The sequence below is a fragment of the Molossus molossus genome, unplaced genomic scaffold (assembly GCF_014108415.1).
Source record: "Molossus molossus isolate mMolMol1 unplaced genomic scaffold, mMolMol1.p scaffold_m16_p_16, whole genome shotgun sequence".
In the NCBI taxonomy this organism is placed as follows: Eukaryota; Metazoa; Chordata; class Mammalia; order Chiroptera; family Molossidae; genus Molossus; species Molossus molossus.
Window position 1 is genome coordinate 51473358 of NW_023425351.1, and position 72089 is coordinate 51545446.

The window sequence follows — 72089 nt, forward strand, 5'->3', positions numbered from 1 at the left end:
TATTTTACATTAGCTTGGTTTTAGAGTAAGAGTGGTATGGCACTAGGATCTCCGTAGAGATAGATCTCAGCCAAACCATTAAAAATCTCCATTAGAGCCCTGGCCAGTTTGGCTCAGCGGTTAGAACATCGGCCCTCAGACCAGAGAGTCCTGGGTTCGGTTCCTACTAAGGGCATGTACCTCAGTTGCGGTTTGTCCCTGGCCCTGCTTGGGGTCGTGTGGGTGGCAACCACTCAATGTGTCTCTCTCACATCGATGTTTCTCTCTCTCTCTTCCTCCCTCTCTCCTTTCTGCTCTATCTGAAAATAAATACAAAAAGTATTCTTGGGTAAGGACAAAAAAAAAAAATCTCCATTAGATACAGCAAGACATGTTTTATAACTTGGATATTTCAAAGGTGCAATGTGGTGTTTTAGCAAGTTTAATAATGTCAGTTTTATTTTTCACAAACACATTGTATTTATAGAGTAGTAAGTACACTAAACTTTTATTACGTGCCAAGTGCTGGACTGAGTGCTTGACATGTGTTGTGATTTACTCATCACATCTATTTCATAAGTTATGTTTTAAGCCAAAAGTTTGGAGAAGTTAATCCACTCATTTGTACAACAAATTTGTGTTGTACACAAACTGCCTTCTCTGTGTTCTCTGGGTGTTCTGTCTGCGGGTGCTGGAGGGGCATATAGGAGAGTTCAGAGAGTTTACTTTAAACATTTAGGGTTCCTTTCTACAAATTTTTATATGTATCCATTATGTAGATTTGAATAAAAACAAAACATTATGTAGATTTGTATGAAAATGGTGCAGTCATTTTGGAAAACATTTTGGTAGTTTCATAGAAATGTAAGCATATTCTAAATTTATGTCCTACCAATTTCACTTTTAGGTAATTTGATAATCCTTATCCAAGAAATATGACAAAATATTTCCACAAACATTGTATTTGTGTACATGTTAATGGAAGTTTTATTCATAATAACCAAAACCTGAAAGCAGTCAAAATATCCACCAACAGGTGAATGGATAAACAAAATATGATATATCTATATAGCCATATGATTGAATATTATGAATCCATAAAAGGGAACAAACTACTGATTCATGTAACAAAATAGATAAATATGAAAACCATTATGGTGATTTAAAGAAGCCAGACACATAAGAATACATGCTGTCTATTTCCACCAATATGAAACTCTTTACAAGGTAAGTTATAACCTAGAGAAAGAAAGCTGAACATTTGCCCGAACACAGACTGGTTCGGGGGAGAGAAATGACAGGAAAGGAATTCAGGGCACATTCTAGGATGGTGGAAGTTTTCTGTATCATGTTTGTGGTGGTGGCTACAAAGGCTTATTTATTTGTTACAACTTATAAAACCCAAAACTTAAAATTAATTTCGTTTATTTATGTAAATTGTACATCAGTAAAATTGATTTTTTAAAGAAAATTATATATACACATTTGGGAACAGTGTTATGTGTCTACATTTGTGTGTGACACAATAAATATGAACCAGGGGAGGAACTGAAGGTCAAATACAAAGGTTGATACATTTAGTAGGTAAAACACACACACACACACACACACACATTTTATTATTAAAGTTTTATGCAATTGTTCATGTGAGGATACATATTTGGACTTGAGACTCTTAGCAGTCAGAGTAAAGCATAAAACATAATCAGCTACAAAATGGAAGCTTATTATAACCTAACAGTAACTTTTTGAATTACATGAATTTTAAAATATCAGTTGTGTTTCATAAAACATGCAATAAATCAAAATAAGCATAAGGCTCAGAAGTCAGATGTTTCAATTAAAGTCTTACTCTTTAATCTTTTGTATAAGTCACGTCTACAAGTGACACTTGGGGGACGCTGATCACATAAGCAAAGGTACAGACTGTAGGGGGAAAGGGCTATGTGTATGTGTTTAGTTTTTCATTTTTAAATATTTTTAGGTTGAGTTCTACTGCACTTTGTTTTTAAACTTACAGTCCTATTTTCTCCACAAATGTGGACACTAAGATATATAAATGTATACATGACAGAGAAATAGAAAAGAAGGGTAGCTGTTGGCCTAAATACCCAACACAGAGTATTTTATTTTTAAGCGTAAACAGGATTTCATGTTTTTTCCAATAAACACAAACACAACTTCATAATCCCATCACACAAAAGATTTTCCTTTGTTGATCAATAGCCAACCATTTTCTCTAGCTAATATTGAAATTTCAGCAAAAAATGGATTTTGACACTTTTTGTCTATAAAGTTTGCCAGATGCTTTCTTCTACCCCAGGCTCTGTAGGAAGTTACACCTGAACAGAGGAAATTGAAGCATCCTTAGTTCAGTCTCTAGGTGACTCAGCATAAAATCCTTCGTTTTTTTTTTCTGTCCAGAACCTATACTTATATCCCAATTCCAGTGACTAAGTCTTTGACGCGGTTTCTGCGTCTGAATATTAACTTGATAGACTGCACTGTGATCAGCACTTCTAAACCTAGATACCTGCATAGTTCTACAATTTCTCTCAGGAACAAGTAGCTTGTGCCAGTGTTCTGCTGCCAGAGTTTTCTGATGTCCCCTCTTTGAATCCTGGCAGGTGACTTGCCTCCAGTTTATTTCACCTCGCTGGCTTCCTGCAGCCTCGGCTGTGCAGACCTCTAATCCCTCATCTCCAGTGCAATTTATGCACTCAGTTCCCATTCTAAAGCAACTAAAACAGCAATTTGAGGATGAAGCCAGAGATCTAGGTTTTAACAAGGTCTTGGGGGATGACATAAATAATTTGTTGATGTAGATCACTGCTTCTTGACCATTGCTGTACATACCAAATCTTGGGCTTGGCTTCATGACTGATTAAGTCAGAATATCTGAAAGAAGGACCTAATTATTTGTATTTTTTAAAACTTTCCAGATGATGCTAAAAGTCAACCAGGGATAAGAAAGCTGGGAACACAGTGAGGCAGGAGAGGGTGCAAATGTAAAGGATCTCCAAAATCCCAGGACTCAAGATGGAACTTCAATGCAATCGTTTTTTAAATGTATTGTTGACAGTATTACAGGCGTCCCCTCTTTTCCCACCTCTACCCCTCTCCACCCAGCCCCTGCCCCACCCCAGGTCTTCCTCACACCACTCTCTGTGTCCGTGGGCTATGACTATATGCATATATGTTCTTTGGTTAATCTCTTCCTGCCCCCCCCATCTGAAAATCAAAATGAGTGCCAAATAATCTGTAATAAACAAAATATCAAAATTTTACATAAAGGATCAATACTCAGAGACTTACATGAAGGGGAAAACTCATAATATCAGTCTTGTCTTTAAAATTTTGATATTTTATTCATCAAAGACTATTTGCATTCATATTTTTAAATATTACATTAAAATTTTAATTACATTAATTACTGAGCTTTTTGCCCTCTCTTCACTCTGCGTCCTACAAAACACTGACTCAGCTGAATACTCTACACTCTCTGTGACCCCAGTGGCATTTGACTGTAGTGACCATACAATCCCCCACCTGCTCCAGTTATGCCAGTTTAAGAGAGAGCGAGAAGGATACTTTTGTCCAGAGTCCAGATCTCACCCTCAGGCCCTAGTCCAATCCTAGGAAGTATGCCTATACCCCATATATGCAGGAGGTCTGGCCTGGTTTGCACATTTTAAAAACTCTAGGTTACCCTGGTTCATCTTGCTCCCCACCTCCTTCATCACAACCATTGCACTAGATCATAATTACTCACAGTGTTACTCAAAATGTGTTCTACAAACCAACAACATTAGCATCACCTAGAAGTTTATAAGAAATTTATGCACTCAGTTCCCATTCTAAAGCAACTAAAACAGCAATTTGAGGATGAAGCCAGAGATCTAGGTTTTAACAAGGTCTTGGGGAGATTCAGATACCTGCTAACATTTGAGAAATACTGATGACATAAATAATCATCTATCCACTAATGGGCTTGTGACAACCAGTGGAGGACCACCCACTACCTAGAGGGCAAAGATTACCTCCAGAGACAAATGTAGGGCTGCCCTGAATTCCTCTTGTATACAGAGCTAAGAGGGTCCAGCAGGTGAGATATCATGTCAGTCACTGTGTCCCAAGGACAGAAACTTGGCCAAATACATGGTTTCCTGGGGTATCAAGAAAAGAGGAAGCACGATACCTGGAGCAAGTAATCTGATTAGGAATGCCAAGGGTGGGAAGCAGAAGTACTAAATCTTTTCTCAAGTTCAAGGGCAAGGTCTGAAAAAAAAAAAAAAGTTCCAACTAGGATTCCAAAAACATTCTTAGAGGAGCCTGTGATGGCTGAGGCTCATTTTTATTGATGCTGGACAAGAGGTGGCTGAGTCCAACGGCCTGGCTAATGGCACAGGACAAAGAAAATGGGGTGAGGCTGAAATGGGCATGGAAGTGTGTGCAGTGTTTAGGGTTCACCATCCACACTGCCGGAGCCATGACTTACTATCCTTTCTTCAAAACAGATGCCACTGGAATATTCTCAAAGGATGCATTTCTCTGCTGCCAAAGGATTCAAAAGATATAAAAGCCACAATTCTAATATCTTAGAATTTAAGATATTATTGTGAGAAACAAAAGATCTCAACCCAAATGTAAGGTTTATTCTCATTGTACCCTATTTGTGTGTTTTTTTGCACAAAAAAGAGCATTTATTAGGTATTATTTGATTGGGGTTTATAAATTTTGAAAAACCATCTTATGAAATCACAGTTACTTTGAAGATATAATCTTGCAAAGAGTATGACGTTGATTGAAAATAAGCAGGACCATAATAAACAGGCTAGTCTGGGATGGTGGAGTAAGAAATTTGACCTCCCAAGAATTGAAAGAACAAGTTAGGGGAGTTACAGGGTTGGGGATGGTCTGAGTCAGAGCTAAGGGAGGGCTCTGTACTAGAAAACCTGGTCATCATAACTGGCTGTCTCATCACAAGCTCAAACTCCTCATGGCCAAAGCAGAATCATAAAATTGCTCCCCACTCTCCAAAGTCCTTGCCATTTTATACAGCTGAGCTTTACATAACCTGTGATCTTCAGTCAGAAGCCCTTCACTCCCCCTACCTAGCAAAAAGAAGCTGTACTTGATGTTGAGACCGCTCTCAGATCACCTCGCTTCTGAAGCTCTCTCTGTCTCTTGGTCCATTGCCCCACCACCCACAAACAACTTCTCTTTCACTGTCTAAACCCTCTCAATATATGTTTTTTTATGCATACCTCTCTGTAGCTATTAATAAGTTTGCTTTTCCCAAAAGATCATGACCTATTTGAAAGAAAAAACAAAATTGTATATACTAGGTCCTTGGTACATAGTAAGAGCTTAACAATGATGTGCTAAAAGAATAAATACAGACACAAAATAGAGACTCAGAATGATGACCTTGCACAGAAATGTTGAAGAAAGTACTACAAGAAGATTTGGAGCAGGGATGGAATGACAGAACAGAGGCATGACAGATGACCTTCTCTTACCTTCACCCCTCAAGAATAAGACTTCAAGCAAGGTCTTTTTGAGAGGCCTGGAAACTGACTAAAATCCCAGGGAAAATGACAAGGGAAGATGTGCTTTATGAAATATGACTTCAAGAGGCATTTCGGGTGGAAGATGGTGGGGTTGGAATGGGGTAGAAAGGCCATGCCTTCATCTCAGAATTCTTTTTGTTTATCCTCAACGAAGGACATTTTTTTCATTTTTTGTTCAGATAGAGTGAGAGGGAGAGAGAGGAAAAAAAAACCATTGATGTGAAAGGGACACATCGAGTGGTTGCCACCTGCATGACCCCACCAGGGCTGGGGACAAATTGCAACCGAGGTAGGTGCCCTTAGTGGGAACCGAACCTGGGTCTCTCTGGACCGCAGGTTGACGCTCTAACCACTGAAACAAACCAGCCAGAGCAGAATTTCTTATCCTGAAATGCAGAGGTCTAGTTAAGAAATAGAGTGTTCAGAGCAATCTCTGCCCTCCAGATCAGGGAGAGAGGCAAAAGGTACATCCACAGTCTGGTCTGCTAAACCAGTTGTGGGAACAAACTGGAATGTGGGCTGAAATTCTACTCAGGAGTAAAAGAATGTGCATTTGGTTGGTACTCCCCACTGTTTCTCAGGAACCTGCACGTGATACAGAGGGAGAGACTCGGATGACTACAGAGAGCAGGTATGAGTGATAACAGAACAGCTGGCACTTGTGACAGACAAGAAAGAGGTAGTGTGAAGTGAGGAAAATAGAGACAGGCATGTCCTGTGTCAAGGGCCCCCACAAACTGCTACCCACAACCACTACTCAGCTTCAGCTGATAATTTCTGTGCATTTATGATGGTCTGATCTGTTTTATTTTTATGAAAGGCAGAAATCCAGATTTAGTATACACTTTCTCAGTTTTGAAAGGTAGACAATGACCAACTTATTTTCAATTACACTTGAGCTTCCATTGTGCAGGACAAACAATTCACGTCTGAACGCGGAATCTGGGTCCTGAGTCATTAGTTAGTAACTACAGATGATTTGAAAGGAGAAGTAGATACTCAGGGATTCCTTGACCATTCAGAGGTTGGAATCTACTCAATACAATCCAGCGCTTCACCTTCATCTCATTACCTAGCCTTTAACATGGTTTTGATACCCCCATGGTCCTGTGTACTGAAAATCTATTCTTCTGTTGACATCTTCTGGAAGGAAGATTATCTAATCTTCTTAGAAACAGATAATCAACCCATTCACCATATAGGAAATTCAGCTAAGGGCTGTTTTTCTTAGTCAGCTAATACAAGTGGATAGCATTACCATTTGGTGTATTCAGTTAGTGCCCAGAGAAGGGAGGCATCTTTTCTGAGCCTCCATAAAAAGATATAAAGATTTGCCCACGGGCTACTTTAGACAAAAAAAAATCAAAGTGAAGTGCACTTTTCTTTAAAAAAAAAAAAAAAATGGGTCTATAAAGTTTTGTTTCAGACGTGTGGTACCAGAGTGGCACTGGCCTAGATTTCCACTGGACAAGTTTTCACCTAGAAATAATTGACAGAAAACACCCAGCTGGGTGGTACATGTGGCAGGTGGTCCAGAAAGTGGGTGAAAACAAGAGAGGCACCCAGAGCAATAAGAGAAATTCTCAGAGCAATTAGAGAAATTCTATTAAGTGAAGCAGAAGCAGAAACGAAAAACAAAATTAACAGGTCAGGTGCAGGTTTAAATTGATGTTCTCAGCTCAAGCAGTTTCTTTTTTTAATATACAGTAATATTCATAAGCCTCAGAAGATTGAAGCTGAAATGGTCGTAAGTCAATTTTAACCCATTTTCCACTCACATACTATGAGAGAAGGAAGGCAATTTTACTGGTTTACAGGAGAAACAGTCTATGGGTTTCTATTGTAGAGAAAGAAGTTGATTTCAGTTCACACAGATATTTCCAGCTTCAAGGGCTTCTCTGGGCTGCAAAGGATGTGCTGTTCCCAAAGTCCCACCAAACAAGGAGTGTGAGTATATTTCAGGGCTGCTCGGGTACTGAAGTGCCCGCAGAACTCAGACCATCAGCAACTATAAAGACCACCTGCTTCTGGACCCCTGTTTGTGATCACAGCCTTCCAGACTGGGGAGTGTAACATCAGCACAGTTCCAAGTAAATCCTTCAAGGGGAGAAGATTAAGGATCAGTGAGTGTGTGTGTGTGTGTGTGTGTGTGTGTGTGTGAGAGAGAGAGAGAGAGAGAGAGAGAGAGAGAGAGAGAGAGAGAGAAGGGGGAGAAAAAGAGAGAGGAAGGGAGGAGGGAGACAGAGAGAGGGAGAGTGTTCTCATTAGGAGAGGATCTGTGATTTGACAGCGAGCTGCTCACGGCTGCCTCTGCTGCGGCTGCATGGTCCGCCTGCACTTGAACAGGGCTGCCAGGGTTCAGAGGAACCGCAGTTCTGAATACTGAGCACTGCTAAGTGGTCTCCCTGTCAAACAAAGTAGACGAGAATTCCTGCAGGTTTGGAAACTTGGGCTTCTTACTGCTTCTTCACCCAGAGAAGCAGGCAGCACTACAAAAGAAAAGGTAAGAGAAGAGATTGTTCTTTACTGGGTAGGTAGGGCAGGGGGCATCCGGAGCTGTAAGCTTCAAAGGTTTGCTTTTTTTATAGAAAGGGATTTGCCCTCTGAGAGCTAAGGAGGCGAATGCTGATTCCCTGCCAGGCTTGATCACTGAGCCTCCTGGCTCCCCCCACACCACTCCTGCCTCCTCGTACTTTTTTTCCTTTATACTTTTTCCAAGCATCTGAGAGGCTTCTTGGTATCTATTTTTTCAATTAGCAGATATTGTTTCGTTTTTCCCTCTGAGCACTCTTTCAAAACAGGAAGATTTTTCTGTTTCTCGTTTCTTAAGCATTTTTCTCCATGAAGAGGACACTGATCCCTGTTACTGTAAACTGGTCAGATCAGTTACTCCATCTCCATCCTACACCAGAGTTGCAATAAAAGGAGTTTTCAGAAGTACGCATGAGCCCTATTCTTGCAGAGAAAGGGGAGGTGAAAGGAGAGGAAGTGGGGGTTGCCGGGCAGTAACTGCCTGGATCTGAACCATTGAGGCTGTGAATGAATATGGACTGTTACTCCTCACAGGGGAAGAGAAGCGCTGTGAAAGGCAGGACGCCGGGAAGGGGATGTTTTGAGAAGTGCTTCAGAGAAACTTCAAGGCACCGAAGATGGAAAACGAGACAGTCAGCGAACTGAACCAAACACAGCTTCAGCCACGAGCAGAGGTGCCCTTCGAATACCAAGTGGTCACCATCTTACTTGTGCTTGTTATTTGTGGTCTGGGCATTGTGGGCAACATCATGGTAGTCCTGGTGGTCATGAGGACCAAGCACATGAGGACCCCCACAAACTGCTACTTGGTGAGCCTGGCCGTTGCTGATCTCATGGTCCTGGTGGCCGCAGGCCTCCCCAACATCACAGACAGTATCTATGGCTCCTGGGTCTATGGATACGCTGGCTGCCTCTGCATCACATACCTCCAGTACTTGGGCATCAATGCATCCTCTTGTTCAATCACGGCCTTTACCATTGAGAGGTACATAGCGATCTGTCACCCCATCAAAGCCCAGTTTCTCTGCACATTTTCCAGAGCCAAAAAGATCATCATCTTTGTCTGGGCTTTCACATCCATTTATTGTATGCTCTGGTTCTTCTTGCTGGATCTCAATATTAGTGCCTACAAAGATGCTACTGTTGTGTCCTGTGGCTACAAGATCTCCAGAAATTACTACTCACCTATTTACCTAATGGACTTTGCTGTCTTTTATGTTGTGCCCATGATCCTGGCCACTGTCCTCTATGGATTCATAGCTAGGATCCTGTTCTTAAATCCCATTCCTTCAGATCCTAAAGAAAACTCTAAGACATGGAAAAATGACTCAACTCATCAGAACAAGAATTTGAATTCAAAGACTTCTAACAGGTGTTTCAACAGCACTGTATCTTCGAGGAAGCAGGTAAGCAAATCTGAACGTCCAGGTCCGCAGAGGAAATGTGGGCTATTCCTTTGTGAGGTGGGATCAACTTTGCCCTTCTCAGCTGATGCCTAAACCAAAATACAATCGTGCACACGTTTCCCAGTATAAGCTTCTGCTTTACATATTCAATCTCTCTCTAAAGCAACTGAAGATCTAAAAATAGGTGGGGAGATGTTGATAGCACATCAGCAGGTACCAGTTCAGGTGTTATTAAAATATAAGAAAACATAAAATGAAAGCCCTAGAAAGCCACCTTTAAAATGTTTGTGCCTCTCTGGAAAATGTTGTCAAGGTATGTATACCCTTTCTGGCTACTGCAGAAAGCAGCTGGGTATCTTTAGGAATTCTACTGCACAGCAAATATTTGACAAGATAGTTTGAGAAAAGATGAGACAAAGAAATAATGAAACTCTTCTTACCATTCTACAGTTGCTTACAACTGAGACACATAACAGAGAGAGGCTCCTGGACTTGACATTTTAGTATTAGTAGGAAAGAGTCTATCACCCTCTTTCCCAGTTCCCTACAAAGTGTCTCAGCCTGCAGAAGCTGAAAATGCACTTTGCTCAGGAAATGTTCTAATAAAGAGGCTAACATCAAGCTCAACTTGTTACCAAAACAACAAAAAACAACAACAAAAAGAAGAGTGTATTTTTAAACGTCTGTTTTCCTGCTAAGCATAACTAAAAGCCCTTTATGCTTTCAGATTACCCGAATCCCCATGTGGTTACAGTTGAATAGTAGTTTTACTAGTGAATGAAGTACAACTCTGATATGGTTTATAAATAATACAGGAACAAAATACTTTTATATCATATACATATTTATCTATATTTACACAATTGTTCTAGGTTGCTTATAAACTTAGCTTTTAGTTCTTTTTCTTTCTTTTCTAAACAGAATAAATTCATGGTAAACATTTATTCTCATAGCTTAAAGAGAAAACTTAAAATTAACAATACTAGCTCTTTTAAATTGGGTTGGGTGTGTGTGTGTGTGTGTGTGTGTGTGTGTGTGTGTGTGTAGAAGATACAGTTCTTCCTGTGTGCACAGATAGAAACTGAGTATACCTTTTAAAGTATGCATATGGATCATCTATGTTATCACTTCTCAAACTGAAGATTAGCTGATATATGAAGAATTATAATTGGACATTTCAGCACAAGTGCAATAAGATCCTACTAACTGTATGTGTTTTAGATATGCATGAAATAACTAATGAACTGTAACTGAAAAGAAACATTTACAGCATTTTAAATGATACTGTGGTACTTGATTTATGTAACATTTATTATTAAAGATACTTAGATGATAGAAAGGGAAGACCTGAGCAACTATTGCCAGCTCTTAGATTTCTATTGTTTGGGTCTAGCAGTACTACCTAACACAAGGTATATTTGGCCATCTATTACCCAAAACTTGATTAAGAGAAATTTAGAGAGAACTGCTGACCATCTGCCAAGACAAACATTAACAAAGACAGTAAAGAATATGTACATCTCAATTAGAGACCACACGTGGGTTAATGTCTGCAGCAAAGAAGGTCAGTGAGTAAATTTATTCATTAGACTCCAATTGATATTCTTATTATAAATTCTGAAATGTTGTTTGTCTGGTCTAATATTTCCTTCCTTTCAATTACAGTCATTAGTACCTAACAGCATTAATAATGTACTTTAAATTGTTAATTTTGTTACATGTTCACACTCTTATTTCAAAGCTGTTACAGACAGGCTGTCTTGATAGAGGCTGTGTGGTAGAAGAAAACGCCAAACATTTGGCTCCGAACAAGCCTGAGCTTAAATGCCAGGGTTCTAAGCAAGTTGTGTGATCTTGGATAAGCAGAACTCACTGAGCCTCAGTTTCCCCATTTATAAAATAAGGACAAATAGCAACATCCAGGGTTGTAAGGGTTCGATAAGCTACCGTATGAAAGAGTAGTGATTAATACCTGGGTGTTCATTAGCCTCCTTCCTCATTTCTAGTATGTTGACAACTATTAAGAAAATACACCAGTCAGAGAAAGATAAATATCACATGATCTCACTTACATGTGGAAACGGGCTAACAAGTAGGACCAGAGGCATGGATAACTGGAACAGACTGACAGATCTCAGAGGGGAGCGGGGTGGAGAGGAAGAGAGGAGATCAGTCAAAGCATATATATGCATAGATGCATAGTCCGTGGACACGGACAATGTGGCGAAGGCCTAGGGGGAGCAGGGGCAGGGTGGAGGGAGACAAAGAGGGGGATTGGGATACATCTGTAATCAAGTCAACAATAAAAATAAAGAAAATACAGATTTGCCTTAAAAATATACATTTGCCATTTAAACAAAGATCATTTGTTAAACAGGTGCATATGTCATACAGTAGCTTCTCTACGGACACTTTTAATCACTGAGGCATTTGTAACTGTATTCAGAGCATTTGGGGCTATCACAATATTGCCGTCCATAAGCCTCAGGCACCAGGAATGCCAAATGTCCTGAAATGAGCAAGACAGTCCTGCACAATGAAGTGCCCTTTTACAAATGCCAATAACATCCTCGGAGAGAAATATGGGATGGCACAGAAATCAATAGAATTGCATTTAAGTACAATGCCATGTAATTTAGTTCTGATTGGAGATAGGATGGGCGCTCAGAGACAAGAAAGGAAATTGTGAAGCTAGAGAGATCAGAGAAGACTTCATGGAAGAGGTGGCATTTGAGGAGGCTCTAGAAAGATGGGGATACTTTGGAAAGTAGAAGTCAGGAGGGACAGAACTCCATACAGAAAGGACGTGGCTGGGGTGGGGAGGGTATGGATTTGAAGAGGGACAAAGGGGAGCACGCAGGGTGGCATTTTTACAGGATGGAGTGATTTGGTTGACTAAAGTGAATGATGTATTTGGGCGAGTAGTAAAGAGTTAAGATGGGATTGATGGGGGGAGAGAGAGAGAGAGAGAGAGAGAGAGAGAAGGAGAGAGGAGGCTTTGGAGGATCCCAACTCTCAGGTGGAGAAAGGAGACTGAACTTAGTAGAGAGAAAATGAGGAATGACAGGGGGGAGAGGAAGCAGCAGGGAGGAAGGGGTGTTCAGAATGACGAGTCTGCTGGCTGGGGATGAGGCAGATTTTGGCTGGTGAGAGACTGGCCGCAAAAAGACCCTCTGAATGTGGATGGTAGGGATTCAGGAGTGAGGCTGTAAGAGTCTCTCTCAGGAAAAGTTCATGGTATGACCTGAGGAGATGTTTCAAAGAAAGAAAGGGTGAGATACGTATCTATTGGATGTATGAGACGCAGAGAGGAAGGTTCAGTGTGGATCGGGGTTCTGAGCCTGGAACAACAGGGGTGTCCCTGGGAAATGGGACTGAGAGCCATGAAGTTTTGCCCAAAATAAGTGACCCTTGATCTGGCTTTTTCCTCTTCTGAAATAATTCTTTTCTTAAATCTTTGAAAGTTCATACCTCCATCTTCTGTAACCCAAGGACTTTTATTTTAATATTTTCTCTGCACTTTTTTTTTTCTCAGGCAAGTTTAATTCATGTTTTAATAAATATTCTGTCCAGGTCAGGTCTTTCTAAGTTATTAAAGTCAAATATGTGTAGCCTAAAAGAACTACATTTCAAAGGGAAATAAAAGAGCATTTATACATAAGGGACAAATGTGAGTTTTGTGTTTGTTTTTAACTTATAGCCTCTATGTAGAAAACCCAGGTCAGAATCTCCAACCCCCATTATTCAGAGATTTAGTTATATTTTAGGAAACAACAACAACAACAAATACTTGGTAAATCCAATGAAGTAAATTACCCAAACCAGTGGCTTGGAATTGTATAGGCAAAAGAATTCTCTGATTGACTAAATCTTTTGCTTTACACTAGGTTGTTTAGATATTGAGGAGACGCAATTTAAATGATAGTTTGTCACATTCCAGCTGTATCTGCAAAACTCAAAAATGTTCTCTGGGTTCAGTCGATTCAGGTATTCAGCATTGTGTAGCTCAAATATCCCTGTTATTGACTGTATCTATCAAAGGAATTGATTGGATCTTTTGGCATTTTGGAGGCAACAAAAACGTGTGCCTCCAAAGGCTGTCATTGGGATAAACACCTCCACACAAACGTTTGCTTTCCGCAGGATAATGGGTCAGCCCGAGACGCCCGCCATCGCACCACAGTTTTATCTTCAGTTGAGTCACTCAGATGTAGTTTTCTTTTCTGTCAGCATCATTGGTGGGGGATTGGTAGCATAACCCAAATGGAAGCTTTGAGACTTTATGGCCAAATTTTCATCATGGGTTTTATGTGGCTAAACAAGCCTTTAAAATACTGAACAGTCTTTGTGTCTATAAATTTTTTAAATGCCTTCTACCATTCTAGAAGAATGTTGGTATCCCAAGAAACGAAAACAGGTTGTTGTTTTTTAAAAGCAATACATGCCTTTTGTTGTTGCCATTGTTACTATGATGACAATATAAAAGCAATCATGTGTTCTATGAAAAACACAGAAAATGAGGAATAGGAAAAAAGCATCCTTTGTGCCACCTCTTAAAACCATAATTTATTAGCATATAGTTACATTCTTTTTTTGATGTTTTCACTTGCTCTTTTTTATATAACTATGGTATACATACATCTTATATATAATTTTATACCCTGCTTTTACACAAAAATGTTAAAATTAATATCCTCAAGGAGAAGAGCACAGAAAAAAAAAAGTGGGTAAGACTGTGAGTCAGTTTCTCACAACCTCAGTTTTCCTATCATTAAAATGGGAATAACAATAACTCAGAGTAGCTTTTCAAATTGAATGAGATGCATCGGATAATATGCACATTCGCTCTCCTCCCACCTGAGAGCAAGTTCTTGCAGTATGAGGTGCATATGGCAAATGAAGACACTCAAATAAGAAAGGGCTTCAGTGTGTCTTCTCTCTTCTCCTCAAGCCTCCCTCCAACTCCCACCCATTTGCTATTTACTTTTTAAAGAAGAAATCTTAAACAACATTTAAGACCCAAAGGGAAGAAGGCATAATGGCCGAATGCCAGGGAGTAGGGCTGATATTTGGGAACACAAGTCCCCTAGTTGTATAGGTAGCTTAATTAATGAGTCACTTTATAAGGTAAACTAACGATTCTAAATTCCTCAGCATTAGGCCTAAATTAGAGTTTTCTCCAGTTCACTGGGGCTGTTCTTATAGTGTTTTCACAGGCCCATCTTTCAATGATAATTGTTTTATTTGTTCCACTTGTCTGGGTTCAATCATATCCTTACTAGTATAAAGATCTCTATGTTGAGGGGGGAAAAGTGCAATTTTTGTCAGCACACAGAAATCTAAGTGTGTCATCTTATCTTTATTATTAAAAAACAGCTTTACATTTTGATTCACATTCTATATGAGAAAAGACTTTCTGCATATCCCATAAAAGGACAAAGTGATAACCCCCTGCAGTTAGATTCGTTGTGTCCTATGGTTAGATGAACACACATAGTCTGTTGCCAATTTTATATTGCAACTTTGAGCCATAATTTCACTAGCAAAGAAAATTTAATTTTTCTACATGACTACAAAAAGGAAAAACTCACACTTCAGAATTCTGTTTGGCCACATACACACATACACACAAGAACCCACTGTAAAACCAGAGAACCTTGAAAATGACAAACTATTTCATACTTCTTTATGTAGCCTCTTGTGAATTCTTTTTTTTTTTTTTTTTTTTTTTTATCCTCACCCGAGGACATTTTTGCACTTTTTGTTCAGACAGAGCGGGAGGGAGTGAGAGGAAGAGAGAGAGAGAGAAACATCGATGTGAAGGGACACATCGAGTGGTTGCCACCCGCACGACCAACCAGGGCCGGGGACAAACTGCAACCGAGGTACATGCCCTTAGCGGGAACCGAACCCGGGTCTCTCTGTACCGCAGGCCGACGCTCTAACCGCTGAGCCAAACCGGCCAGGGCGCCTCTTGTGAATTCTTCATACTGTGGACAGATATCCCAAGATCCAAACAGATGAAGGCAGGGCTGTGTCTATGTTCTCAGTTTCCTTTCTTCTTTTTTCTTTTAATTAATTGGGGAAAGGGGGAAAGTTATAAAGCTAGATCTTGGTCAACATTAAGTAAAATTTTGCAATCAGTCATTTTTTTATTCAATATCATTCTCAATTTAATTAAATAGCCCCCAAAGCACTTAGCACTAGCAGAGGTATCTACACCTCTAGGGATACATAAAGATAAACTCTACACCTTCAGGAGCTCACTGTTGACCATATACACAAATAATCCTGAATGGACCATTATGTTCTATAACAGAGGACACACATCAGTGGGGGGATAAGAAAAATGGGGGGAATGGAGGAAGGTTTTATGGAATTAATGGCATTCAACAAGGCCGGTAAAGATGGGCAGAATGTCTAGAAAGTAAGGAGAAAGGGAGAAAAGGAAAAAAGACAGTTGAATGCAAACGGGAATTATCTAGTGAGGAAAGTATGAATCTCTCCTCCGCAGCCCTGCTCATTGGCATTCTGCCTACTTTCATTCATCCCCATTTTTACAACTTCCACCTGTCAGCCTCCATAGACAGCTCTAGCAAAGACATCTCCTGACCCATACTTCATTGTTTCTTGGACCTCATGTAAGCACATCAAATCCAATATGTCTAAAACTAAACCCATTATTTTCCCTGATAAGCCCCTACCTCCTTGTTTCTTTCCTATTCTAGGTTCCCAAGCCAGAAATCTAGGGGTCTCTCTGAGTACCTGCAAATTTCAGCAGCAGCCAAGTCCTGCTGCTTCTAGCTCCTAACTCTCCCCTCTGACCTCCTCCATCACACTATACATTGTCCCTTTCCCCACCTGTCACCTGCTTTAGTCTGATATACACCTCACTGGCCTCTCTGACTCCCATTCCTCTCCCCCATCCATCATTCTGCACATTGCTCACTAACAGATCTAACACAGAGATATGTTATCAAAATGATCTTTATAGCTCCCTGAGGCCTAGAGTTTAAACTCCTCAGCATAACAAATAAGGTCCTGGCAACTTTCTATGTTCTCAGCTTCATCTCTTCCGGCTCTCCTAACTTACACTTTATGCTCCAGTGAGTGCCAGATTATTTGTAGTTCTCTGAACTTGCTGTGTTCTCTCAGCTGGAATGTCTTTCATCTGGCAAACTCCCAGTTAGCGTTCTTATCTAAGATCAAATGATGCCCCCCAATGCACCCCATCAGGCTTGCCCTGAATTTCTTAGGCAGATTTATATACTGAATGCCTAGCTATAACTATGTATGTTTTAAGTTCTACCTATGCTTCTACAGCGTTTTGCTTCTGCTTCTGCTTTAGTAATTCTTATGTATCATAACTGTTAGCCTGTCGGTCTTTCCACTTGCTACTAACATCCTTAAGCGTAGGGCCTTGCATCCCCAGTGCCATTAGCACTGAATTTAACATACTGCAGGCTCCCAAAAGTTTATATATGCTGTCATATGTACCAGCTTTACAAGTGCAGGTTGCTAGCATCTCTTTCCAGTGACATCACACTGGTTTTTCAGTGACATCACACCGATTGCTTAAAATCGGTCATATTCAGAGTACTCTTATTGCAGAAATTAAATAATATGACAACTTGGGACCCCCCCGTTTTGGGTGTGAGGTAATGGTTAAATATTTACCAGCACACTTCTCTGTGTGTGTGTCATATATAATTTTGCATATAATAAATAAAAGTGTGAATTATTACTTGCATGCATATTTTGGGACTCAGTCAATCCCAACACTATTTTGCTCCCTAAAAAAAAAAAAATTGTTTATTTATGCTTTATTCTTCTCCAATTTTATTTAAAGTTCCTCTGTCTTTTACTGAAGCCCTCTTGAGTTCCAAAACAGCTGAATTAGCTGCTAGCTGGTATGATGGGGAGTTTGTCACTGGGTAAGTTTCTTTAGGAAGATGTTCCTCTTCCAGACAAGTCAGGCTGATTTAGAAACATGGCAGACTCAATAATTTACGTTTTGTACACATTCCTGTTGGCTCTCAATGAGCCTTTAACACACCTGCTCTGATGAGGGAGCTTCCTTGGACAGAGGGGCAGAGACGCAGAGGAATGGCAGCTGGGAAGCGAAACCGTGTGGGCAGAGGTGAAAAGACGAGAATACATTTGAGGGCTATATGTGACTCATTTTCCTAAAACAATTTGCACACATCACCTTCTTTCAAAAAAATATTCCCAATTTCCTTTGAATGGCTTTCAAAGCCCATTCAAACCTGACCTTTTCTCATTTTTCTGGCTTTGTTCATATATTATTTCTTTAATTCAATACACAATATTGAGCACCAAGTTCATGCCAGGCATTGCTCTAGGGAACTAGTGATAGCTGCTATCTTAAGGAAATGCAGTAAAATATAAAAGATCACTATTCAAAAACAATTGTAAAATACAAGTCCCGACCATACAGTGCGCTGATGGGCAGAAAGGAAGTGGTGAACACCATACTTAAGGCTGGAGAACAAGCCCCCAAGAAAGAATCACTCCGCTCTTCCACAGTGCGGAGGCACTCGCCGGGCCAGCATGGAAAACAAGATCTTCAAACCAGCAGAAGTGGTCATTTATGTAACCAAGCGGAGCCCAGGACAAGACCTGGAAAGCCCTGTGTGTCATCCGAAGGTCTCTCAACTTGGTCCTACAGCACTGAGGTCCTACAGCACTGAGGAACCACTGAAGGCCTCCAACAAAGACAGTGGCAAACAGGGTTTGATTTTTGGGAACTTTTCTCATAAAATTGTCAACCTAGAACAAGGGAAATAGAAATAAGGCTTTTGCAATCCAGGCAAGAAGCAAAGTAGGCTTGATATAGGAAAGAACGGTAAGGAAGGCTAAGAACCATGTATATGAGTCCAATCAGTAGAATTTAACTATTGATTTGGTAGACGAATGAGAGAATTTTCTAAAGGGAGTCTAAGATTTTTAGCTGGAGTGACTGGACAGGCAGTGGTGTTACTAAGCCTTGCACAGAAGACAAGAGGAAGAGAGATCTTATCTACATTTATCACTTCCCCATAGATTCAGGTTCACCACACCAGTGTCTCCCAAATAACAGCCTCATTTATACTTTTCAACCTTGTTCATGTAATTGCTTCCCTTTTGTAAAGACCACGCTACTCTTGATGCTTCCTCCCATAGGCAAAGCTCAGGATCCCAGTTCACTTCAGTTAGATCAAGAGGTCTCGTGTGTGGGACGTATCCTGGCAGGCAGGTGAGGATCTACAGTCAGAAAAACATAAGTCCAAGTCCCAGCTTTTATCTCCATAACCTTGGATAAGTTATTTTACTTCTTGTTACCTCACTTTGTTCATCTGTAAAGTAACGATACCCACTTATAGGACTACTGCGAGGGAATAAATGCCTAGTGCATAATAAGCACTCAATACTTCTTATTTACTATATCTAAATTAGATATCATATTTCAAATATCATTTTCTCTCTATTTATAAAATAGCAAAAATGTAGACTGGTAATTCTTTTCGGAGGAAGACAAAGTTTAGAGGTTACAGTAGGAGTAGATCTTCCAGGTTCATCTAACAGCATATTCATAAGGTCAAATCACTAAGGACGTCTTGAGCACCTACTACATACCCAGAGTGAAACACAGTAAGTGCAATCAGAAGCTAGGTATTATTGACTTTTTATTATGTATTCTGTACTGTTCTAAGAGTTTTACATGAACGAACTCAATACATCTTCACAACAAACATGGGAAGTAAGCACTAATTACAGAAGAGGATTTGGAGGCATGGGGATGCTTAGTGACCTGTTCTGGGTCATGTTGTGGCAAAGCCAGGATTTGAACCCAGCACCGCTGCTCCTGAGCTGCTGTTACTATCAATCACAGGTCAAGAGAAAAACCAAACGAAGGTGAGATTGCTGGAAGATGAAGTAAGTTGCTTGAAGCTGGTAGAACAAAGGGGTCTAAAAGTTTGAGGAGGATTAGTCAAAGAGAATGAGAAAAGTGAATTTGTTCCAGATAAAGGAGGGAGAGGGAAAGGATATGACAATGTTCTCAATAGGAAACAAATGTCCCAGAATTTAAAAAAGCATGTGCTGTCTGAGGAATGCGATGAGATTTGCCAGATGTGGTCTGAAGGTTCGTGTTAGGGAGATGTGAGGAATAAATCCAGAGGACATGCAGGCTGGGGCGGGACCGATGAGACCAGAAAACAGAACACAGGATCACCCCCTGCCTTCTCAGGTCCTTCATCCTGCTATTGAGCCACGCCAGGGAAAGTCACGCTCTGTAAACAGCATGTACTTTAGTCATGGAGTTTCCATTCCAATGGGCCTCTGTGACCTCTCTCTATCCATTTACAGGACCATAACGAGTTCCCTCTTTCATGCCTTAAATGCCAATTTTATAACTTCCCATTCTCCTCGAGTATTATAGCTGGAATAGTTTTCCTCTGAAATCCTTCCACATCCAACCTCTTCTTTCTATTGCTGTGTCCTCATTTCCAGGTTCATCATTTCCTCTCTGCACTGTAGATGAGGAGTCTGGTCTCTCTGCCTGGCCAAACTGTTGCAAAGCCTTTCCAACCAATCTCCCTGCCTCGTCGTTGCCCCCTTCTAAATCATCCCCCAGAATGCTCCTAGAATCACTAAATACAAACTTAATAGCATCACTACACTACCTGAAATCCTTCAATACCCCTATTTCTTATAAGTTTAAACCCAGCGTCATTATCATGGCACACTGGGGCATTTATATTCAGCTCTCTGTTTACTTTGTCAAATTCATCTTCTCCCTCTCCCCAACATGCCGTTCGACAAGCGGTTTTCTAAACTAGCCACACTCTGCCATGCCTCCAAGCTAGTGTGCACATCTCCCAGCCACAAGCATTCTGCCGGCCTCATTTGTTCTCTTACTTCTAACCCACCCTCTCGTAGACCCCCCCTCCGAGCAGGCTTTCCTGACCTCCACTGGCAGGGTTTGGTGTTTCTCCCTCCCCTTTGTAGCATTTTGTTCTTGCATCTGTACAGAACACCCTGTTGCTGTACTGATTTTATCCAAATGTCTCTCCCACCAGATTGTACACCTACAATGGCTGAACCATCATCTCATTCATACTTGTGTACACTGTGACAGGGTGCCCAGGGACATATTGATAAATAGCAAAATTAGTAAAGAGTGGACATAAAGGATGAGCTAGATGACAAAGTAAAATATGACTCAAAAGATTTTACTCAGGAGACCGAAAATGGAATTGTTAAAAGAAATGTTGAGGGAGAGATGTGAAAATCTTCAGGATAAGATGGGGTATAGAAATTTTGGATTATAAGTGGTGGTCAAGATCAAATAGTGGCCCTGGCCAGTGTAGCTCAATTTGTTGAGCATCATCCATTCACCAAGAGGTCACAGGTTCGATTCCTGGTCAGGGCATATGCCCGGATTGTGGGCTTGATTCCCAGTCGGGGGCGTGCAGGAGGCAGCTGATCGATGTTTCTCTCTGTCTCTCTCTCTCCTTCTCCTTTCCTCTCTCTCTAAAATCAATAAAAACATATTTTTAAAAAAGGATCAGATATGTAGATGTGTAAATCATTAGAATAATGGGGGGGGGTATGAATAAGGTTGAACTTTAAAAGAGGGAGGGACAGACTGACAAAAGCTGAGTTCTGAATGAAGTTATAATTTAGGAGGCTAGAAGAGAAATGGAGTCTTTGCTAGAGATAAAAAGACCCATTTTCCTCTTTTGGAACATGGCCAGAGGGCCAAAGACACAATTTTATTGGATGCTCTTAGTCGGGAAAGAAAGTAAAGAAAGAAGAATGATCCAAGGAGAGAAGTTTGAGTTAGAAGAGTAAGTGGATTGAGTCTATTCCTTGGTGAATGTATTCATCTATCACTCAACTAATACATTTTGTGTTAAAATTTAAACAGAGAATTACTCTACAAATATAAAATGTACACAATGGTAAAAATGTTTACATGCAAGTCATTAAAATCTGTTTTCTTTTCAAAATGGATTTATATAAAATTGAGAAGTCATCAGCTTGTGACCAGAGTCAAACACAGATCTTCAGAGATTCATGAGAGGCACATGGGAGGAACTTGAATAAACTAAAATTAAATTAGCTTAGAAAATTAAATAGGGCTAAATACACATGCATATGAAATAGAATAATGTAAAACACCTGACAGCCATCTTTAGTTGAAATAAAAATAGATAACATTATTTTGGAAAAGAAAATGCTACAACCTTTCATAAACAACACTGGTGACTTTTGGCCATATGCCTTGGATAGATTGCCTGAACATAATTATATAGTTGCTGCAAGTAAGTAAGACATCCTATGACCTCTCCATTCTGTGCCTTTGTCGTTTGAGTTTTATGGGGATTTATGATTATGGAAGAATGGCACATTTTCTGTGGGAAGCAGTTCTTAGCTTAGAAAATAAGAAAATGATTGAGGGAGATGTGGCACCACTGTGAGAGTTAGAGAGGACAGAAGTAAGGTAAATGCAGGGCACCCCATGACGCTCATTTTAAAGATCATTGGTAAAGTCAAGCAACTCAAGCCTCCATCAATATGCAGACTGACACCCTGCCATGTTTCCTCTGGCAGGGGTTTGGTTTTGTGACTGAGTCGACTTGGCACACATTTGAAAGATTATGCATACAGAAAATTTGGGTGGGGTTGGAGAAAAACACGCACGGAGATATTTTCTGCTCTACCAGGAAAGATAGGAGGAGGCTCAGATTCAGGGTGAATTTACAGGAGAAATGTTTAACAGACATTATCAAATGCTAGGATGGACCTCCAGGCATGTCTTTATGATCAATTAGATGACTCTGTGAATACGTTAACATCAATCAAGTCAAAACTTTTGTGTAAACCAACTGCAATATACAGAGGCAGTGTCATCCTACAACTAAAGAGGGTCTTGTTAAATTACAACCCCTTTCAAGGTGTTACTATGGAAAACAGGAAATAGTGGAAGCGAGGACAGATTTACATCTAATCATTTATGATTTTATTGAGAGCCTAATATATACAAGGCACTATGTTAGGCACTAGGATACAAAACAGAGTACCTGTTCACAAAAAGTTCACAGTCTAATAGAAAAAATAGGGAAGTAAATTGATCATTAGAGCTATAAAAGAGTAAGTGTTACTGTAGGGAAAAGCATGGGTTAGTGTTACCTGACTTAGATGGCTTGGGAAGAAGCATCAGAAAGGCTTTTTGGAAAAGAAAACACCCAAGCTGAGCCTTGCAAATTAACAGTAGTTGTGTAGGCGAAGATGGGAAGGAAGATAGTTATATAGTGGGAACTATAGAGGTGAAGGTCAAGGGTCCCAAAAAAACACAATTAGTTCAGAGAACTTCAAGGAGCTCATTAGGGCTGGACAACAAAAGATGAGACTATTGAGGCAAGCAAGGACCAGGAAATACAGGCTTTATATAAAATATTGAGGGATTTGGACAACATCCTAAAGGCTATAAAAAGTCACTGGAAGATTACAAGGCAAAGCATATTGTAATCAGATTTATGCTTACGGAAGATCACTGTCTTCGGTGTAGGCGAGGATTAGACCAGAGTCAAGGACATTAATTAGTGCTGCAACTACTTATTTGGGCCCAGTATGATAGCAATAAGAATAGAAAGAAATAGACATGCTGGGAATAAAATCAATAGACTCGGTGTGAGTAGATGTGAGGAAAGGGGAGGAGAAAAGAGTCAAAGGTAACTCATTTGAACCACTGAGAAAGAAAGTGGAGAGACAGTTGTGAGCCTGTATTCTAGAATCCCATTCCCTGGGGCCAGAACCAGGGTTGGCCACTGACTAAGTGATGTGAGCTAGTTAACTTGACTCAGTTTGCACATCTGTATAAAGGATGCTAATAATAGCACCTATCTCTAAAGGTAGTTATTGTTAGGATATAGTGCAAAAAAAAAAAAACCATATAAAGTACTATTCATGGTACTTGGCACATGAAAATAATAGATGTTATTATTAATTGTATAGGGTAACTTGCCTAAATGAGGACAATTAATGGAGGAACATATTTCAGAACAGTGAACATATTTCATTCAGTTTTGCCCATGTTGTATTTGAAATGTCTATAGGCTCCAAGGTTACAGTTAGAAATATAGAATTAGAACTAGGAAGAATCATCTGACCTGGAGATGTAGATTTGAGAGAAGGAGAAAGCAGAGTCACAAGAGCCAAAGAAGTAGACTTGTAAGAGTGGTCAATAGAAAGAGGTTAAGATAAGAACTGAAAAAGGACCTGCAACAGTCATTGGTAACCTTTGTGGGTGTAGTTTCCAAAATTAGATTTTATGGAGTTGGCCAATGAATTGATGAGGGGTGGAGAGTAAGAGCAGACAGATGTTTTTTAAACACACTTGATTATGGAGAGAGATAAAGAAAGCAGTAATGACAGGGAGAAGTGCCAGAGTATTTTATTTTATTTTACTTCCTAAATCAGAAGAAACCTGAGCCTGTTTAAATCCTGATGGAAAAGAGCGAGTAGAATGGGAGGAATTATTTGTAGATACAAAAGCAAGATTCAATTTTGATAGAGCATGATTCCTGAGGAGGCCAGAAGGCATGCCATAAAGACTACAGGCAAAGCAATTTACCTTGGAGAGAAAAGGAGGGTATCTTTCTTTTCTTGTCAGCAGGGATTGTGTCTAATTCACTGATCCATTTGCAGCACCCAGCACAGTGTCTGGCATCTAGAAGTATCCAATTAATGCCAAACAAGTAAATGGGTAAATGAGTGAATTAAAGAAGGAATGAGTAAAAAGCAAAGAGAACAGATAAGGGCATTTATGGTAGCAAATCAATTTCAGGTTATGAGGCAGGAAGTGGTGCGTTCTCACAAACTAGTCTCTGCCTTCTCAGTGAAATAGAATGGAAAGTCATAGATTGAGAATGAAAAGGCAATGATGGAGGGAGGGGACATGAAAGGAGACTTGGTTATTTGGGGTGTGAAATGAGAGAGGTGGATGACAGGTAGAATGATAACAGGATTAAGTCCCACTCATGTTCAGAAAATTGACCTGATTTAGTAGTAAATTACAGGCACTCTGAATTCCTTAGTGACATCTAAATACTTTGCAATGGGCCCGTCCTGGGATTGTTCCCACTAAACATCTCAAGAAAATTAGGAAAAATACATTCCTTTGTTTAGACAATCAGAGGCACTAATCTTGACGCTCTTTACACTTGGTGTCCTATTTAGATGAGCCTTCACTGTCCTCAGTTTGTTTCCTCTATTGTTGTGGCAAGTAACATGCCCACAACCAGGACAATTTCCCATTTCACTTTGTTTCCTTCACCGAGGCAAGATCTCGTGATAAGGGCTGGACTGAATCAGAATTGCTGCAGTACCACAGGGCAGGGATTTCTACACTCACACACAAAAAATTCCATCTGAAGCTCTGCCTCCAAATGGATGAAAGCCAGCTGCCTAATAAATCCATTACTCAAAAGTGTGGTGAACAGAAACAGCTCATGACAGTCACTCTGTCTCACCATCATAAGCCAGGTCTCTCCTTTATCAGCATCTCCAGCTGGCATACCTGGTGTTCATAGCCTGTTTGATCTTCCCTCAAACGTCTTAGCTCTTTCCAATTTAACTTTGAAGGATTCTGGAAACACACTCCAAAGCAATTAGCCTTGTGACGAAGCAACCCACTCCATTTTGCCACTGTTCTCTACTTGACTATGTTACTGACTTTAGCTCAAGGAAAGATGGTATCATACCGTGCAAATAATAAACAATGATTGACAGGATCAAGGGTGCTTGACTTTTCTTGGGTTTTGTGCCTCATAAGACCCTTGAGGTACTAAAGGTAAAAGCCAGATGGGCTCCACAAAACAACACTTCCTGTATCAGTGCACCACTCTCCACACTTCAGTATCATGAAAGATGTTTGTTTATTCCTAAGATGTTTGTTTATTCCTTAGGAGAGCCCTCACAACTCAAGGAGACTGTGCCCAACACTTAAAATCCAACGCAAACCCAACATTCAGATAGGTAGAAAACTGCTCTTATTGACTATGGCCTTTTTTTGTTGTTGTTGTTATCCTCATCCGAGGACATTTTTTAATTTTTTTTCAGAGAGCGTGGGGAGGGAGAGAGAGAGAAACATCGACATGAAAGGGACACATTGAGTGGCTGCCACCCGCACAACCCAACCAGGGCCGGGGACAAACTGCAACTGAGGTACATGCCCTTAGTGGGAACTGAACCCGAGTCTCTCTGGACCGCATGCAGGTCGATGCTCTAACCGCTGAGCCAAACTGGGCAGGGCGACTGTGGCTTTTAAGCTAATGAATAACAGTTTCTCTTTCTGGATCCTCCTCAACTCCACCCATTTCTTCGGAATGATTAGACAAGAGAGATTATTAAATCCCATAAGGTCTATTGTCCTTATTCTAAACATGCTTTAAAACAGATAATTATCCATGCATATGCTACAAATAGAAAAGGCAGTCTTGAATTTTTTTTAATCATGAAGACTGTGACACTGAAAGAAAACTCATGTTCCTATTACATCCAGTTAGTCAAAAGACAGAAATTTCTGGGCTGTGACAGTAGGAATTATCTTCTCAAATAATCTTTAATAGTCATTAAAGATTAGAAGCTCTTGGTAGCACTGAAGGAAGGTTCATTAATTTTTACAAACTTATACTTAAATGTAATTCCCACTTTCAGACAATGCTGCTATCTTTTAAAGAGTGATAAAGTAAATCTATTACAATTACAATTCTATTTATTTGGTAAGGTCACCTTTCTGCCTCAGCTAAACCAACCCAGAAGGATCCCAATGTTAAAAGCAGAGTCAAATTGTTTAGAATATAAAGTATTCTTTCAAAACACCAATAATTTATCGTAAAGAAAACCTGAAGTATGATGATTAGCTAGAATAAAATTTGCAAAGTTATTTTTCCCCCAAAGAGAAATATCTGCAGTTGAAGGTAAAGCACCTCGGTGAACGGTTGTAGCAGAGGTGCAGGAGGTGCTCTGCACCAGAACCTCTGTAATGAGCAGTGATTTCCTTGTGTACTAACTAGCCAATATTTCAGCCAGATGCCATGTTTACAGTCATCATAAAGATTTGAACATATTACATCTTGGTAATGTATTATAACTTTGTCGACTTTTATTTAACTCCCAAACCCCTGAGGAGCAACACACTTTACCTTCAGAAGCAGACACACATTCCAACACAAATTTTCATCTCATTTCAAAGGTCACTGTTCAAATATTCTAGCTTAGATTTTTCAGTTAACATCATGCACCAGGCAACTTGTCTGGGCTTCCTCCTACCTGGAAGGTAACCTGGAAAATAGTCTGTTCCACTTGCATAGGTGTCCGTGGTTTATTAACCTTTCTGGTAGGTAATGTTTATGAGCTCTTGCCATGCACCAGGCATGGTGCTCAGAAATTTTCACACATCATCTCCTCTGCACTGATGACATAGGTAAAATTTATCATCTCCATTTATGTTTTTTATTTGTTTTATTGTTTTTTGAGAGAGGAAGGTGGAGAGAGAGAAACATCGATGGGAGAGGAACATCAATCGGCTGCTTCTCGCACACACCCTGACCAGGGATCAAACCTGCCACCTTGGTATGTGTCCTGACCGGGCATCGAGCCTGTCACCTTTTGGCACATGAGATGATGCGCCAACGGAGCCACACCAGCCATGGCTATCATCTTCGTATTAAAGATGAGGAATCTGAGATCTAGCCACATTAAGTTCAAGGTTACCTAATCAAAAAATGGAAGAATAAAGAGTCTAATCCTAGTATCTAATTCCAAGCCTCTGATAACAACACTGTACTCTACCTCCCACACATTCGACCACGATACTATTATCTCACAGATGAGGTACAGAGTGGGCTATATCTGCCTAAGAAAAAGTGAATTTACGTGTGACGATGTATTGGATCCATCCATTTCATAAAATGTGTTGAACACCTGCTTGAATGCTCTGAGCACTGTTTTAGACCCTGGTAACACAGTCTTAAACAAATAAGACAAAAATTTCTGTCCCATAGAGCTTACATTCTAAGGGGGTGGGGGGGACTAGGGAATAAATACACATAGTACATGAACAAATATGCATAGTGTATTAGGTTGTAACATATTAGATTGTGCAGATAAATTAAGCGGATATGAAGGATATAAAATGCTAACATTGAAGGGATGCAATTTTAAATAGGATAGTCAGAAATATCAAATAAATAGCCATTTCAGAGGCATAGCATTATTTTGGTACTATATGCAAGATGCTAGCAAATGTCATTTATACATAATTGCCTGAAATGACAGTTTTTCCCATTAATGCAGTATTAGAACATCAGGCTGGCCTACAGAAGTCATCAAGCTTATCATAGGCAGCCTAAATTGGCCTTTGTGCATAGGAAGTATACACAGCATTATTGATACTATTAAAAATTATATTTCACAAACTTTATAACATGCATTCTACATTCTAATTCAGAACCCAGACATTTCCCAGTGGCGGGAACGGGGCTTCTGGAACGGGACTTCTAGGTAGGTCAGAAGTTGAGAGAGGTTTATGATGAATATTTCTTTATCTAAATACAGTGTCAGCTCTCTTCATTTTTTAAAATTTAATTTAATTTATTTTTTTGTGGTACGTGCCTCTAGCGGGAACCGAACCCGGAACTCTCTGGTCCGCAGGCCAACGCTCAACCGCTGAGCCAAACTGGCCAGGGCAGCTCTTTTCATTTTTGTGAGAGGAAGTACAACATCTCTATGTATTCTCACTTGGGGAATATGAAACAGTTGCCCCTTTAGGGACAGATAGAAAGAAACGTCCATCTTTTGGTGGGTAGCCAGAGTGGTTAAAGCACAGATTGGAGCAAACTGTCTGAATCAGATCTCATTTGTACCACTTGTAGGTGGTATATGGGTGCCCGCATTTGTAAAATGGAGGTAATGATCATTCCTTCCTCACCATGCCACTGTTGAGGTTAAATAAAAGAGTTAATCTGTGAATGAAGCACTTAGAATAGGACTTGAGGGGCAGTAGTCATAAGTTATTTTCTATTATTAGTTTTAAAAATAGCTTTCGCTCTCCTTGCATTAACTATGTTCCAAGCACTGGCATAAGAACTTGGTAGACATCATCTCATTTATCCACAACAACACCGGGAATTAGGTAAGATTTCTTTCATCATTTTTCCTGAAGAGAAAACTAAGACTCAGAAAGAGTAACAGGCCCCAATTCTAACAGCTGGTGAATGGTGGAGTCTTTGATGTTGCTTAATTAGGAGAGTCTGATAAAACAAACAAACAAACAAAACCCCAGGGCCTGCCTTGCTTGGTTCCAGGAGGGCAAACTACCATCAACCCCAAAATGCAGCTTCTCCACCTGGCTCCTGTCCTGGTTTCTATCACTCCTGATTTAAACTTGCATGGGGTACCTACCTTCGGGGGAAGTAGCTCCCAGGATTACTAGAAGTGCAGTGTTGCCACTGCATTTTTAGGTGATATATTTTAGAGAGGCGACGCTAACCATGATTCTGTCTTAAGAGAAATCAAATATGAAATCAAAACTTTGGTCCACAAGCCGAGAGCCAGTCTTATTTGGTCCATATTTCTCATAGGCTCTATTGATAATTAGATGAAGAACTTGGAAACATTAGTCATAAGTCCACAATAATGGTTTGAAATAGATTACATGTCATTTTTCTGTTTTGTTTCCAAATTTCATTTATCTTTATTGTTGAAAGTATTACAGATGCCCCCCTTTTTTCCCCCACATTGAGCCCTCCTCCGCCCCCCTCATTTGTCAGTTTTATTAGAAGTGTTCAACTCTTCCATTGGTTAGCAAACTACCGCCATGGGTCAAATCTAACTATTGCTTGTGTTTCTAAATAAAGTTTTAATAGAACACACACAGCCAGGCCCATTCATTTATGTATTGTCTCCGGAGGCTTTCACATTATAATGGCAGAGTTGAGCTAAACTATTTACTATCTGGTCCTTCATAGTAAAAGTTTGCTGACCTCTGAACTATTCCTATTTAAAAGTTTACTTGTAAAAATATTGTATACTTTGTACAGACACTGGTACATGACAGGTGCTCAAGAAATAAAGGATGAATACATATTAAATAAATATGTTTAAATGCCACAACATTACCCAAACAGGAAAGTTTAAGCTTATCCCAGGCAGCCTAAAGCAGCCACTAGTGAATCTCTCGCCTTTATCTCATTCTGGCCCCTAGAGAAACTACTTTCCCCATTAAATGGGAGAATCCTTGATTTTAGCTTAAGATGCCGGGTGACATCTAAAAAGAGTTTTCTATGCTTCATGAGTCACAGAGAAGCCACAGATGAATAAATATGAGAGGAGACAGATAAGACAGAACAAGAATGCTTGTCAAAGTGAGATTTGTATCGTTTGGTGGCAAATCCTACCTTACTTTGGTATACATTAACATAATATTAATCTACATCCAGTAATGAAAAATGAACTCAGCAAGATCATATTGAATTAGCACCTTCTTAACTCTTTACATTTCCTAGGTTCTCCATAACAATATATCCAACAATTCTTTATTTCTAGAGTTAACAGACTAATTAATAACAGAATAAAGTTCCCCAGAAAATTTTCTTCATCAGAATTCTAGTCTGATCCATCATCCTACTTTATGAGACTAAATCTTTACACATAGACTTTAATTTTTAACTTCAAGCATTTTTTGTTGTTGTTGCCTAACCTGGTTTTAGTGGCTAGCGAGAAAAAATAGACAATGCACATTATTTCTGCCGTCAAGATCTTACATATCAGGAAAGAAATAAGACCCCCTCCCCAAATAATATTTGTATTAGGGCTGAAAGTACCAAACAATAGCACAGTGAATCCTTCCTTCCTTCCTTCCTTCCCTCCTTCCTTCCTTCCTTCCTTCCTTCCTTCCTTCCTTCCTTCCTTCCTTCCTTCCTTCCTTCCTTCCTTCCTTCCTTCTTCCCTCCTTCCCTCCTTTCCTGAATCTTTATTGTACCTACCAGATACCAGACCTGCATATTGCTCCTTGCAGGTAGGGTAGGGCAGGAATCATCAAGAAGCGATCATTCTAGGGCAATAAACAGGTAAACAAATGAAGCAATGATCCTTTCATAATGTGACTATTAGTACAGATGAAATAAACAGAGAGATATGAGAGAAAGTAACTGGGGGCAGGAGGTGAGTTCTACTCTCTCTATAATAGTAACTTCTCTGGATCTCTTTTTCTTCACCTATAAAATGAAGAGAATACCTACTTTATAAATACTGTAAAGATTATGTAATTCAATAAAGTCTTTGGTGCTATGTTTAAGATATAGTAAATGTTCAATAGAGTATCATCATCATCATCATCATCATCAAAGGTTTCTCTGCCATGTGGTTAAATCCTCCACGTTTTCCCAAAGATGAGATATCTCACCACTCTAAATGTAAAATTAGATATTGTTCTTTGAGAACCATACTCTATGCTGGGGATTTACACAAATCATCTCATTTACTCCTTATGCTTGGTCCTATTGCATAGATGAATATACTGAGGTTTAGAAGGGTGAGGTGTCTTGTCTGATGGCATGCAGCTAGTAACAGGCAGAACCAGAATAGAATCCAGCTATGCCTGGCTCCACAGCCTGCTTCCTTAACCACTAAACTAATACTACAAAGTTTCCTGAAAGAGACCTTGATGACTTAATAATCTGTGGTGAAGGCTTGAGCCAGCATGCTGTGGTTTGCATCATACACTTGTAGAGTCCAATGGGTTTCTAGTCAAACAGGTAAGAAGCTGATAAATGCGAAGAAGCTTCATTCACTCTGGGAAGTTAACACAGAGTAATAAAGCTAACACCCCTTCCCAGGGATGCAGATTTCAAGGCAAGCTGAGAAATACAATAGCCCTTTATATTAGAAAGTTATAGTATATGTTACAAAGTGTTTTTATGTTCTCCTTGCAATTAATCCTCAAACATATGTTTCATATACTAACTGTAGACACCAAGACTCAGAAAGCTTTGAGTGGTAAAGTTGAGATTTCAAACCAAGTCTTCTGATTTTGAGTTCCATGTTTTGCACGTTGGAAAGCTCAAATCAGTGAAAAATGCAGAATGTATAGTTTGCTGAAGGAAAGAAATGAACCGCTGGCATTTTGGTTGTCTCTGTGAGTTCTTTCAGGAGCTAGAAAAGCAGCTCTGTCCCTCCAGCCCGACACAAGCAGGGCCAGGCAGTCCGCCCTGGACACACAGGTAAAGGAGGAGCTGGCGGCCTCCCAGGCACGCTCAGCCCCATGGAACTTTGTCCAAGACTTTTAGAAGCAAAACAAGTAAATGCTCACTAAAAAATTAGCAGCCCTGACAGCTTTACTTCTATTTGGAGATCACCTCCCACCCCCTCCATCATTCACATTTTACATTTTAAAATATTCTCATCGCTTTTTCATCCCCCCACTCTGTATCACAGTCCACAGTATCACCCTTACCAGGCTGTGTGGCCAAAAAAGCCCAGGGGAGATGAGATTGGGAAGCATGTCCCTCAGTAAGGATCAATCTCTTCACAGACATATTTCAGTAGCCACCAGGTTCCCAGCTCAGAACCAGCCTCGATGCCTCATTCAGAATTTCTAAGGTCTGGTTCCAATGAGAAAAAATGACCAGGAGAAGTAAACACCCTAGAGAGCCTAAAGGCAAGAAAACCAAGGCAGGCGCATTAGGGCAAGCTGTTCACATGCTTAGCCATTCGTCAATAATTCACCTGGACGAAAGAATATTTAGAAAAGGCTAAATAGCACATGCAAGCCAGGCCAGAGGAACTGTGGTATTGCTCCAGCATGGCCCCTGAACGGTTTTAGAATGACATTTTATTTTAAAAATAAGATGTTAAGATAATTTTGAATCCCAATTCTGCCAGCTGAGTTTTACCCTTCCCAGCATGTCTCCAAATATCCGCTTCCCGTGAACATAAAAAAAAAAAATCCAGGCAACAGGATGGGCTCCAGCCTTTCATTGTACACAATTATCAGACTGTGATCAATACTGACACCTCCACACTAGAATAGTTGCTAATGTTGCGGAAAGTTCTGCAGAGAATCCTGGCATCTAGTTGCAAATGTTACCTAGTAGCACACAGTTGTTTTCCACTCTGAGCAGAAGAACCTTGAAATCAGGAACATTAAAAAAATTAGGTTTCATCAGGACTTTGTATCACAGTGTGAATAGAAATATCTTTGTTAGAGCCCACAACCCTTGGGTAGAATTAAAAATTAGTTTTTCCTTTTCCCTATTTCACTCTCACATAGAGCCTTCACCAATTCCAACCTTTAACTTCAGGAAAAAAAAAATATTTCTTCCCCAAATTCAAGGTATTATGGGAAAGAGGAGACTTTGGAATTCAATATAGATGTTCTTCAAGTGTGGATTTTATTCATTAGCATCTGGCCTTTTTCAGCATCGGTCTTATGCTCTATAAAATGCAGACCTAGTAGGACCGTCATGAAGAACATATCAAGCCCAGGACCTGGCACACAGTAGGCATTTCATATACCTTAATGATCTTTTCTTTCATCTGTTAGATTGGGACACCTTCTATTTTCATCTTGTTTGTCTCCTCCTAGATGGAAACATGGTGAGAAGTTATGCACAGTCCCCAGGTAACAGACTGTGGGAGATTCTCAGGAAGTGAGGCTCACAACCACCCGGGGTCTACCTCTCTGTGAGCCCTGAACCACTAATAGGAACAGCTCGATGTTGCATCACTTTCCCCACTCTTCATGTGTTTCTGCTCCAACTTTGCTCTTTAAAATATACAGGCTCGCCCTGGCCAGTTTGGCTCAGTGGTTAGAGCGTCGGCCTGCAGTCCAGAGAGACCCGGGTTCGGTTCCCGCTAAGGGCACGTACCTCGGTTGCAGTTTGTCCCCGACCCTGGTTGGGTCGTGCGGGTGACAGCCACTCCATGTGTCCCTTTCACATCGATGTTTCTCTCTCTCTCTCTCTCCCTCCCACTCTATCTGAACAAAAAATGGAAAAATATCCTCGGGTGAGGATTAAAAAAATAAATAAAAATACAGGCTTCCCCTGGCCGATTTGGTTCAGCGGTTAGAGCGATGGCCCATGGACTGGAGAGTCCTGGGTTCAGTTCCCGCTAAGGGCATGTACCTCTGTTGCAGTTTGTCCCCGGCCCTGGTTGGGGTCGTGTGGGTGGCAGCCACTCGATGTGTCTCTCTCACATCGATGTTTCTCTCTCTTTCTCTCTTCCTCTCTCTCTCCCTCCCACTCTATCTGAAGATAAATGCAAAAATGTCCTCGGATGAGGATTACAAATTAATTAATCAATTAAAAAATACAGGCTTTAGCCTGGCCAGTGTGGCTCAGTGGATGAGCATCGACCCATGCACCAAGAGGTCGCTGGTTTGATTCCCGGTCAGGGCACATGCCCAGGTTGTGGGCCTGATCCCCAGTGGGGGCATGCAGAAGGTGGACAATCGATGTTCTGTCTCATCGATGTTTCTATCTCTCTCTCCCTCTCCCTTCCTCTCTCTCTAAAAATCAATAAAGAAAAAAAAAGTTTTTTAAATACAGGCTTTGAGGGCTTACCCCACATCAGCCTTGGGTGCAGAGCTCTGTCCATTTTCCTCAAGAAATGCCCTCACACTTGGTATTGGTGATGTTAGTAACTTTACTAGAGAACTGGAGGTGTCACAGAGAAAGGGCCATGTCATGTTCTGCACAGAAGTCTGGCCCCCTGGCCCTACCTCCGGCTCTCATCCGTAATCTTATATCTTACCCATAGGAGTGCCAATTTGCGACCCTGTGGGCACAGGCAGCCCCACTGGGATACAGAGTCCAGTTTCCTGTCCCCATAAATGTCTCACTCCAAAAACAGCTCTGTTTGTTTGACAAGTTTACCTTTCTCAGCAGCCCTCGATTTTTAAAGAAAAATTATTTTCAATTTCACTGGATACAGCACACTTACAAATTTACACTTAAAAATGTTGTACCATCATTTTTCTCTTAATCCCTTCTTCTCCTTCCCCAAGGATCACCAAATACAACCAAAGCTTCTCTCCTGCGAATCTCTGCTGATATTTTTAATCAAAGTAGAGCCCAGAAAACTCCCCATAATTCTTGCCAGAATGGTTATTCTGAATGAAACATTAAAAATTATACTTGACAGATAGAGTTAAAAACTCATGCATTAGCATCTCTGAGTGGCTTCTCGTGAAGAAATCTATAAGTAATCCACAAAGCAGGATATGACGGTCCATGATCACCCCACCATAAATCATCACTTCAACTTTATTCAATTTTATTATACTTTATCTGACTTTGAGTTGATGCCAAGCCCTTTCCAGCCCCATCACTCAATTTTTAAGCCCCACCAATGATCTCACTCCATAATGTGAAGCACCCCACATTAATTATATATACAATATATATTATATATATAATGTGTCTTTTAAAAATTGATGTCCAGACACTAAGTCAAAACAAAGCAGAAAATCTACCAGAGGAACATCCCAGAGGCCTCAGTCTTTGTACAAGTTTGACTAAATTCATATTTATATAATTGTCTAGTCAAATTTATCCTTCATTTGGCTCAATTAATGTAACAAAATGCAAAGGGTCACCGATCACTTTGCTGAAGGCGCTCTGACAGCAAAACACTCCCAGTAACAGAACATGTTAGTAGGCAGCAATGGCGGAGAAGATGGACGGACACCAAACGCAGGAAGTACTGTTACCCTTAAAGAATGACATCAGAATAGTAAAGCTAACTGTTTCGTATTCAGTAACCAACAACACGTTGGGAGTACACTTCTGAAAAACAGGACTATTCTAGCCAGAGTACAAAAACTAGAGCATTTCGTGGATTTAAAGAGCCCTAAACCCACACATACCTCTACAATTATATTTTAACATTTGTAAAAAATAAATATTTTTTCAACAATAATTCAGCTGTGCATTGAGCACTTATTATGTGCAGGCATATGTACTAAGTACTTCTCCCAATCTTCTGTGCAGCAAACACCTGACAAAAGTGTGTTGTTGTTTTCTGTTGTTCACGAGGTCAAAAATAGAGCTTTGGTATTATAAAATGTGGGGTCCACAATTAATAAAGAGCCTATTCACAGTTATAGTTACCTCTTATGATGAGCTTGGAAATCATTGATTATAAAAGTAGTAAATATTCTTCAAAGACCAGTTGACTGGTGTGGTTGTCACCTCCTGTTATATAGCTTTGCCTTTTTAGTACTAAGAAAGCTTTTTCACTGTTTAAGACTGCCCTGCAATGTAGACGTTCTTCTACTAAATGGCAGAATGAGGTCCTGCTACCACCTTATGTTAAATAACTTCTGTTTGACCATTCCTTTAAAAACTTATATAGACTCGGTGTTTAAATCAACAGTACTCCTTTAAAACAATTTATTTGCTTTCTTTCTAAAAGTGATGCCCCTATACCTTTGTATAACTCCATTTCTTCAATGATATTTCAGCTTTACTGAACTTTAAAAGAGAATATAACAGTGGGTCAGGAAGCCAGGTCCTGGGTCTGGACTGCCCCATGTTCTTAGCAATAGACAATTAAAATGAATTCTAGTAATTTATTTAGCACTTCAGGAAACTGCATCACCTCTGTGAGTGCAATAATTAAAATGATTCCTGAAAATCACTGTGATTAAGGGCGGAATCTACTCTTACGTTTTATCAGCACTTTGAGGGATATGTACATATAACCTGGGTACTATTTCCCTTTTCCTGGCTTTATAATCCCCAAATAATAAAACCCAATTATGTGAAAATGATCATAAATATGTCGAATATTGTGTTACCATTAGTAACACATAAGTAAGGTTTACTAAGAACGTTAGAACTGGAGAGACTTTTCAGACGAGTCCAGATTGTACATTTACTGATTCTGAAAAATGAGGTCCAGACGTAAGACCATGTGACCTGCCTGTCTCCTTAGAGTCAGAGGTGGATTGTGAAACCAAGGTGCTGGGTGCCAATTCCATCTCTTTACTCTATAGCCACTGCACTTTGCACCCACTAACATATGGAAGGACTATGCCATGGCCTTTATCTCCCAAGAAGAATGTCTAGATCATAGCAAAACCTATGATCGTGTACAAAATCTCTTTCTGAATCATAGAATCAAAGAATCGTAATTTTTTTCTTAATCATTACCAGAATTCTGACTAAATCTCCCAGAGAACTTAGTATCAGTCAACTGACTATGACTCTTAGTCAGAGTAATAAACTGATCTCTGATAATTAATCAAAATGTCTGCAAACCCCATATAACCAGATCCAAATGTATGACAGGCAAGTAACTGGGCTTTGACCCCCAAAAATAGAAATTTCCATTTTATTTCTCTTTCCATTTTATTATGTTTGCATTTTAAATTTTCTTACTGGTCTTTTCCTTAAGAAATAGATTGGGGTGAAGGATTCCTATCTGCCTAGCTATGACAACTTTCTTCTCCCTAATCAGTACTTTCTCAATGTAACACTCCAAGTCGGAGGTTGGAGGCGGGGTGGGGGGGGTGGGGGGGCATGATTCCAGGCTACCAATGTTTCTTGCCAACAATATTATCTTTTCCAAATATTTCCTAAACATTATTTACAACAATTAGAACTCTTCAACTCACTATATATGTTGATTTGTGTAATGCTCTAGAAAGAAACCTAGACCTAGAATCAAAAGACTTTAAGAGTTGTATGACCTTATAGCTCTGCCTTTCTGAGCTCTGTTTTTATTTCCTCATCAATGAAATGGGGATAATAGCACCCATCCTGCAGGTCTCACTGGGATAGGAACACAAAATGGTTTAATGATGATGAAAGCACTTGGTAATTCCAAGAAATGAAACAATTCACTGCTCCCAGGACTCCATTCAAGACTCAGGGTATTGACATGAAATGTGCCATTTTCTTCTGTGTTATCTTGATCTCTTAGATCAAGTGTGGGTAGGAAAAAAAGGACCGATGTAAACATTGTGTATACGCTTGAGAAGAGGCCAACCCTGCCACTTGTAAGCTGGGGCTGTTCCCTGTTCAAGGACATAGTGCCTCCAACCGCTGCCTTTCTCTCTCCTGGACCATACATTTTCTTCTCTCTGTGGAACTGTTCCCTAATCAAACAAAGATGCTGTAATATTTCCCATATTTATAAAAAGTAAACTGACTCTTTATTCCCTCTGGCAACCTCTCTATTTCTATTCTTCCTTTTCCAGCAAAACTCTCAAAAGACATGTTTACAATCATTATCCACTTCTCCTCTCATCTTCTCTTGAACCCATTCCAAACTAGGCTTGTCTGATACTAGAGTTTTTATTAGTATAAATAAATAATAATTTTCTCCCCAAAATACCCATTTTCTGTTATTCATGTTTTCCTGTCTTGAAGTTTTTCTCCAAATTTCAAGGACAGCCTAAGAATATACCTCAACTGTTTTAGTTTTATCTTTACTCCATATCTTCAGTATATATGTATTACATATATATGTACTTTCTCCTAATATATATGTGAAATTAGTTATACTTTTGCCCTGACTGGTTTGGTTAGAGTGTCAGCCCACGGACTGAAGAGTCTGGGGTTTGAGTCCCGGTCAAGGGCAATGCCTGTGTTGCAGGTTCAATCCCCAACCCTCATAGGGGTTGTGTAGGAGGCAACCAATAGCTGTGTCCCTCTCACATTGATATGATATTTCTCTCTCTCTCTCTCTCTCTCTCTCTCTTTCTCTCTCTCTTCTTCCCTCTTTCCCTCCCTCCCATTCTATCTAAAAATCAATGGAAAAATACCCTTGGGTAAAGAGTAACAAAAAAAATATATTAGTTATACTTTTTACTAAGTATTATAGTAATAGTTATCTCTCAGAATTGCTTCAAAGATTAAATGTTTAATATTCTTAAATAATTTATCATTTTAAAAGCTATATAGCCTGGCAGGTGTGGCTCAGTGGATTGAGCATTGTCCCATGGACTGAGAGGTACTGGTTTGATTACCAGTCAGGGCACATGCCCAGGTTGTGGGCTTGATCTCCAGTGCAGGGCATACAGGAGGTGGCTGATCGATGTTTCTATCTCTCTCTCCCTTCTTCTCTCTCTAAAAATTCAATTAAAAAAAATTTTTTTTAAAAAAAAGCAATATAAATCCCAGCAATTCTATTGCTAGGTATATATATATACCAAAGAAAAATAAAAAATATCCACATAAAGATTTATACACAGATAGCCATAGCAGTATTCTTTATTATAAACAAAAAGTGGAAACCACCCAACTGAAGGGAGAAATAAAATATGGTATACACTTGGGATGGAATATTCTTCGGCACAAAAGAAATGAGGTACTGATACAGATCACAACATGGGCGAACCTTAAAAACATGATGCTAAATGAATGAAACTAGTCATACACAAAAGACTGCATGACTCCATTCATATGAGCTGTTCAGACTAGGAAAATCTAAGAAGACATAAAGTGCATTAGTGATTGCCTGAAGCTGGAGCAAACGGGGGGAAGGTGAAGAGTAACTGCTAATGGATATGGGGTTTCTATTGGGGATGAAAACAGTGTTCTAAGATTAAATTGTGGTGAGAGTTGTACAACTCTGTGAATATACTAAAAACTCTTAAATTGTGCATTTTAAGTGGGTGCATTTAACTATATGTAAAATGTATTGCAATAAAGCAGCAGACAAGGTTAACATCACGAGTCGCAGTCAAGTTGATAGCATGCACGCTTGATATGTTGTGTTGAGAATGGCACTTAACCTTTGTGTCTTTCCTCCCCAAAATCCATGACAGTATTGTGTGTGTGTGTGTGGGGGGGGGGGGTACGTGCCCCTAGCGGGAACCGAACCTGGGACTCTCTGGTCCACAGGTCGATGCTCAACCGCTGAGCCAAACTGGCCAGGATGCATAACAGTATTCTAACCATGAGAAAAACATCAGTGCTACTCAAAAGGAGGGCTATTCTATAAAATACCTAACCAATTTTCCTCAAAGCTAGCAAGGCCATCAAAAGTAAGGAAAGTTAAAAAAAAATTGTTACAACCCAAAGGAAACTAAGGAGACACAATGACTAAATATAATGTGGTATCCAGGATAGCACCCTGGAACAGAGAAGCACATTAGGGAAAAACCAATGAAATGTGAATAAAGTATGGAGCTAACTCCGTGTACAAGTTGTCAGCACTACTTCATTAATTGTGACAAAGACTAAGTATCAATAATAGGGGACTTTGGTATAAGATATATGGAAATTCTGTACTACCTTTGCAACTCTTCTATAAATGTGACTTCTTAAAAAAAAAGAAAAGCATTATGCCAATGTTATTTAATAGTTTTAGAACTTGTAGTGAAAGTCATAGTCCTAGTAGAAGTGATAGCAGCTGGCAATACGAGGTTTCTCGGCACGTTAGAAGAGAGAACCCAGTTAAGCCTCCGGTTGTTCACATGGAGAAAAGATATGCAGAGCTGAGCTTGTGCCCACTCAAGAAACTGTAATCTCAGCTTCAACAATAGGTAGAAATCTATCCAGTTCACATTTAAAAAAGAAAGAAAGAAAACCCCTAAACAGGGTCTTTATCTAAAGGTGATCAAGGTGATCAAGATGACAAAAGGATGAGTTGAGAAGGACTGAACCCAAATTCTTATGAGAACTATATGCCATTATTCCACATAATTAAAAACAATGAAGAGTAATATATATATAATCTGGTTGAGTTCAAAATTTCAACCTGATCTTCACAAAAAATGATAACCTTTTACCATGGTGGTCAAGGACAGAAGCTCATCCAGCTCTCAGACCATCCTGTTCCCATTCTGCTCTCCTTGACCATCTCTGCCGGGAATCTCTCTAAACACTGTGTTTTAATCAACTGGCTGTTGTACCTCCTTACCTGGCCTTTAATATACTCTACAAAATGTGTCTACTTCCTGGCTGACAAGTGGCTTCATGGAGCTGACATTTTCAGAAACCCTCTGCCCTGCAGCTCTGCCTGCTTGGGCAGCTGTACCCGGCCTTCTGCCCTGGCAATGGAAAGCCAAGCACCCGACAGAGTGTGACATCACCTCATCCTATAAAAGTGATGGCTTTTGTAATGGTTTCTACAAGCTTCCTAGAGCGAGAGAATGAATTCTCTCCTTTTTCACATGGTCTGCAATTGGAACTTGCAGACTAATTTACTTCCAGTCCCCAGGACATGCCCTGCTATCTCAGGCCTCCTGGTCATCACACACACCAAATCTCTGCAAGACCACTCTTCCTGCCTCTCTTTACCTTCTGATTTGGTTTAGGTGTCACTGAAACCGGAAAGCCTTCACCATCCCCCATCAACCCCAAGTTGCTCTCATAGAATCCACGATTTCCTCTGTCTTAGCGTTTATCACACGGTGTGTTAACTGCCCATCAGTGTAAGGTTCATGGAACCACCGGCAATGTCTCTCTGCATCACTACAAATCCACGAGGGCCTGGACATAGGTTCACAGTATGGCTGCGAATGCATCTCTTAGAATGAATGGATAAATTCCTTCCCAATCAAAAATATATTATAAAATCATTTTCTCTGGATGATTATGTCATGCTGTTTCTCAAGGACACTTCTATCCTAGGGCAGAGGCTTTTGTAAGAAGACAGTTTTTTATATAATTGCATAGTCCAGGCATTGCCTTGGCAAAAATAGCAATGCTTAAAAATGATGGCCCAAGATATTTTCAAATGAGCATTTTTGTTACTTTATTTGAGATAAGGAATAACAACAGAAATAAAAGTTTAGAGACCACTGTGAAATTAATTGAGCATGAAAAACAATCTTTAGGACGTTTCCTTTCTGGGTGTTTGCTCCCATACTGAGTAAGAGGTGCTAAAATCCAAACTATGGCTTCACCAAAAACTTGTGAACATTTTAGAAAGTGATTAAATTCAATCAGAGATATTTGAAATTAATTAAGAATAATTATGAGTGGGATTGAATGTACTCTCTATCATCCCACTGGGAACATTTTCCTCTGGGTCAATCTTAGAAAATCATTATATTTATTTCATTTCACACCTCCTTAAAATTTTAAAAACATATTTCAAATAAAAAGCTGCAATGTATTAAGGACTCATCTTGCTAATGAACCCACCTCCATTTAAAAGGATTTTTAATATTAAAAAAGGCAGTATTTGCAAAAATCTTCTAACAATATGTTGGGGAACTGAAACCCACAAAAGATCATGGTTACATATTTTGCAATAATTCTTTCAATGCCTGAATTTATTCAACATTTATTGAAGAATCTCTTATATCACACACGGTACTAAATCCCTGAAGATAGAAAAATGAATAACCTTCCCCTTGCCCTGAAGAAGCTCACTGTCTATTGCAGAGATGGACAAATACAGCTCATTGTGATAAAAGGTTTTGGGCGTGATGTCGAAGTCTTCCTGGGGGGCTGTGGAAGCTCCTGGCAGAGGCTCTAACCTTGAAACAGGGTGTTTTTCTTGGAGACAGTGAAATTGCTCCCTTACTGACATTAAGTGAAAACATCAAGTAGATATTAAATGTGGTTTCAATGTTTCACTTGACAATTCTACAGAAAAATATAAAGATTGATGAAATTTAACCTTTAAGTTCAGAAATTGACCAGCAATAAATTTGTTGGATTTACACTTAGAAGTTAAATATTTTGGCAACTATGATGGGGATGACAGTAAAAATCTCATCATTGAAATGCAAAGGATTTTCATAGGGAGAGCAATGTATAAAGGTATACTTAAGCTCTGTCACTTACTGCCCATGTGTCTTTAGGCAAATCACATATACCGCCTAATCCCCAGTTTCTCCATATGCAAAGTAGAGCTAATATTAGCTTACACATAGAGTTATTATAAACATTAAATAGGATCATGTTTACATATCTTTGTGATGGGGCATCATGAAAGACTCAAATGTGATAGTAGCAATTTAATTATAAATCAAGCCAGGGATTCCAATGTGGGATATTGAGTCCTTGGCAAGGAATGGAAGGGTGTTGGTAAGTGTGAAGCAGTAACTGACGTCAGGGAACCTGGAGTCCTAGGCAGGAAACAAAGGCAAGGATGTGAATGATGATGATGACAATAAAGACAAGAATTACTATAGCTCTTTCCAAAGTTCAGAATATTTTTTACTGAATTAAGCCTTTGATTTTCTAGGACAATTATTTACTCATAATCTTAAGTCTGCTTAGAAAGAATCAGGCTTCAGTTGACCTCTTGCCTGAGTAGATCCTCCTTATCTCTAAAAGAAGTCAGAGTCTCTGGGCTGCATTACCTGGTATTAGCAATGTGAAAATCATACCTTCCCTCCGAACAATTTCTCAACCCCCTAGTGAGCAACATGTGAGGTGTAACTATCCTAGATGCACTGAGTCAGAAGAGAAGCTCAGGGAACAGCGAGTGAGATAGAACAGAGCTTCCAGAACATGACAAAACAATCTTGGGAGCAGAGGAAACACAGTGATGTGAGAGCAGGTGGATAGCTCATAGGTGCCATTGCAAGAAAGCAGTTGGAGCCATTCAAAAAGAGATAGTAGTGGGAACGGCTGCATCAAATCAACAAACAAGTGCTGGTGAGCACATGGAGAAAAGGGAACCCTGGCGCACTGTTGGTGGGAATGCAGACTGGTGCAGCCACGTGGAAAACAGTATGGAGTTTCCTAAAAAAAAATTAAAAATAGAACTGCCCTTTGACCCAGTGATCTCACTTCTGGGAATATATCCTAAGAATCCTGAAACAGCGCTGGCCGGTTTGGCTCAGCGGATAGAGAGAGTCCTGGATTCGTTTCCGCTAGGGGCACATACAAAAAAAAAAAGAATCCTGAAACAGCAATCAGAATGAATATGTGCACCCTTATGTTCATGGCAATGTTTTTTACAATAGCCAAGATCTGGAAATAGCCCAAGTGCTTATAAGTAGAGGCATAGCTAAAAGAGCTATGGTACATTTACACAATGGAATACTACATGGCTGTAAAAAAAGAAGGACCTCTTACCTTTTGCAACAGCATGAGTGGACCTGGAGATTATTATGCTAAATGAAATAAGCCAGACAAAGACAAATACTATGTGATCTCTTTTTGAGTGTGGAACCTAATGAACAAAAAAACCCGAGGAACAAAATAAAACCAGAAGCATGGATACATGGAACAGACTGACAGAGGTCAGAGGGGAGGAGGATGGCAGGGACTGTATGAAAGAAGGTGAAGGGATTAGCCAAAGAACATATATGAATAGCTTATGGACACAGACAACAGTGTGGTGATAGCCAGAGGGAAAGGGGGGCCTCGTGGAGGTGGGTGGGTAAAGTGTGTAGGGGAGGTATCTGTAATAGTGTCAATAATAAATAAAAAATAAAAAAGTAGTGGTTCAAAATGAGATAAAGGCAATGTGTACCCCATAGATGAGAAGTCTTACAGCAATTGCTATTTGGAGAGCCAAGAAAGGAGGCAATTACCACAGACCCAGGAAGAATAACAGCAAGAGATTAACATTACTTATGGTGCGCTCCTAGCTGGGGTGGAAGAGGTATGGTTAAGGGTAACCTAGAGCCCTAGGATCAGAGAACTAGGAGTGTGAGGGGAAAAGGGAGGTATCTCACATAAGAGACTAAAATGGATTCTACATTCAGGATAAAGTACGAGGTTGGGAGCTGAATTTATAGTAGATACCATTAAAGAGTAGGTGTCTAGATGGGGAATCTTTATTGCTGCATTAAAGAACCTTAAAAAGCCCTCTCTAAAACCAGGATTGGTCTCAACGTCAGAACAAAACAGAGGCAGCTGGTGGGGGCTTCGGTGGAACAGTGGAGAGGTTGAGGGATAAGGGAGGAAGAATCAGTTCCTTTATCTTGTTGGGTATTTTTCAAATTCAGACCATTTAGAAAGTACAGGCTGAGGAAGCTGAAATTTCTCAAACTCTGTGGGAGACTAAAGACAATTGAAACCTTATTTTTAAATGTGTAAAGTGTTGCTTTTGAAGAAAAGCAATCAGTTATTATTTCCCCCACTGCTACAATTTTAATAATACACCCTTCCTATAGTTGAACCACTATGGGCTGTGTGTTGTCATTAGTAAAACAGTAATATTTCCTTCGTGCTTTCAAGTTTCAAAGCCCTTCTCACATTCATTGCTGTATTTTCGGCATATCTCTACGAAGTAAACGCCACAATATGCTCGAACTTATTTCCAGGTGTAGAAATGGAAGTACAGATGAATAATGTTAGTAAGGTCTTAAAACCACTTTAAAAATCAAAGCCAGACCATGTAACTGAATCCTGGCCAATTCCCAGGCTTTCACTGAGCTCAGAGGTGAGTGAAAGAAGAATCTGCTAAATTATGTCTTTCAATAATCTTGTCCCTGGGCAATCTTGGATATTAAACCTCGTCCTCCCTATTGTCCTAGCTCCTGTGCATAGCCTGTACTCAGGACCACGTTAAATTCCAGAGCTTGTTTTCTCTGGCCTCCATCTCCCTTCCCCCTGGTGGGAAGATTCCTATCGACATGGATTTCAGTCCCGGCTCTAAAACTCGACAACTCCCGCCACAGTGCTTACCAGCATCTGTACCTCCGTTTTCTAAATGGAAAAATGGCATATGCAGTGCCTATTTTGAAGGGTTGTAAGCTTTTTAAATGTGATCACTTATGTAAAGCACCTAGTATAGCGTCTGGCACATAGACATTGTATAACTATCGGCTGTTTTGCTGAAGAAACTTGATCCTGCTCAAGCTACTGTTGCCTCGTTTGATATAGGGGAGCCATACTGGCTCCATTTTACAGATGAGGTCTAAGAAACGTTGTGTTCATTTCTGGGGATCACATTTAAGGTAAGTAAAGATGGGATTAGACCCTCAGTCTCCTAATGGTTGTCGCAGACATGCATTTTGGCACCCTGTGTCACAGCCTCTTAGCGGGACTGATTTCAGCCACAGCTACAGTGTTTCGTCCCTGTCTGGAGAGAAGGTCCCTCATCAGGTATCCACTGTCCCCTGACTATTCTTTTCTCTGCTTCAAGGTTCTCTCTAAAGCCCCCAGGAGTTCCCAGGCAGGAGAATCCTGGACGTGCAGGGCCATTAAAGCCTCTAAGGGTACCCCTCAACAAAGGGGGGGGGGCTGCGAGAGGATGACTGCCCCGGCCTCTCTTCCTCTGGACAGATAACCCTGAAGCGCACTATTTGATCTGCAGTTGCCCACAGTGGGAACCTTCTCGATAACACACACTTGATTTTGGCTTTTCCTCCTCTAAGACACTCTCCTCCACACTTTTGATCTGGCGTCCTGGGACTGCCTCCCAAATAGACTTCCTACACTTCAGTCCTTGTCTCAGGCTACGTCTTGGGAACCAAAGGCTGGGAGTGGGGGTGTTGTACTGTTTTCATTCTTTTGCTTTGCTTTGTTTTCTATTGTATTTATACCACATTTCTATTTCTCTCTCCACAGGTCACCAAGATGCTTGCAGTGGTTGTCATTCTGTTTGCCCTTTTATGGATGCCCTACCGGACTCTTGTGGTTGTCAACTCATTTCTCTCGAGCCCTTTCCAAGAAAATTGGTTCTTACTCTTTTGCAGAATTTGCATTTATCTCAACAGTGCCATCAACCCAGTGATTTACAACCTCATGTCCCAGAAATTTCGAGCAGCCTTCAGAAAACTCTGCAACTGTAAGCAGCAGCCAACGGAGAAACCTGCTAACTACAGTGTGGCCCTAAATTACAGCGTCATTAAGGAGTCAGATCACTTCAGCACCGAGCATGATGATATCACTGTCACTGACACTTATTTGTCTGCCACGAAAGTGTCTTTTGATGACACCTGCTTGGCTTCTGAAATAACCTTTAACCAAAGCTGATTCGTGCGTTCGAAGAAAATGGACCACAGAGTGAATCTGTGCAGTTATCAACCCAAGAGAGGAACAGGCCGATGCTCGTATTTAAAGACAGAGCATCTGGAGTCTTTTTCAATGTTCTGACAAATCCTGGCCCAAGATGCTCTAACCCACGGGATGATTCATGTTTTCCTTCCATTGTTACAAAACTAACATCACACAAAATGACGCAGATCTGTGAAATAGCCAAAGGGAAATGGAGAGGGTAACCCTTTCCATTTAATTTGTGCAATTCACTTTACTGGGGGGGGAGGGGGGCTATGAAGTTTAGATCAAGTCTAGACATCAATTTACATTAGTTATAATAACTATATCAAATGGGATTTCTCAAATCCCCTTCCCTCCAATTATTTATATACAGGGTAGGGCAAAATTAGGTTTCCAGTTGTTCGTATGGAGAATAATACAATAATTAATAAATAAGAATACAAAAATAAACTCTTTGTTTTGTGTACTCACAACTGTAAACCTACTTTTGTCTCATACTACATTTGGTCATTTTGCAACATGTAAATGTTTAAATGTTTGCATTTAGCGTTTCAACAAAGTACAGTTCATGAATATCTGAGACTCCACGACAGAATAGAAAAAAATATTTTACTTATTGAGTAAAAATAAGATTTCAGACAAATATGTTCACTCAACTAAAACAAATAGAAAAGCAAATGTCATAATGCTTATAAAATTTTGAGATGATTTTTATATCTTACAAAGTAGACAGTCATCATTTCAACTTTAATGTAACATAAACTACAAAATAGTCAAAAGTTAAAAATTATGAGAAAATGTAGATTTAATTTTTAGATAAAGCCAGCTCTTAACAACTCTTTGAGCCTACTAAATGATGGTTGAGACATGAGAATTATTCATATTAAATAACTGTGAAGATATAAACTAATACACAATTAACATTGAAAAGTATTGCCAAGACAAGACCAAGTATTTAAAACAAAGTTTTACTTGTCTCTGAAACTATTAAGAAAGAAAACTTTTTTCTGAGTAAGCATTTTTGTGTATAAACTACTGAGCCATGTGCAGTGAATAAATCCTTCTAACCGAATCCAGCTTAAAAGTCAAGAACCTTCTTGAAAGCTTACTTGCTACTCTAAGTCAGTCCAAGTCTGACCATTATACTTCCAGATGAAGACACCCCTCTGGGCATTCTATGTAGCCTATAGATTTTAACTTTGTCTACAATTGTCTTTTCTTCCTGCCTGCTTGTATTTGTAGGTCCTCCATCTTTCTACAAATGCTAGAGATATTTTGTTTACAGAGTCTAAATTAAAGCAATGCAAAATGCAGTGGGCTTTCTTTTCAAGAGAGCTAAAACTGATTTCAACTCATAATCAATATCTCTTTATAGTTATGACTTACACTTGCTATTCTAATCCAGCGGTTATTAGAGAGTATAAATGTAAATTTTCCCAGGACATAGTGCTTCGTCTTACTTTAAGCTCCTTCAAATAACTCACCTACTACGATTTGGTCAATAGCATCTCCAAGTTTATAAATTGCCCTTGGTGATGGCTCAGTAATAGTTCATTTTTAATGACTGGATCAAAAAGTAATGGGTACTCTTAAGTGTCCCATAAGCTAAAAATTTCCCTTTCCAGCCTGTATCCCTTTTTGTGCATTTTTTTCTGGAGTCTGATCGCTAATGATAATTACCCTGCTCCACCTTCTTAATGAAGAATACATCATTCTGCTTTTGGAAACTTCAGTTTTTAAATGCTGCTTCATGGAGACTTTGCCATTCAGAACTTTGTTTCAGGATATGCTTTTGTAAAAATCGGCCTCATCTACTCCAGGAAGACATTCTTATTCAGTCACTGTGTCAGTAAACAAATGCAAGCAATAATTTATATATATATACCCTAAAAGTCTATCTGCATGACACTAAGAAATCTATTTTAACTGACTTGCATCCTGAGTTAAATGTTAGTCTTGGAAGCACATTGATAGAGCATCAGAGTGACCCAACCCCAAACCACACAAGCACATGTGCAGGTACATACCAACACAGACAGACACATGTAAATAAATTGCTTAGCAAAGGGGAATGGAATATATTAGATTTTTTTCATTAGGAAAAGGAACTTATATCATTGAGCTTCTAACTATGTCTCAGGCATGCTGATAGGCCCTTAGCCAACATTATCTTCATCACAATCTCACTACAGCTGTAATGTCTCTTATGATAAAACTAGGAATCAGGGAACAATGTAGCTTTCCTAATTGTATAGGTACTAGGGAGATAAAATGTCATTTTTTTCTTTTGTTTTTTTTTTTTTAAAGTCAGCATGCTGATTAAAATTCTTCTAGTCTGTTGGCCTAAAGAATAAAAAATATGCCCAGCCAGTGTGGTTCAGTGGTTGAGTGTCGACCCATGCACCAGGAGGTCACCAGTTCATTTCCCGGTCAGGGCACATGCCCAGGTTGTGGGCCAAATCCCCAGTGGGGGGCATGCAGAAGGCGGCCAATCGATATTTTCTCTCATCGATGTTTCTATCTTTCTCTCTCCCTCTCCCTTCCTCTCTCTCTCAAATCAATAAAGAAAAAAAAAGAATAAAAAATATACATAATTTTCAGGGTGGTAATATCAGATGTTAAAAAAAAATTATAATTTCTTATATGTTATAAACAGAACACAGTATACATTTCCCACCTTTGGAAATTTAATATATGCGCTCAGTTTTCCCATTTTAATTTTTAAAAGTTACTTGCTAATAATCTGTTAGTTTTAGACCACGTAGAAAATTCAAAAGAACATAGTTCACAGTGTTTCAACTATAAAGCAAATGCCATAACAAAATTAAATGTTCTTGTGCAATGTCCAATAGATATCTGGATTTACACAGAAGACATACAACTTTTTAAGGTATTCTTTCTCACTATACTAAATCATAAAGTAGTTCCATAAAGAATCAAAACTTAATATATCATCAAATTAAAAGTAAAGAACTAAATTAAAATTTGCTATTAGAATGAAGTAATATTATTAAGGGACTCCCTTAATAAAATTCCTTGAGCTGTTTTATTACTCGAATTTCATTAATTGCTGAATGTCTTTGGTTAGATCTTGAGCCTGAGGTAATTAGGTAAAGGTCACAGATCATGAATAAAACAAGCAAACATAAATTCCTTCCTAAGACTTCACCATTCCTATTGTGAGTGTATTTTTAGAGTTTCACTCAGCACAACTATCCTAAATGCTGGAAAGAAATGGGAAAAGTCCAAACTAGAATCGATCTGAAACAGGCTAAATACACAAAACAATACACCTTGGCAATATTCAAAACAAATGGACAGTTTGGGCTAAACAATTAATAAAGTCAAAGGAAAACCATAGCCAAAATACTTAGTTTTATATAACTGAATCTTAAATGGATACTTTGTCTAACTTCCAGAAGAATGTTTTGGAATAACAAGAGAATCTGTCAGTAAAGCTGAGTCCACACAGCTCAGGACTGCTCTTAAAAAGTAAGAGTTACGTCATCCTAAACTATGTTAAACCTGTAACCATGATAGATGAGAGAAAATATTAACTCTTTGGAGGAAAAAGAGATTTTACATACTTTACTGTGACTCTTAGAAGTCTATAAATATCACATTGAACATTAAGGAATGGAGTAAGAATAGGGCAAGGAAATAGATGTGAATAAGAGAGCATCCAGAAACAAAGAGTCAGTCCCAGGCTCTAAGAAAATATTTTTCAAATGTTTGGAATCATTCGTTTCCCTTGGAAGAAGCAGAGGATGAAAATCTCTAGCAATTTATTTTCTATTTATATTCAGTCGTCTACTGTAAATATCCATCAAAACCAAGATTTGGCTGAGCAAATGTGTTTTCGCAGTAATACCCGTGAAGACGTCTTACAGAGCTCCATATTAGATCAACATATTTTCTCTCCTTCCCCTCCTCCCCTATGAAACTGCTATCCCTCCATAACATCACCGTTCCTCAGAGCCAGCAGCTTCGTCTACAACTCATCCTGAATGTGAAATAAGCAAAAGCGTATTCTTTCAACCACATTTATTTATAAGAAAATATTTTGTTGTTCTGAACACCTTCATGTTCTCATAAAATCATGTGTAAATTGTGGAAAAACTGATGCTCTTAAGATCTTTAACTTACGCCCCAGTTTTTATGGTGGGGGTCACATGTAGAGTGCAGCTAGCTGCTCAGCATGGGTGTCCTCACAGAACCAAAAAAGAGGTTTGGTATTTCAGAGGTTTTAGTGAGAAACCAGTAAAAGAGCATTCAATGTGTGAAAAATCTCTGCAGAAATCCAATGGCTCTTCCCATTTTTGAGGAGCTCACAGCCCATGGGGAAAAAAACAGAAACAAAAACAAGACCAGAATGAAATCATTTCAAGATAACTGTTTGGCAGTATTTAGAATATGAATTGGAGATGTCATTTTTAAAGAAGCAATTGTTAAAAGTCCATTCAGAAATACCTTAAACGTCATTGAAGTATTGCAATTCTATTTTATGAACTATAATTAGATACGTCAATTCATTTAATTCTTAACTTCATTAATTACACAGAGGAAATAAGGTCAGATAACACCCTATAATATTTTTGTTCATATGTTTGGTCTATAAGTATAATCTCAAGTCACCCAACAGAAAACATCATTTACAAGAGTTGCACATTGGGGAACAGTTTTGTTTTGGAGATGGTTAGCACCAAATGGACCATGCTGATGGAAACTAGGTCTCTATGGTTCCATTTTTAATATTCAAATCATCTCTTTTGAAAAGAGTGGCTGGGAATGTTTCTATGCAATGTTTTCAGGCCCATTTACATTCTTCTACAACAAGCACATTCATAGTAAATCCAACCTGAGGTGATTGGTTTATGTTTTAGAAATGACACTTGGAAATTCAAGGGGCTGGATGAAACAGTGCAGCTGCAGCAGCACACTGTCAGAACTCTCAAACCTGGGTCCAGCAAGAAAACAAAAGACAGTTTTATGGCCAACAAAGAGCAAATCCACACAATGATTGGCTGCGTGTCCTCACGGAGGAGCATCTGGGTCAAGTCTATGCTACAGGCTCTCAACTGTCGTAATGGAAATGAAAGCTGCTCTTTGAAAATGATAAACGTTAAAAGGATAGGATAAGCAATGGCGTTGATTAGAGCTTCTGAAACTTAGTTGAACCCTGAGGCAACACCTATTGGTGACTATTTGTTCCTCGCAGAGTAATAAACTAATTTTTATGCATGTGGTTGTTCTCTGACTTTCAAAACAAATGAAATAAACTTTCTCAAGAATATTATGGACTGATATTGATCAAGGTGGAGACTTTCCAGAAAAGAACAAGATCAACATGGCAGTAGAATGAGACGCCACCAGTTATAACTGGATGTCTGAACTCAGTGAGAACTGTCTCTGTAGTCCTGAAATGGTGCAAATGCCCCAGTAAGGAGGCCAAATGTTTACTCCCTGGCCAGGAATGCTAAACCACTTCCACTTTGGCAAATGAGTTATCTGGAGCTTATCTTAAAGTATACTTTACTTGGCCCTGCCTCAAGAGAGCCTCACTTATTAGGTGATTGTATGCCTGTAGTCTGACCACAATCTTGAAAACCACTGAGTCCTGGCCCCCATGTAGAGGCTGCAAGGCTCTTATTTATCACATAATTCTTAATCAACAAACTCCATGGAAAAATCCTGAGGGTAAGTCTATTTCATCTTCGTAGCTCACAAACCATCTAAACTTAGATGATGCTCCTAAATATCTGCTAAGAGAGTGAATAAATCAATGAATCCCAAACCAAGGAATACATTTTAAAATATTCCACTGATGCCAGTCTGCCTATAGATCTGTCTGCAGAATCAGATAAATAATTCTATTTGTTTTTTTAAACGGTTCTCTCAGCTGAGTGTAAGACTGCAGTATATTGCTACATCATGGTCAGAACGATCCTTAGGTGTGCATAATGCTTGACAATTTCAATTGCATTTTCATGTCTTGACTTAAAAATCATCTATTTTAATAATGAGAAATAGAGACTAACACATTTTCTCTTCCCTCAAAAAGATTACAATGGAATGACAACATTTAACTCAGAAACATAAGAAATACAAAATACATAATTGGAAATAAATTCTGTGGTTTCCAAAACTACAAACAAGTGAGCTCCTCTGAAGAAAAGGGGTGTCAGTGAGACCTGGAGTCATTAAACAGGACTTTGTAGAAATGATAGGACTGCTTTTGAAGCTACATTTGGTTTACATAGTTAAAGGAAAGACAATCCATGGGGGAGAAATAAAATGAGTGAGGTCAGGGAGACACAAATAAACCTTAGAGCAAGGCTCTGGACACAAAGTGCACATGTCCAAGGCAAGTCCAGTCCATGAAGGAGTGATTAGGGCAGTTGTCCTTTGATATTGCCGCCACCAGTAAAACCCCAAGTAAAGGACAACAAGTACAAGAAGTCAAGGACCTCCCTGTACTTACATTTGATGAGGAAATATTCACCTATATGCTAGAATATAGAGTTAAAAAGCATATTGATCAGCTACATTAATTTTCTAAACTCTGTGAATTTAACTTATTATCTATAGAAAATATAGTACACTATTTGTCATATAAGTTATAATTCTAAAAGTATTCTTATGATCTTAATTTTCCAAGTGCTATATATATATATATAGTGTGTGTGTGTGTCTTTGTTTCTATATTACATTGTCACTATATATTTAAAACTATTTATACCTGTGTATACTATCCAGGGGACCTTAACAACAACTGTTGGTTTATCTGGTTATGCTAAACTTAGAGACTGGAGCTAGCTCAGGGACCTTGGCCCTTTGTGAACTTAAGCTTCAAGTTTAAATATGAAATTGAAAAGCATGTAGTGATTAGCTCCAAATTACATATGACAACATTGTGGGCTTGCATGTTGCTTATAATATGCTTCTGAATGTGCTGGCTTCCTTCTATCAGTTTTAGAAAGAGTTATACTGACTCACTCCATCACTTGGGAATTAATCATGCATCCTTGTGGGACAAAGACTCTTTAAGAAAGTCCAGTATTATAAGCTCTGCTGTGGGAACCTGTGTGTCTGTTTCAATATGTGTATTGTGAGCAATAAAGCATCAAACTATGAGAACTGCTCTGTAGCTTTCTTTCTCTTCCAAATTATTTCATTTTGCTGTAATTTGGCCCTAAATACTTGACCTGAAGAACTTTATTTTAATCCAGTGGAGCACCCAATATGTAACACTGTGGTGTTTTTAGATGATTATAAGTAACACTCAGACAGACATTTTCCATTTTTTGTTGATTTCTTTTAATCCTCACCAGAAGATATGTTTACTGATTTCAGAGAGGGAGAGAAAGAGATAGAGAGGCATCGATGCAAGAGAGAAACATTGATAAGTTACCTCCCATATACATTCCTACCAGGGACCGAACTCAAAATCTATGTATGTACTCTGACTGGAAATCAAACCCAAAACCTTTTGGTGTACAGAACAATGCTCCAACCAACTGAGCCACCCAACCAGGGCAACATTTTCCATTTTAATAATAAATTTAATGTGTTTTGGAGCAAATATGATTAGCTCATCAAATTCATGACATCAGTAATATTAATGAGTTCATTTAATGTTTATATTAGATAATACAAAAGCCAGGAGGGTAAAACAAGTGGCTGAAGTTTAGACAACTGAAGGAATTGTTTCAATGTCTCTTCTTGAACAAAAGCAAAGTAAACTTGAATACTGTGTACTGTTGTAAAGCAGTTTCCTCCAGTAACCTTTGTAATTTCACAAAATTTCCAATTTACCTAGAATATGCACATCAAAAATACACAGACTAGTCCTGAATGGTTTTGCTCAGTGGTTAGAGTGTTGGCCTGTGGACTGAAGAGTTGCAGGTTCAATTCCTGGTCAAATGCACATACCTGGGTCATAGGTTCAATCCCCAGCCTCAATTTGAGTCATGCAGGAGGCAACCAATCAATGTGTCTCTCTCACATCAATGTTTCTCTCTCTCTCTCTCTCTCTCTCCCTCTCTCTGTCTCTCTCTCTCTCCCTCCCTCTCTTCCACTCCACCTAAAAATCAATGGAAAAAAATCCTTGGGTGAGGATTAACAATAACAACAACAACAAACACAGACTATAAAGTTCAGAGCTGGATTTGGCTGCCCTAGTAAACAGACTCCATTTGATAAAGTTCTTTCTGCCATGTAAAAGGAAATACTTGCTTAAGTAAATTCTAAGGTTTGCTTGAATGACCTCATTCTATCATACTTGGAGAACATGAGAAAAATAAAATTAAAAAACGCATTTGAAACACTGTAGTATTCAGTGAACAAAAGAGGATTCTTAGAATCCCTATTCAAGACTAAAACAGCCTTGCCACCACCAGCACTATCTACCTTTCAGAACATGTGTTCTTAGATTATGACATGTAGCACCTCCAGCCATATAAATTTTCCTCAATTCCCCTTGGTGATCGGTTTAGTGAGATTTTACCGAGTAGCATATTACTCTTTTCCAGAAATCCTGAAAATGCTATAAAAATCAATGAAGACACATTTTTGCTCACCATGGTCAGTAAATGCAGTGACTAGCACACTACTTGGCACATAACGGACTCTCCAAAACTATCTGTTAATGGGTGTAAATGAATGTGCTTATTAAAGAATTAAACGTAATGAAGAGAAAGTATTTTATACCACAGAAAACAACTACTAAGAGTGTGATTGCATGTGGACACTGAAAGTCTTAGGTCTCCTCAATCTCAGGCATCATCCATTTATTCCTATTAACATGAAGTTGTGTTCAGCTTCATGATTCAATCCTGTTTCCTCTGACATGAAAATCTACTAAATGTGATCACCCCATCCACTCCACAAACCTGCTAGTTCTGCTGATAAATTTGTCATAAAAAGTGAGATAATGTAGATGATTCTATGCAAATAAGCCAGTGGTAGCAGCTACCTGTGGAGCTTCCTGCCACATCTTCTCTTTGGCCCCATGATTTCAGCACAGCTGAAGTGGACAGTTCCTCACACTTTGCCTCCCTCCCGTCTCCAGCAAATCAAGGTGAGTCTATGCTTGGCTGCCTCACAGCGTTCTCCAAGGCAGTGCAAAGCCACTCAGCTTGAGCATAGGTAGCCAAGGATTTCAGTGCCCCTGGGGACATCACTACAACGGTGAGGAATGAAAACCGATGGACAGATGTTCCAGCCTCTCCTCTTCTGGTGAATATTTCTGAGGCATCTTCAAAATGGTTCTTTATAGGATCTTCAGCATGACTGAGCCCCCATTCTCCATATTAGCAACCATCTCAAAAACACATCCTTCATTAACTTTTCATCCCTTCTTGTCATTTCATTCTCCAACTTCCTCACTTCTGCTTCCTGAAGTCAGCTCCAAGATGTAACATTTGCATCAAATCTTTGTTTTGGGGTACCATCAGAGCTATAATTTTAAGTGGATTTCTAGAATAGTAGATCAGAAATATCATAATGACAAGGTGATATAGAGACTGAAACTCATTGTATTTCTAATGAGAGATTGCTATCTAAAATCTCAAAGAGCTGACTATGCATATGTGTATCAGTTTTTACAATTCTAATATTATAGCACAAATTTTATTAATCAAAAAAAGTTGTTTATCTATACTATTGAATTATGGGGAATCCTGTCATTTCAATTTATCTTTGTTCTCCTCATCTTCTCTTATGAAATGTATAAGTATTTGACTTAACATATGATTATTGCATCTATAAAGTGGAGATAGAAATGTCTAATTCATGCATAAACTGTGAGGATTAAATTAAATTACACATAAAATTAATTATAAAATACATGGCATACACTCAACATTTTTTTTTTAACAATTGCTAATCAGAGTTAAAACAAGGAATTTCAACATATCAAGTTACAAATATTCATTGAGAAATGCTGTGTATAAAGGAACTTTCCTAAGTCTTTGGATTAGAAAAAGGAGACAAGAATCATCTTCAAGGATTTTACAATCTGGCTTAAGTGACCAAATGCAAGGTAACAGTATAGAATTTAACTAGCGCCTGGCCAGTGTGGCTCAGTGGTTGAGCGTTGACCCATGCACCAAGAGGTCGCCAGTTTGATTCCTGGTCAGGGCACATGCCCAGGTTATGGGACAAATCCCCAGTGGGGGGCATACAGGAGGTGGCCAATCAATGTTCTCTCTTATCGATGTTTCTATCTCTCTCTCCCTCACACTTCCACTCTCTCTAAAAAATCAATAAAGAAAAAATTTTTTTTAAATTTAACTAGCAGTGCAAGATGCCAAGAGAAGGAAAAAGAAATTCATGGTGAATTACCTTATTATTTTTATTTAATTTATTGGGGTGACATTGGTTAATAAAATTATACAGATTTCAGGTGTACAAGTCCATAATACATCATCTGTTTGTTGTAATATGTGTTCACTACCCCAAGTCAAGTTTCCTTCCGTCATCATTTATACCCCTTTATTCTCTTCTACCTCACCCCACGTCCTTTCCCTCTGGTAATCACCATACTGTTGTCTATGAGGTGTTTTTATTTCTTGCTTAATCCATTCACTTTTTCACCCATCCTTCCATCCCTGTCTCATATAACAGCTGTCAGTCTATTCTCTGCATCTATGAGTCTGTTTCTATTTTGTTTGTTAGTTTATTTTGTTCATTAGATTTTACATATGAGTAAAATCATATGCTACTTGTCTTTCTCTGACTGGCTTATTTCACATAGCATACTACTCTTCAGGTCCATCCATGCTGTTTCAAAAGGTAAGATTTCATTCTTTTTTACGGCTGAGTAGTATTCCATTGTTTAAATGTATCACAGTTTGCCCTGGCCAGTTTGGCTCAGCGGTTAGAGCGTCGGCCTGCGGTCCGGAGAGACCCAGGTTCGGTTCCCGCTAAAGGGCACGTACTTCGGTTGCAGTTTGTCCCCGGCCCTGGTTGGTCGTGCGGGTGGCAGCCACTCGATGTGTCCCTTCACGTCGATGTTTCTCTCTCTCTCTCCCTCCCTTCCTCTCTCTCCCTCCCACTCTGACTGTACAAAAAATGGAAAAAATATCCTCGGGTGAGGATAAAAAAATAAAAAATAAAAAAAATAAATAAAAATAAAAAAAAAATAAATGTATCACAGTTTTATTTATCCACTCAACTACTGATGGGTGCTTGGGCTACTTCCAAATCTTGGTTATTGTAAATAATGCTGCAATGAAGATAAGTTTGCATATATTCTTTCAAATTAGTGTTTCAGGTTTCTTTGGATATATTTCCAGAAGTAGAATCACTGGGTCATAAGGCAGTTCCATTTTGATTTATTTTTTTTAATCCTCACCTGAGAATATTTTTACATTTATCTTCAGACAGAATGGGAGAGAAAGAGAGAGAGAGAGAGAGAGAGAGAGAGAGAGAGAGAGAGAGAGAAACATCAATGTGAAAGAGACACATCGACTGGTCGCTACCTCCCCAACTCCATTCGGGGCCAAGGATGAACCACAACTGAGGTACATGCCCTTGGCCGCTACCAAACCCAGGATTCTTTGGTCAATGGACCAAGGCTCTAACCGCTAAGCCAAACTGGCCAAGGCCCATTTTTAATTTTTTGAGGTAACTCCATTCTGCTTTCCACAGTGGCTGCACAGTCTGCATTCTCACCAACAGTGCAAGAGAGCTCCCTTTTCTCTACATCCTTGCCAACATTTGTTGTTTGTTGATTTATTGATGATAGCCATTCTGAAGGTGTGAGGTGATATCTCATTATGGTTTTAATTTGCATTTCTTTGATTATTAGTGATGTTGAGTATTTTTTATATGTCTATTGGCCATCTGTATGTCCTTTTTGGAGAAGTGTGCATTCAGGTCCTTTGCCCATTTTGTAACCAGATTTTTATTTTTTATTTTTTTGGTGTTGAGTTTTATAAGTCCTTTATAAACTTTGGATATTAAACCCTTATAACATATACCATTGGCTAACCATAGAAATCCTAGAAGAAAACATAGGTAGTAAAATCTTGGACATTTCTTGTAGCAATATTTTTTCTGATATATTTCCTTGGGCAAGGGAAACAAAAGATAAAATAAACAAATGGAACCATATAAAACTAAAACGGTTTTGTATAGCAAAGGGAACCATCAACAAAATGAAAAGAAACCCACTGAATGGGAATTCCCTAATTGCCAAGAAAGTTCAGAAGAGAGAGATATCACTCCAGCCTAAACCAGCCAGAGGAGACCTTGAAGACACAGTGGAATAGGAGCTGAATGCTAAGTAGTAGCAAGATATGAAAGAGCAGAGAAGGCATAGGGTGGAGGAGACAGAAAGGGAGGTATTTTTTGAATGATAAGGTATAGGAAGATAAGGCACAGGATGATGTGGAGACAGAAGGGTATGATGAAAACTAGGAAAGCCCTGCCACTGTGGTTCAGTTGGTTGAGCATCGTCCTAACCACCAAAATGTCGCCGGTTCGATTCTCAGTCAGGGCACATACCCAGGCTGTGGCTTCGATCTCGGTCAGGTTGCATATAGGAGGCAACTGATCAACGTTTCACTCTCACATCAATGTCTCTCTCTCTCTCCCTTCCTCTCTAAAAGTCAATAAAACATATTTAAAAAAAAAGAAAACTAAAAAATCAACTTGTTTACAATAGAATATCAGAAACAGAATAACAATCTAAAGGCAGGTAGTGCTCATTGAAAAGGGGGATTTAGTTGGGTTATGTTTTATTTTCAAACAAAGAACTTTTTTTCTGAAAATATCAGGCATTAAAATCATAATACTGTTATGGATTGAATGTCTGTGTCACTGAAATTCTTATGTTGAAATCCTAACCCCAGGGTGATAGTATTTGAGGGTGAGGACTTTGGGAGGTGATTGGATCATAGAGCAGAGCCCATATCAATAGGATTAGTGTCCTTATAAAAAGACCCCAGAAGCTCACTAACTCCCTTGCCATGTTTGGACAAAGCAAGAACAGTAACTTCTGTATGCCAGTCACCAAATCTGTGGGCGACTTGATCTGAGACTTCCCAGACTCCGAGACCCTGAGAAATAAATCTCTCCCGTTTATAAGCCACCCAGTCTATGGTGTTCTGCTGGAGCAGCCCAAATCAGCTAAGACAAATACTGTTTTGCTTAACTTGTTTCTGGTTCAGAAAAACTAGAAAGTAAGTAGAATAATAGTACTATCTTTGAACTTGTCTGTACATCTAAATTATTCCATAATAATATGTTTACTAAAAAAGTAACCAATGTTTGTCACAGAACTCCAGGAGGAAAGTAGTTTGTTCTAGAATGTTTCCCTTATAAGCCCCACATTATTTAGACATGAAAATAGTTTTTTGGTGTTTAATATTCACCAAAGGATATTTTCCCACTGATATTTAGATAGAGTGGGAGGGAGGAAGAGAGACATAGAGTGGGAGGGTGGAAGAGAGTGGGAGGGAGAAAGATTGATCACCTCCCACAAGACCCTGACCTGGGCCAAGGATCAATTGAACATGCAACTGAGGCATGCTCCCTGATGGGGAATTGAACCCACAACTCTGCATACACAAGCTGATACTCTAACTGCTGAGCCAAACTTGCCAGGGCAACATTAATATAGTTTTTTAAAAAAATGGTCAAATGGAAAAATTAGGCAAACCCTCTCTCCAGAATTACTAACAAAGTTCACAGCTGTCAAACCATAATTCAGATGTAGCGGGGCATTTTTGCAAGATCTTTTTGGCTCTCACTTGAGTGAGTTAGCTTCATATTTTGTTATATGGCACTATAAGCCAGAAAAGCCACAACCTAACGCCTCCCCCCCCACACACACACACACACTCAGATTACAGAATATACAGAGTCATTAAGATAATAGGAAGCCCAGAGTGACCAAGGACATTTTTCTTTCTTCACCTCATCCACATAACTATTCATCAACTACAATACATCATGTAGCCCCTGCATGACTTTGGTCATTCTCAGGTGTTATAAAATGGACACTAGTTGACTCCAGGGAGTTTCTAATGACTCTGCCTTTGCCAGGTTACCCTGAGAAACTCCACGTTGATGATTAAAATAGTGTTTTAATTTTTACCACACACTCCAGACCTTGAATGTCACATGTCTTATGTCTTCAGCTATTATGGCAGGTGACATGGTTGTGGCAACTTTCAAGTTCTAAGAAAGACCAAGTTTTGAACTGGGAAAAAAAAACCACAAAAACCTAAAAAATAGATGACAATAGCAACAATTAGAATATATATATATATATATATATTTTAGTTTCTTAGTCCTAGTAGCTGTAATTGGATGGAGGTATACAAGAATATCTTGGGATATTACCGCAACAATCAGATGAAGGGAAGAAAAAAAAAAAAGAATCAATAAAAATAACTCTTTCATATAGCATATTCTGTGTTGGCTCTATTGGAAAAAAAAAGTTATTTCAGTGTTGAATATTCAATATTTAATATAAACACTATTATTTTATTCACAATCAGTCATTTTCTCTGGGAAGAATGTAATTGACCACCAGAAGAACTTGAGACAGCTAACAGAATTGTTGCCTTTGCTTGGACCATTGAACACATTCTTGATGGCAATATATGAAGGATATGGAAATATTGATTTCCATAGCCAAATGGTGAACTACAGCTTCAATGGTTGGTTGCCTCCTGCATGCCCCAACGGGGGGGGGGGGGGGGGGGGGGCGGGGGGGAGGATTGAACCTGAAACCCTGGTATGTGCCTTTGACTGGAAATCAAACCAACAACCCTTTAGTGCGTGGGCCAATGCTTTATCCACTGAGCCACACCTGCCAGGGCTGTCTTTTAACTTCTTATGACAGTTACATATGTTTTGGATTTTTGTAAAATTAATATTGCCTTATCTTATGACTGGCATGATATAGTCAAATAGAGTGACACTTAGAAGACAGAGCAATTAGGACACAGCATCAAAACTGTAGCCTCCAGGAAGCAAGCACTGAGGATGAAGTTGGAATGAGGGCTCATCTATCTATAGAAAAAGGGATGGAATCCAGTCCATTTGGGAAAATGTAATCCACATAACTCAATTTAAGGTAACAAATGGGTAATGACCATCTACAATGAGCCAACACTGTAACTAGTAGAATACACAATACATTACATATATTAGATGATGGGAAGTCCAATGTAGAGTCGTTTATTGATTTAAAAGGCAAATAGAGCACCTGAAAGAATTTAGAGATCTAAGTAGGCAGACATCAATGTAAATAATCAGAGCCACATTAAATTATGGGTGGTTTGATGCTGTGCATAGCAGTAATAAGATATGCACTTACACAGAGCCTGAAATAGGACTGCAAGTTGAGATTAAGTGCCCCAGCCCTGGAAAGGAGACTATAGAGACTCAAAGACCAGACAGACCTGACCAATGTTAAGCTATTTTCTCACCTACTTGAACATTGTGATTACTATTCAGATAAAGGAAAATTTCAGTCTGTCTTTTCAGTCAATGGAAGAAAGGAATCAATTCAAAGGGATGATTTCAGTGTTCATCACTTGTTACATAAATTTATGAGTCCACTTAACCTGGGCCCCTTGGCTAAGACGACTAAATGACTCCATTTTTATGATCAGTGGACTTTCCTCAGTATTTTTCCAATAATAGGCTAATTACCCCAGAAGTAAAGGAATTTTGCCTAAGGTTATAGTTGCCCCACATGTTCCGAGTATCAGAAACTGCAAATCATTAGCCCACTGATTAATGCTAATTTTGACTTCTGTAATTTTGACTTCTGTAGTCACATCCACTATTGTACCAGTCCCCTGGGGGGGGGGGGTGCAAAAGGGGGATGGAGCTTCTGTTTTTATTTTTTATTTATTTATTTATTTTTAAAAGGAAGATTTATTTGACAAGTTTCACTTAGCACAATATATCTATAAAAAGAAATCACAATACAGTGAAAGACTTATATAAAGACCTCAAAATTTCATACAAACACCAAGACCAAAATCCTAAAGTATTGGTATTGCTTCTCAAATGTTCCCCATTAACTTAAAAAAACTTACATGCCTGAGAAGTTATTAAATGAAACTAGAATTAACAAACATGCCAAATATTTCACTTTTAATTGTAGACACAGCTTCTATAATGAGTTTTACTGAAAAAAAAAGCACGTCTTTCAACATGCTTCCAGTGTTCAATGTAATGTGTAAGAGCAACCTTTAACATAATTCAACTGCTTTAACCTAAATATACTTACAATAGAACTAACTTGAGAAAAGCTAAAAATTGTTTAATAGTTATAGTTAACTCATCTTAGTTGTTACATCCTAGAGGAATATGTGTTTAAAATACTGAAACTTAAGTCCTGATTTCCACTTAGAGTAACCATAAATCACAAACTGGTATCACAAAACTGTTAAGCTTAAGTTTGGAGCTTCTGTTTTTAAAAGCAGATGAGCAAGAAGAATCGGGGCTGCTGATCTGAGGGGAGATCACGCCTCCCGCAGCCCGCCAGCGAGAATAAAGAGCTCCTTTACAATTCTGCTGTGCATCTCATCTCATGGGCACATTACAACACATTCTGGATGAACATCAAATCATAAAATGGGAACTTGCTCTGGGGAGATTTCCACAGCTGGTCAGGGAGTGCACACCAGGGAAAATGGTCCTTAGTTCAGGAGAAGAAAAATTGGATAAAGAGCTATGAGGGCCTCCTGGCCAGCTTGGCTCAGCGGTAGAGCATCACCCTGTGGACCAATGAGTTGGGTTCTATTCCAGCCAAGGGCACATACCTTGGTTGCGGTTCGTCCCCCGCCCTGGTCAGGGTTGTGCAGGAGGTAACCAGTTGATGTGTCTCTCTCACGTCAATGTTTCTCTCTCTCCCTTTCTCTCCCTCTCTCTCTACCTGAAGATAAATAGAAAAATATCCTCTGTGAGGATTTTTTAAAAAAGAGCTATGAGGACCTTAAAGAATGCTCTCAAATGAAAATTCATCAATACTCATTGAGAAACTTTCTTTTACTGATGTTTTTATGAAATAGATCTCCTTTCTTCAAACCAAAATTTATAAAAATCTTTCTTTGCCTTCTATAGACATATTTCCAAAAAGAGGAGTCCCTGCTTTGAGTATGTGCACTCATAAGAATCAATAACATTTATTGAATATCTATTATATCCTAGGCATTGTGCCAAGTGTTTTATATGCATTATCTCTTATCATTCTCACAAGATTCCCTCGAGATATGTACTATATATTCTCTTTTATAAATGAAGAAAGAATTGAGAACAATCATGTGCCAGGCATTGTTCTTAGCTTTGTATGGATTGTTTCATTTGACCTGCAATACCATTCTAGGAAGTCTTATTATTATCCCACAGTTATAAATGAGGAAACTGACTCAGAGAGATGAGTACCTTTCTTAAGGTCACACCGCTTGAAGAGTGTTAACTATTATTTGCATTAGACCGTCTGACTTTGGAGCCCTATTTAGAAGCTCAGATCATGGTACAATGTGCCAAAGAGCCCTGGGCACATGAGCATAGATGAAAACCTAACCAAGCCTAATTGGACCCCAGACTACAGGGTCACATTGTAACCGTTAGCAACACTGAGTCTAAAGTATATATTTTCCCACATCTGTATGCCTATGGGTTTTAACCATCTTAAACTATAACACCGAACTTACATGTATACTAAAATTAAAATAATTTTCATCTAGCTTTTCTGATGTCACAACTCTAACCTTTTTGTGTCACCTCCAGGAGGATGTCACTCTTCTACAATCTCCTATTTTTGACACGAAAAAGAATAGAAAAGTCTTTCTCATCAGATTATAGAAAAATACATCAGATGCAAATATGCTAAAATAATGGAAGTGCAGCAAAAAGGGCAATTTTCTCTGCCAGTAATTTGACATTAACTCAAATTGCCCTACTGCAAAAGTGCAATGTCTCTGTTTCCAACTGAATTAAAATCTGCAGACACAATGAAGTCACATTAACATTTGCACCCAATTTCACTGGCTGGTCAACCCACCTGTCTAACCAGAGGGCCTCAGCCTCCACTTGAGTTATTCTTGCAGACCTGGGGGTATATCACATTGCCCAGGACCTCAGCCCCCTCACTGATGCAAAACCACCGGAGGACAGCGTCTCCTAGAGGCCATGGCTGCCAGGTCTCATCCTGAGAATTTAGCTTTGCCCAAGGACCATCTCTTTTGATATCAAAAGGTGCAAAGCTTTTGAGTTGCCAAAAAGAACTGCACTTCTTTCCTTGCTCCTTGTAAAATGCACTTCTCTTCCCTCCTTGATATCATCTTTTATGACAACCTTGGTTCTGTAAACCACTGCTTATTCTCTGTGTGTAGCAATGACTCCTATGAAAACGGTCTTAGCTTCCACCTGCAAATGTTCTCCAGCTAGAAGATCAGACTTAGCCTGAGTCCAAAGCTAAGGAAAACAGCACACTGTCCTCTGTTTCCCCACATCTCTGTTCTTAGACATTCATCACAAAACTTCTACCTCTGGCGTCTTTTCTCCTTTAACACAAATCAACTCATGGTCGTAGACAATCAAGGGCACTCTTGCCCACTTGAACACCAGACAGAATGCCAGTTTAGGCTGCGTGAAAATTACAGTGATACTGAAAACAGATTAATTTTCAGCAACAAAGTAGACATGCTAATATACTCTTCATTCTGGGACTTGAAAAACCAAATGTTAAAGGAAGGAGACACTCAAGGAATCGTGAGCTTACCTCGAATCTGAATCCAACCCTCCCCAAACAAGAAGCACTAACACCAATGTCAGACATGATCATCCGTGGCTTCAGACTGTCTCTCAATCTTCGGTAGCCTCAAGCATTTAGATGGAGTGAGTGAGGGGTAGAGCCAGAATAAACCATACTTGGCTGTCATTAGACTATAAAATGAATAAAAAGAAAAATGGCTGCTTAGTTTGACCAACTGACAGCTGATAAGAGTGGAAATTTGAAATCAAACAGGGAAATTTAGCTGTTCAAATAATATTCAATGTTATCTATAATTGAAAAATAAAATTAAAAAAATAAAATGGCATTCTACAAGCACTATCTTGTGAAAAAAAAAAAAATGCTAAAAGCAAATGTATTTAGTGGTATTGATTCTCCTTCAAGCTGTTCTTTTGAAATCTTGCAGACTGGCCTGAGCTCAAGAAGCATTCAGCCCAACCGACCTAGACTTGTTGGATTTTTCCAGTGCGTGTAGAGGGAGAAACTGTCTACCACACTCCACTCTCCCCACAATCTCTAGCTGTTAACTGGTGTGTGTGCAAATTCAGTTTTCTGATAGAACGCTGCAGCATTTCTCTCTCTGTTTTACAGACCAACTGACTACTCATTCCCTCCTTTCATGGTTCTCAGGAGAGAGAGAGGTCCAAATCTTCACCTGCAGCTAAATACAAAACAGAACTTTTATTAGCAACTGAAGAATGCAAACCAGACATTTAATTTTGTTTTAACATGCAAATCAAAAAGCAGCTGCTCAGCCAGGCCCCCTGAACCCAATAAGACCAGAAGTCAAACAATCACTCTTGAAATGGAATCCTGGAAGTCGATTTCCCTCTTTGCATATTACCTCTCCTGGAGAAAATTCTTCAGCAATTACAAGTGCTGAATTCAAACAGAGTGCATGATTCACACAAGAAACCGCACACAGAAAATTGAGAGGTGCATCACAGCATCCAGTACTGTAATTAACAAAATTATCTTTATGCTGTTCTATGAATATGAATGATTGAATAAATGACTGAGCAACACAGCCTCTTCATTACCAAGAGAGCCTGAGGCAGAGGAGGCCCCAGGGTTTCCGGAAGATCCAAGAAAGTTTAGAGGGAAGAACTGAGTCAGGAGCCAATGCAGCTCAGTAAAACAGCAGCCCAGATGCCTGCAAATAGAGGGTAAAAAGAAATAAAACCTGCAGCTCAGGTGCAGCTGCTGAAACATTAACCTGGGTCAGAGAGAGGAAGTAGAGTAGACTGTCATAGCTAAAAGGCACCTAGGAAAAGTGTGGGATCTCTGCTCTGAAAGTGGGTTTTCCCTAAGTTTTCAACCACCTGGCCCAGCATAGCTCTTCACCCTTCCTGTAACTCCCAGCCTACTCTGAACACTAAAACCATCGGGTGTTCACCTCCGTGCTGCCCCCGAGGGCAGGGCTGGGACGAGCCCTCCATTTGAAGACAGGCTGAGGAAGAGAGCAGAGTGGCATTGGGTCAGACTCTCAGAAGCACTCCAGTGCCTAGTTGGCAGAAACTGAGCAAGGCCTTGGTCCAGGGTCACCTTGGGGAAAGCAATGAGGAGACACTCAAGACTGAGGAATTTGATGGGGGAGGCAAATTATTCTATAATGATCCTGGATTTCCGTGAGTTCACTCTTTCAGTTTGAAAGGCCTTTTAAAGGAGTCAGCTATATGGTGACAGAAAGAGACTAGATTCTGGATGGTGAGCACACAATACAATATACAGATGATGGATTATAGAATTGTGCACCTCAGACTTATATAATGTTATCCACCATGGTTATCCCAATAAATGTAACTAAAATTTTTTAAAGTTACAGGAACATTTTAACTTTTGTATCTGGTGTTTATTGCAATATTTATTTATTTATTGAAACATTTATAAGTGGCAAAAATAGAAATAATCTAAAAATTCAATATTGGAAAATTAAGCTATGACATTCTTATAGATGGAATTCCATGGGACCATTAAAAAGACATAGTATTTGAGTAATGAAGTGATTTTCATGCACACATACACGTGCATAATTTGGATATGTTGTTTTTATGTGAATTTAAAACATTCTTTATCAAGTTAAGGTCACCTGAGTAGACTCCTTGTTTGTTTCCGTGTAGGAAAGTAAGAACTCTTAGATTTTTGTAAAACAAAACTTTTGGTGACTTGATCGAGTCATGATCTCAGAATAGTCCCCTGGGAACCCAGAGGACTCTGGGAGACGAGGCTTCCCGGCCGCTGGGCTGCTCTGAGATTAGACCTTTGGGAGACCCGATGGAGCTGTGGGATGGCACCCATACGGCTGCACTGGCAAGGAAGAGCATCAAGGCACCTGACTCAAATTTACCTCGATGCCAGTGTAGCTAGGTAGGCTTTTAACTGAGCCTTTACACCAGAGCCCACGAGTTTATGTGCAAGGACTGATTCGGACACTGCTAGTGGCTGATTTCAGACATTCTGGAACCAGCTCCTTGGGGCATAGCAGTTGTGCATTGGGAAAGACTGACAAGCTAAAAGAACTGATTTGAGGAATTTGGGAACCCATGTGTGGAATTTGGATGAAGCAGAATAGGAAAGACATGTACTCCATCTGTTCTTTCGATTCAGAGCAGGCCGGCTCCAGCACATGTGCCAACAGAACCAGTTCTGAGTGTGATCCGTGGCTACTGCTCAGTGAGTGCTGGGGTCCAGCTGTGTACAAGGGGCCCAGGACAGTGCCTGGCTTTGTCCAGTTGGGAGCTGATTATGGATCGCAAATTTATGAGCAGCTCCTTTTCTTAGAAGCAAAGTACAAGATTTTTCTCCACAACTCTGAACAAGGTACGCTTTTTATTTCTCCCACCACCTCCCTGGAAAATTAGCCATTTGTGTTCATTGCTGTACTTTATATCCAGCTATTATGTGGTGTGATAACAATTATGTAAAGCACTAACGAGTGAGGTTAGCTTTAAGTTTTCTTTGAGTACAACACAAAATTTTATGTTCTCTTAATAATTAGCTGTCCTTATATCAGTTGGTATGATTTCGAGGCCATGCCTCATCAGGAAATAAGAAACTTTATTATCTCAGAGAATAAGAAATACAGCCGTCAATCACAGGGTGATTCGACCAACTGGCTTGCGATAGGAAATCAGGGACCCAGATTTTTCTATTTTTCTGCTCTGCTTGTTAGAGTGTTTTCTTTATCCTAAGGATCCTTTTTGTTTTGGTCACAAGGTGGCTGCCAGAAGCAACTAGAGCAATATGGTCTCTTGTTCACATCCAGATGGAAAGAGAATGACGTCTGATTGAGCCAACTAAACTCAGAAGCCCACTTCTGCCTCAGTAACAGTGGCCAAGAGAATGCCAGGGGCTGATTCCCTTAGGCTAATTATCATCTACCCTCGGCACCGAGGATTTTCTGCTGCTTCTTAATCACGTAGAATGTGTGGTGCAGGGATGGATACCTGAGCAAAATCGGGATTTGAGTAGGAAGAATGGAGGGGCAGGTACTAGCCAGCAGCCCTGGGCTGAGCAGTCATGTGCAGAGACGATTTTTCGGAGGAAATGGTGTAGGAAACAGAGGAGCTACAGACCAAGAATCCCCTTGGAGTTGCTCACACAATTAGAGAATTGCAGGGGTACCTCTCTATTTTGAGCAACTTTGGAAAGCAAGTTTCTAAAAATGATTTAATATGTCTGTCATCCATATGCAAGTACAGTTGGCCCTTGAACAACTCAGGTTTGAAATGCGCAGGTCCACTTACATGCAGATTTTTTCAATTGGCACATGCAGTTCAAACCTGACTTGTTCAAGAGTCAACTAGCAGTTGGGAATCCACGTGTATACGGAGGGCCAGTTTTGGACTGCTTGGGTAGTTGGGTCCCCTACACCCTTTTACCCCTTGTTCAAGAGTCAACTGTAGTATGAAAGAGAAAAACAGTTGTGGTCTGAATTCACTGATTACTTCACTGATGCCAATAGTGTTTGGCCAGAAGTCATACTCCTGCTAAATTCAAAATACCCCATTGTATTCACACCAAGATTTCATTCCTCAACTGTTCCTTCACTGTGGTAACCTCCTTTCAATGAGGCTTTTAGATCACCTCCAAAAAGACAAGTGCTGGTGACTCCACAGTGTCAGCCATTCAGACATAGCTGGACATGCCTGACCCGAACCCTGCCTGGGTGGGTACACACACCAGCTTTTCATCTGAGACACTAGCATCCCCCAACAGTACAAATAGAATTAAACCAAAATGATTGAGTGGTCTGTCTGTATCCAAATCTAAGCTCTACTCTATAAGGAAATGACTAAATGATTGTTCAAGCTAAAATTCATTTTGTCAAATACAAGAACCGATGTGATCTTATGGAATCATAGCCTGTTGGACTCCGAAGGCCAGTTTTTATCCGACTTTGTGATCTGAGGCAGCAATTTTCAACCTTTTTCATCTTATGACACATATAAACCAAGTGCTAAAATTCTGTGGCACACTACAAGTATGTTTTTTTGCCAATCTGACAAAAAAAATAGGTATAATTTTGATTCCTTCACACCAGATGGCTATTGTTGTGTTGAATGTTAATTTTTTGTTTTTTTACAGTCTAAGGTCAGTGCTCCAACTAAATAGTCAGGTATTGCATGTTTTTAAAATTCTTGTGACACATCAGTGTACCGTGGTGCACTGGTTGAAAATCACTGACATAGGCTTTTCAGTTGAGTTTATAAATTCTTCAGATATCAGCTGCCTGTAGATATTAGCTTCTGAAACTTAGATTACACATTCTTCAGTTCATAGACCCATGCCAATTAGAGTCAGTGAATGTAAGAAAAATGAAATTATATTTATTAAGTACCTACAATATGCCAGGCATTGTGCTAGGTCAAGGCCACTCCTACCCTCCATTGTGAATTGACACAGGTATAGCCACAATGAATATGCTTTTTAATCTAGAGATCTGCAAAGTGCTTTGAAGTCACACAGAGTAAGTGGTCAATTCTCTTTGAAGATATCAGGACAGCCTTTATAAAGGAGGCAACGTTTTAAGAAAGGTCCTTAAAATAGGTAAAATCTTGAGATAGAAGAATAAGCTGAAAAATACAGTTTCAGGAAAAGGGAATTTTATGGACAAAAGCACAAACTATGAACAAGCATGAGTTTGTCAAAGAATGTTAATGGGCAGAAAAATTGTTAAGATGATTTCAGGAAAGGAATGGATCAGTGGTGTAAGAATCAATAAAGAACAGAATTAAGATTCTAAAGACACAGGTTTGAATCCTTCTTCTGCCACTTAGTCATTACTCAACTGTAGATCACAAATTTACTTAAACCACTTCACAAGGTGATCCCTGACCAGACTATAGGAGGTAGAGCACCAGATACTGACACTCATATTAAAATAAATTGTCGCCCTGCCAATTTGGTTCAGCAGTTAGAGTATTGGCCTGCGGTCCACAGAGGCCCGGGTTCGGTTCCCACTAAGGGCATGTACTTCGGTTGCAGTTTGTCCCCAGCCCCAGTTGGGGTCATGTGGGTGGCAACCAGTCGATGTGTCTCTCTCATGTTGATGTTTCTTTCTCTTTTCACCCCTGTTCTGTCTGAAGATAAATGCAAAAAATGTCCACAGGTAAGGATTTAAAGAAATAATAGAAAATAAAATAAATTGTCATTTTATAAAAAAGATTAAAACATCATGCCATCCAGCCCTGGCCAATGGCTCAGTTGGTTGGAGTATTGTCCTATTCACCAAAAAAGTTTCGGGTTTGATTCCCAGTCAGGGCACATACCTAGGTTGCAGACTCCATCCATGGTAGTTGGCATACAGGAGGCAACTGATGGATGTTTCTCTCACGTTGATGTTTGTCTCTCACATTGATGTTTGTCTGTCTTTCTCTCTCTCTCCTTCTCTACCTTTCTCTCTCCTTAAGATTAATAAACATATCATTGGGTAAGGAATCATATATCTATAATATATCATGCCATCCAATATATAAGCCATTCATTTACTTGCTAGATCCCTCTGGAGACAATGACAATACAAGCAACTCCAAGAGGACCTTCCTAAAGGATGGAAGAAGATACCTCCTTGGGCAGGCAGATCTTTGGCCCCTTACCATCATAACATGTCAATAGCTAAAATTCTTGATATAACCTAATTCTTACTATGTGAACTGTCACTCACTTAATTTGGCCTTAATTTTTTTCAGATTAGTGGAAGCATCCTTCTTCAATACATTTCACTCCTTCCACTGATTCGTGGTGTGTGGGTAAGTCTTATCACCAATCAGAAAATACAAATTAATATGCCACTAGTCAGGATAAGCTACTCAGATTTTCCATTCACTGAAGTCCTCTAAATTTGTTTCAGCTGTAAAATGGGGAATTTTAATTCTTGCCCTCCATGTTAGGAATTTATCTCTTTTATATTGGAACAAAAAATGGGCTTCATGGAGTTTAACCTTTCTTGTCTTCTCCTCTGTTTTGTTTCTGGGCCCTAAACTGTAGTGAATTTTGAGGTACCTTGGCTCATACTATTAAATTCTTTCATGGGGCACTTTTTAAATGTGACAAAATAAGTGCTGAACTTTTTCTGTCCGCAGACTACATGGAATAGGCAGATTAATAACAACATTTTACAGCAAGCTAGAGTGACAAATAACACATCAAAAAGCTAATAAAGGATCTTTGACTTTCTCATGCATATAAACTACTTGGTTTCAGAGATTACTAATGAAAAATTCATTTTATAGTCATATATTTGGATTAAGTATGGCTTAGTCTGCTTCTTAAATGTCATAACTCCCATCCAGGGTAAATATTTTAAGATTAAAAATAAATCCTAAAGTAACAGGGGTTTCTTCCTGGAATTATTTTTATTTTAAAAAATTAAATAAATAAAGAACAC

General features: G+C 39.4%; 1 protein-coding gene across 1 annotated transcript; it reads left to right on the forward strand.

Annotated features, from left to right (window-relative positions):
* The first annotated feature begins 8636 nt into the window (after window positions 1-8636).
* TRHR (thyrotropin releasing hormone receptor) lies at window positions 8637-46531 on the forward strand. Its single transcript, XM_036264259.1, has 2 exons — window positions 8637-9490; window positions 46000-46531. Exons 1-2 carry the CDS (start codon window positions 8702-8704, stop codon window positions 46405-46407), a joined length of 1197 nt encoding a protein of 398 aa, XP_036120152.1. The 5' UTR covers window positions 8637-8701; the 3' UTR covers window positions 46408-46531.
* Window positions 46532-72089: the final 25558 nt, after the last annotated feature.

What these genes read in the sequence shown, in the direction of transcription:
- TRHR (XM_036264259.1), top strand. Translation starts at nt 8,702, where the DNA reads ATGGAAAACGAGACAGTCAGCGAACTGAACCAAACACAGCTTCAGCCA. An exon ending in CTGTATCTTCGAGGAAGCAG is followed by an intron (nt 9,491 to 45,999) that starts GTAAGCAAATCT and finishes CTCTCTCCACAG; the next exon opens with GTCACCAAGATGCTTGCAGT.